The following is a 72,089-nucleotide window of genomic DNA, read 5'->3' as shown; positions in this document are numbered from 1 at the left end:
TTGTAAGTTCTAGCTTCCTCCTCAAGTCCTTCTATGGTATCCTTGCCCTTGGCTTAGGTCACAAGCAAGACCGTGTTGAGGAAGGCTTACTGTTGGACTTTGAGACCTACATCCACTACTTTTGCCCTTTCTAGTGCCATGATTCGTTTTCTTTCTGCCAAGACAAGGTGTTCAGTGAGGTCTCTGAGTCTTCTAGTAGTCATTTCCTCCCAAGCCTTGGCCTTTTTTCTCATCCTCTCTACGACTTGATTTTGGCATTGAGACAATATCATAACCATCTATTCTTGCTCTCTCTAGATTCCAAGCATCTCCTCTTACTATTGTTTGACGCGGTTCAACTACTCTGCCAGTCATTCTTGCTCTAGGAGGGCCACCTGGAGTTGCTTTTCCACCTCAATTGACTTTTTGGCTGACACTTTATCCCTTAGTCTTATGTAGTTTCTTGAGCACAGTTGTTCCTTTGTTGTTTCTCCTTTCTGCACTATGCGTAGGCCTAGGTCCTAACCCTTTCTAGCTCCTCAATGAGCTCATCTCCAATCTTCTTTAGCTGGTCAAGGTATTCTTGCATGTGCTCATTCTAAGAGGATCAAAAAGTCCTCCTTCAACATCATTTGTTCTCCTTTTTCCTTGTCATGGGGCTCTCTTATATCCTTCTCCTCCATCTTCCCTTCCAGTACCTATTTGGCTTCCAACTCCTTTCCCAACTTGCTTATTTGCCTCTGTTGAGTGGCTATTTGGCATGTTTTTTTAAGTTGGTAAGCCAATTTCCAACTATGCCAACTACTACTCTCCTCTCTTCTTTCACTCATTCTAGTTGTTGGCCCAAGAGTTATTAGACATATTCGTCATACTATCCTGACCCTAGCACACAGTCAAGGATACGGACATAGTGGAGGCCTCTACCTTGGCTTTCTTTGGGTCTTTTCTTGTTTCTACATCCACAGTGGCAGGCCTCTTCATCCTTGGCACTGGGACTCCTCCCTCGGTGTTGGGGTAAGCTACTAAATTGTGTTGACTAGGTATTGCACCCAAGCCATCATGTTGCTTTGGTTCATTGTTGCATCCATGGTTTCTTGGGTGGCAGTAGTGGTGGCAACCATGATGGGCGACTAATGGGACCTTCCCTTTGCCTTCCACTATGGGTCCTTAAGACACTTTTGTATTTGTCTTCTAGGCTCCTCCTAGCCAACTCTTCTAGACAAGAGGGCTACTCGACCAACAACCTAATGGCAAGAGCCATCTGCTCACCCTCTTGTCCCATTAGCCTTTCCTCCTCCTCTTGTTACATCTTCCTTCATTCTTTCTTTGTCCTTTGGGGACTCTTCTTCTACCTTTCACAAGCATTCCTCCTCTTTTTCCTACTTCTTCTTCTGTTGCTCCTCTACCTCCCTGGATTCTATTTGCATGGCTACCAAGGCTTTGTCCTCTCCTGATGTGGTTTCCTTATTCTTGGCTTGGATTTTTAGCATGATTTTTCCCTGCTCCGCTTGACTTGATGGGACTAAAGGCATTAGCTTTCTGTGGCTTGGAGTCTACTTGTATATGTTCGAGATCATATGGTCATCTATATCATACTCTATTGTATTGACCTCTCCTCCCCACTTTCCTCATTCATAGAGTAGCACTCTTTGTACTCATCATCGAAGGGACAAGTGTTGGTTGACTATCAAAGCTCATGGCCATCATGCAAAGTGATACTAATGACGGTGGGATCATACTCTTTGGAAACAGTTGAGATTGTGTGAATTTTTGGGACTCATCGACTGCCCTAGCAGCCTACTCATAATCCTCCTCATCATCCAATAATGCTAGATCAATGGTGGCTAGCACATGCATACAATCTATCCCGCTCATCCTTAGGGCAAGAGATACACTTTGTTAGTGGCCCATAGAAATTACTAACTCGAGAGTACCCTTCAAATTAGTGGGGATGGCATCTAGGTCAACCGACATAGTTTTCTAGGTGTCCATCTCGACTCGTACATCTTCCAATCTATTGCCTGAGAATATAAGACCATTGCTCTAGTATTTTATCACTCGTGCATTTTGCATCCATGGTCAGCCTAGCAAGATGTCATAGTCCACTCCCTTCATGACTATGAAGTTCATTGAGTATTGGACTCCCGCTATCTTCAAGGGCTAGTCTTTTAGTACTCCAAATTGTCTAACCTTCATTCCATTAGCTAACTTAATGTTAAACCTAGCAGTCTCCATAGGTAGGTCACTCCAAGCTTGTAGGACTGTGTGACTAAGCACACTAACTCCCACTCATGTATCTACAATTCCCCTCCTCGTGGCATCTCCTAATGCATGTATGGGTAAGACCATGTGTATCTCTATGCCTTTTCAAAAAGCATTTACATGCAAAGACTTAGGCAGCACTAAGTTCAGCATTAAGCTCAATATGTGCATTACTACGTCATGGTCAGGTCATGAGCTTTGAGCTTTGATAGTCGACCAACACTTGTCCCTATCAAAGCTCATGGCCATCATGCAAAGTGCTCTTTGGGTCTTTCTACCCATTGCTTCAGCCCTTGCCATAGTGTGGGGTTCTGCCTAAGTAGCTCTCCCAGAGGTAGAGTCACATGAGCTGATACCAATGTCATGAGCAAGTTGCCAACCAATTACTTTTCATTAGGCTCTACACTCTTTTGCCAATGATCTCATCAGTTTGTCATCCTATTGTGCCTAGGCTTTGTCCATGCGGTGCCAGATGGGATGTGGATGCATCTCTTGATCCTAACCGTGTAGGGAAGACTAGTGTGCTCACACTAGATAGCTCATTAATCTCATCTTCCATGATAGTTTCAGCATTATTAAGGTGACCTTAGGCTTCTCTCACCCACTCCTTTGACCTTGTCCACTACTTCCAATCGACACCTCAGATCTGGGTACTCCCCAATCTTGGCACTTCCCTTTTCTGTCGTCTAGGAGCCAATGTTTAATGCTTATGCGTCTATGAGTTGCTTCCCCTTGGGTAGTGTGGTAGCACTATATGTCTTGAGTCCTCTTTATCCTTCTCCTATGGCTCTTCTTCCGTATTGAGGTCACATCAAGGTTGCTCAGTCTAGGTAATGATATACTGGCCTGCTTGTTTTGTGCTCGAGTCATGATATTTAATGGAACTGAGCTTGCCTCACCATCAAGTGTCTTGACTTTGAACAGCCCCAAGGGTACAGATGGCACAATTGTTGAACTAGTGGAAGGTTTCTTCCTAGGGCACTTAGCATATAAGTGTGTGATCCTGCACTCTGGATATCTCAAGTCAACTTTGTCTCGATTGGCTTGTTCCCTTTCAAGGCAGTGAGATGAGATATGCCCTGGGTGATGGCAAGTCTAGCACGCGATGGATTCTTGGTGCTATCCTCATAGACCTCTATCTTTCCCCTACCTAATGCCATCACCTGCACTCATTTGAAATCAATCGAGATGGGGTTACCCTCTTTGTTGTACGAGACATGAAGGTTCATGTATGCTTCGCTATCATTTGCCTCCTCTACATGGGTCCCGATGGGTCCAAGTGGTCTGAGTATCCATGTAGGATTAATGTCCATCCTAGGGATAGCTAGCTTTGAGTGATTGGGTGATGGAAGAGCTAACGGAGCTCCCCTCCCAAAGTTTGGCGGCCTATTCCCTAGGAAGTATGGTTGATTGTATGGCTACATGTATGGAAATTGTCTTAGCAATCTACAATGCATTGCATCATGTCCAAACCTATTGATATTAGCTCACGGTCTTGACTTAGGATCCAAGCACTTGGCTAGGAGGTGATTTTCTCCACAATGCATGCATTGCACATGAGGTCATGTGGGCCTTCTCATCATCTCTTAAAGCTTAGTCAACTCTAGCTTCATATCTACCAACTCGATACCCTTTCCCCTGTCTTGTGTGTTCTGGCTAGATCTCTAGCTACTTATGGTCATAACTCTCTCTGAGGATTTAGAGGCAATGCCATCTCGAGTCATAAATTTGGAGCTTCTCTCCTTAAGCAAGTCATTCACACGTAGTATGGCTTCTTCAAAGACCCTAGCTATGGCACATCCCTTTGTAGTTTTGAGTTGCTCACCAAGGCCTCATAGAGCTCCTCACTGTGACTTCCTTCATCCTTGGAATATGTTAGGATGTCATCAAAGAATACAAGGACGAAATCATCAAGATAAGGTCTGAATATATCTTGCATTAATCTGTTGAAGGTACCAAGGGTGTTGGTTAATCCGAATGACATTACAATAAACTAATAATGACCGTACCTTGTTGCTAAAAGTGGTTTTTGGGATATCTTCTTACTTGATTTTGATCTGGTAATACACTACTTTGAGATCAATCTTGGAGAAAATCTTCACCCCTTGTAGTCGATCAAGTAGTTCGTTGATCCTTGGAATCAAATACTTATTCTTGATTGTTACCTAATTTAGCCCTCGATAATCAATGCAGAGATGGAGAGTCCCATCCTTCTTTTTCTGAAATAACACCGGAGCTCCCCAAGGTGAGTTAATGGGTCTAATGTATCCCTGATCTAAGAGCTGTTTGAGTTGTTCATTTAATTCTATGGCTTCTGGAATGGACATTCGATATGGTCATTTTACAATCGGTGCAGCTCCTGGTACTAGTTTGATTTCATGGTCGACTTCTCTTTGCGGTGGAAGTTTAGTTAATTCTTCAAGAAATACGTTAACATATTCCCTAAGCCACAATGGTTCATCTTCGGCTTCTTTATCCTGTTCAGTCTTATTTAATTTGATTAGGTATACAGGTGAGCCTTTTCTTAAACCTTTAGCGACTCGAGAAGCTTTCGCTAATTGAATCTTTGGTTTTCCTGGCTCTCTTCTTGTGTGGTCACTTGTTGTCCTACAAAATTCAAGAATGTGACTTGGCCCTTTTCACAATGAATATGAGCATGATTGGGAATTAGCCAGTCCATTCCTAACATGCACTCATAGGTTCCCAGGCTCATCATTCTGAATTTCATGTTGGTCTGATTGCCACCCAGATTAAACTCCACCTTACTTGTATGTTCTGTTAAGGAAACTTCTTTTCCGTCAGCTAACTCAACTATCATCCCAGGTGCATGCATTGTGTCTATGCCTAGTTTTCTAGCAAACCTTGGTGATATGAATAAATGTGTGCTTCCACAATCAATCAAAATTTTAAAGGGTTTACTGTTATAGGTTGATGGTGTTTGAATCACTGAGAATTGTTGATTTGGACCCTTCTTGTTGAGAGAGGTGTGAATTATTTCTTTCTCCATGTCGATTTCCAAGGTGGGACCTTCATCATCTTCTACTTCCTTGAGGGTAATGACGGAAACTCTTCCTCTAGCTATGGCTATCCATCGGCTATGGTTGTTATGGAACTTGCTTTGATGTTCATTCTGTCTAAGTTTTGGGCACCACCTTTGGATGTGGCCAGGTTCGTTACAATAATAGCACCTAAAAGTATCCTTATTACCACAAATAAAGTTTTCCACCACCGATGTCTTAGCCTTCTTGCTATTAGCAAATTGGAATTGACCTTGGGGAAATCGTGGATACAGGGGTATGAGTGAGTGTTCTTAGCCATACAATGTTGCAAGCGTGAAGGAGTTCCCCTACAGAAATTGCTCGATTCAATGTAACACTTCCTAACAACATGAAAGTTTGTCCATTTGGAGTTCTAAAGGACTAGCTGATTAAGATAGTTGGAGTTTAATTCTGAGTAAAATACATTGTCATGAAGGGCATGAACTATGCAATATTGTTAAGAAGACCTTGGATGAGAGGTGCCACAATGATAGAAGACTAGGGCAATGGATTGATGTTCTTTGGAAATACAATAAAAGTAGTCCAAATAGAAATTGACACCTAGAAGACCTCACATAAACCTAAATGCATATAGACTATGTGGATGAAAGGAGAAGAGTAAACTCATGATGGAGGAGACAAAGACACTGTTTATTACACAAGTGAATTAGGTTCCAAGATTGAGACTTGGACTCATAAACACAATCTTGTGTATGTGGACAATGACATTGACACTTTACTGATAACAAAAGAGTACTATCATTGCATTAAGAAAAGGAAGCAAGTACAATGCTTTATAGGAAAGTAGGAAACTGCAGTAGGCACCACTATGCATATGGGATAGGTTAGCTTGCATGTCCTTGGCCCTGAAGATCCATACAAAGAGGCTGTTTAGTGAGTGTGATTGCTGAATCTCAACAATAATCAACATTGATATTTATAAAAGCCCAGAGATCACCACATATTGCCATCCACAACATCACATCACCACATAATTATCACCACAAGTTGCAAAAAGTTGAGATTATGGGAAAAAGGAACAAAATTAATCATGCCTAGATCATAGATTGTATGGTTTAGTTAGATAAGGAAAAGGTAAGGATGCTAGCTCATTTGAGTGGCTGAGTTACATGTTATATTCGCATGGTCTTTGTTGATTTTTAAAAACCATAGTGGGCTCCCCTTCTCCCTCTAGCTCCCCCTTCTTCTCTCCAGATATAGGTACGGTAGTGGGCTCCTCTCCTTCTAGCTCCCCCTTTTGCCTCCAGAGATAGTAATGGTAGCGGGCTCCTCCTCTCCTTCTATCTCCACCTTCAGCTCTTCAATGACAACAAGTTTAGTGGGTATTTTTGCATGCATTTCCACATCACCCTGATCATTTCTTGCTTTTAGGGTCCCTAAGCACCCCTTCCTTGACATCACCTGAGTCATATCCAAGACTCTTCGGGTCCTTGTCTAAACATGGTTGTCTATGTGTGCCATATTAACCCCGCAATCTACAAAGTTCAAAAAGGTGACCCATAGAAAAAGAGGAAACGAAAAAGGCAGACATTATGAGAAAGAAGTAAATAGTTACTTACTCTCTTGAATATATCCCTTATGTATCCAACTCTTGGCCACTTCAAGATTCAATGATTGTATCTAGCTTTCACACAAGTGTCATTTGTCATAAGAGTGGCAGTGAAACACAAGGTGTGGTACTGGTGCCTCTAGGCCAACATGAAAGAACCCACCACATAGGTAGAGTCTAAACACTCCCCACAAGTAGTGCAAGTCCCCAAAACATGGGTTGTGTTGCCTTCATCCACTTGGGGTCTGGGAAACAAGAACCTTCTGCCTTCCTCCAGTTCTACAATCAGCATTTTAAGAAAATCGTTCTAGTTGTGAGCCTCTTGACTCTCACCGGGATTGAATCACATTCCATCTTCAAGACAAACATGAAAATGTCATTAGTAGACCACCAAATAGTACAAATAATTATCAAAAAGTACCAAAAGGTAAATCATAATGTATCAAAATACACAAAAATATATACCAAAATGTTTTGAGAGATATCAAAATGCACAAATAGTTTGGTGCAAAAGGCACTATAATGTGTGCAATAAAGGTGTGCAAAAAGTACCAAATAGTATCACAAAGTATCAAAAAATATTTAGATATTCAAAAATAAAATGACCAAATAGTACCACAAATATCGAAAACTATCAAGCGATTGGGGTTCTTCAATAAAGTTCACATAAGGGTCACCACCAAGCGATGGGGACCCCTCGGCAACAACAGATGGAGACTCACCTAGCGATTGGAAGTAGCAAATAATATTTTATATTCAAAAGTAAAAAAGTACTAAACAACACCAAAAATATCATAAAAGTACCAAGTGATGGGGAGTCCTCCCCCAATCAATAGGGGATTCTCTGAAAAAGTTCTCATGAGGGTCACCACCAGGTGATGCAACACCCTTCACCAAGGAATGGGGGGTCCACCAAGCAATGGAAGTACTAAAAAAATACTTTATATTCAAAAATAAAAAGTACTAAAAAACACAAAAAATACATTAAAGGTACGAAGCTATGGGGGATCCTCCAAGTGATGGACGATCCTCCAAAAAATTTTGCACAAGGGTCACCACCAAGCGACCGAGGGGGACCTCGGCCATAGTGAGGCCCCCCCCCCCTCACTTGGTGGTAAACCATATGATGATTGGGGCACATAGGGGTCACCACCAAGTGATGTTGGGGCCCTATGCTCCAGTGAGGGGCCTCCCTTGCTTGGTTGTGACTTGTAGGGAGTTTGGTGCACACGAGGGTCACCATCAAGTGACATGGATGCCCTCCACTATAGTGAGACCCCCCTCGTTTGGTGGTAACCCATAGGGTGTTTAGTACACATGAGGGTCAACACCAAGCCTAATATACCAAGATCTACCACCGACTTTGAAAATGTGCAAAACTATTTCAATGAAAACGTGCAAAAAGGTTCAAAATATTCTAAAATGATTGGGTCTCCTCCATGTCATCCTCAAACACCAAATTGATCTTGTTGTTTCTTGTGCCCCACAGGCATCCTTCGCTTGGTGGTGGCCCATAGTGCATTCAAGTGCACATGAGAGTCAACACCAAGTGACCCATTTTACCCACCACCTAGCGAGGGGCCCCCCTTGCTCAATGGTGACCCATATGGTGTTCAGTGCATGTGAGGATCAACACCAAGCGATACAAGGGCCCTTGACCATAGGGAGAAGTCTCCCTCACTTGGTGGTGACCCATATTGCATTCAAGTGGACACGATGTCAAAAACAAGTGATGCAAGAGCTCTTTAGCCTAGGTAGAAGCCTCCCTCGCTTGGTGGTATCCCATCCCGTGTTCAAGTGGACACTACATCAAAACCAAGCAATATGGATGATCTTTGGTGGCCTAGATAGAAGCATCCCTTGCCTAATCGTGACACACAGATGATCAATACCAAGCAATACGGGGGACCTTGACCCTAGTAGGGAGAATCCCCTCTTGCTTGGTGGTGATCCGTACTACGTTCAAGTGGACATGATGTCAGAACCAAGTTACGTGAGAGCTCTTTAGCCTAGGTAGAAGCCTCCTTCACATGGTGGTGTTTCACACTTTGCTTAAGAGCACATGAGGGTCAACGCCAAGCAATGTGGGGGTTCTTATGTTGAGAAATATGGACCCATGAGCAAGATCTAGCTATGGGGGATGGAAGTCAATGATAAGAATCATTATGACTAAGACTAGACACTAACTATTACTTAAGTGAATTAGATTCCAAGATAGATCAGTTTGGCCTCATGAACACAATCTTGAGTAGAGAGACAAAATTGCATATACAAAGTACAATAGCATTCATCATTTAACTCAATGTCAAGTACGTGCTTTTATAGTTATAGGATGGTTCCCCTTTTCTCACTATGCATATGGGATTCATGCAACTTCTCCTAGGCTATTTCTATCTTTTTCCCTACTACTCCATACAAAGAAGTTATCTTAGAAGTGTGATTGCATAAATCTCAATACCCCTCCTCAATCACAACCATAAAAAGCATTTAGTATATAGAGGTTGTCATGAGTATATAGAGGTTGTCATGAGTAGAACCTTGCTAAGTGTACACATGGAAAAAACCAACCATATAAAGCTAAAGGCTATCTCACAAGGCAAAGTGAGCCGCCTGAAGTCAAAGCATAGAGTGGAAGTAAGAGCTATGGTGGAAGAAGCAAGAGCAAGAGGGAGAGAGACACAAGATGTGGGAAATCCAATAGTCACAATGTGTGACGGCCTTCCCTTTATTCAAATGTCACTGAAAGAATAAAGAATAAAGTGACAATGATAGGTGCCTGCCAAGTACAAGGTACAAGTGTGCATGTAACTAATATACGATATGGGTACTATCAGTGTAACTACTACATGGGGTAGCTAGGCACATGTGCCTTCATCCCCAACAACCTCCTGCTTAAAGGCAAATGTGCCCCTAGTGAGAAGAGAGCAAGAAAAAAGTGACAAAGTACAAATGTATATAAGGACAACAAGATGATGAAAGACATCATAGGATTTTAGTCAATTGAGATCTTAAAGATTAAAAAGGACCAGAAAACATCTGGCCCAACGTATGACATAGCACATAAAATATCAATGAGTGGAATGAAGGCGAAGAGATTCCTAGCAATATGACTGGTGAACCATTAAAGTTAAAGTGGGAGCTATGTGAATATTTATGCAAATGCAATACACATTTGGAAAGAGACCCCTAGTCTTAAGAATGCCATGGCATTCTTTTGATAAGCTAATGTGTATAATGTTCTCTTCTAATCCACCTCATGGCCCTGCACCAAGCAAACTGCACAATGACATCTACTACCAGCAGACCAAGTCCAAGGTCAAGTTTTCACTTCTCCACCATGGCAAGACGAAGAGATCCCCAATTTCACCTAATAAGATGACTTGAATGGAAGCACAACCTCACCATCTCCATGTCCTTCCCCCCTCCCCCCATCCATCCAAAGGATCGAAGACCCACTCTCAATCAACCACCTTGGAGTCTTTGAAAAGAGCTCGTAAGCAAGAAGATTCTTCCGAAGACGAAGAAGCAAGCAAGAATGTGGAAGCTAACAACAACGAGCCGGAGACAATGAGGGTGACACCTCTATGGATGAGAAAAGTGGAAACAATGATGATGAGGGCAACATTGATGACAACATCAATAGACCCCAAGACTGGATAGAATGGCTGAAGGCTAGTGGAGATGCAACTAAGGGGCACTCAACATGTGGTAAGGGTCCCATGTGACGCCCCAAGCTAAAAACAAAGAGAGCAAGACAACTTCCTCCTGCTCCTCCGGTAGCTCTCCTCCCCACTCTAGAACCAGCTCATGCTGAGCAATCCCCACCTGAACCCCAAGCCCAAGCCCAATAAGCACAATGATGGTAACCATGGCGAGGCCCGGCGAGACAAGTCCCATAGCAAAGGCTAAAGTAGAGAAAGAACTATTACCTCTAGTAGCTCTTAAGGAGATTTGCAAGTACCAAAAGAGCATGGACTACTCATCAAGAAAGTTCCCTTTGCACACTTAGCGAAGGAAATCCTTCACTCTTATGGATATCAATTCTGCATGCAAGGGATTATAGTGGAGGCTATCCATGAAGCTACAAAAGACAGCAACCATGGAGAGGCCCAACAAGATGACTCCCAGGGCAAAGGCTAAAGCGAAGGAAGAACTATTACCTGGCAACTCTTAAGGAGATCTACAAGTACCAAAAGAGCACAAACTATTGATCAAGAAAGTGCCCTTTGCACGCTTAGTAAAGGAAATCCTTCACTCTTATGGATACCAATGCCACATGCAATGGATTATAGTGGAGGCTATCCATGAAGCTACAAAAGTGCATCTTGTTGCCCTTTTTGAGGATGCATATCTCCATACAATTCATGCTAATCAGGTAACCATCACGCTGAGAGACATGTAGTTAGCTAGACAGATAAGACGGAAGAGAGATCAGAGCTACCAAGGGCCTATAGTTTAACATACTACAATGTAATGTGCTTTATGAACTTCAATGTGTAATGAAAAACCTTCACTTTTTACTATGCCTCGAATGTCTCATATGGCATTTGTGCATGACTATGTAATGATTAAATTTGCAATGTCAATTAAACACTGGATAATTAAATAGAATGAGAAATCAATTATCAAGCCAATGGTCTAGTTAACCTTTCTACTTTGCCAAATGATAAATTAGCATGCATTATATAAGTGACGAAGTACAATAAATTTTTTACAATTTTGTCAATCAAGAATTTGTGGTTGAATAAGCTAACCACCTTAGTTTTGGCCCAAAATGGCTAAAAAAGCCATCAAAAATTTGATATGGGCTATCCTAGGAAGCCCTAGATGGTAGACGGGTGAATGCCCCACAATATGATGCATAAATGGGAGATTCATGCACTGGGCCATATCGAGGGCTTCCTTGATAGCCCAAATCAAAAATTTTATGGCATTTTTAAGCATTTTGGACCAAAACTAAGCTAATTGGCTTGTTGAACCACAAATTTTTTATCGATAAATTTATCCTTCCACATAGGCATGTCCCAAATACATGCTCCACCAACTCCTTCTTAACAAGAATGATCTTGTGCGCATTCGAGGCGATGGTGGATGCACACAACACTTTTAATATAGGGCCTTCAGGAAAGAGAGTTGAGCTCATCCGTATGAGGTGAAGGAGGCATGGACAATGACTATGTCAGCAATGGCGATCTTGCCATTGTACTGCCTTATGGAGGTATCCTTTTCGAATGCTCAAAATAGTATACATAGTAAAATAAAGTGTCTAGACGAACTATTGATACACTTCTTGCTTAACATCAACAACGAAAACCTCAGAGGGTTTAATCAAGTCCACACTTGACTTGGACTCATCGATTGGGGGGTGGGGGGTTGTTTTGTTGCTCTTTCAAGGGCACCTCTCCTGCCACCAAGCTAGCCTACATTGCCTCAAACTCTTGGGTACCAACCATGGCATGCTCTACCAAGTCCACGACATCTCCAAGAGCTATGAGTGTACCGTCTATGTCTTCTAGCTTCGGGTTATTGTACTATGTAGGTAGATCATCGGACATTAAGGAGAAGTCATTAGTGATTGCTAGCATCGATGACGCCTCATCCTTCCTTACTCCAAAAAATTTCTCCACATCATGGAGAAATATGAATTCTTTGTCATTGATGAAGACTTTGCTCATGCTTTCTATGCGACAATCTACATCAACGGTAGAGGGGGCAGCCTCCTACTCACCTGAGCCACCTCCTAAGGTGTTATCCACAGCAATTATAGCTCTATCAACCTAAGGTCTAGAGCTTTTGTCTCTTCTACAACCTCTGCTTTCGCTCTAGCATTGTCTATTGGTGAAGGCTTTAGATCAGGGACATCCTTTAGTAAGCCTCCCATATGCTCTTCAGCATCCACTATGACTGCCGATGGGTCCTCACCTTCATTCAATAACAAAACAAAAGTGGCAGTCCATGAAAGGTAGTTAATGTCATGCTGATCAAAGCTGTATTCCCTAGCTTGCCAAGGAGTGAGATGCTTGAAGTAGGCAGTGGTGATATTGCACAAAAATGACCTAGTCATTTTTGGAATGCCTTCGTGCCATTGATGTACCTCAAGAGATTGCATGGCACCCATTTCTCATCAAAATCATGGAACCCAACGGTATATTCTCGCAAGTATGTATTCACATATTTGATAGGGTATTGCAAGCTTGGACCATGCCACAATACCGTATCATAGTACTTAATATTGAAACAAAAGATCTTGTAAAGATCTGATCTCTCAATGAATTTTGTGCCCTGAAAGAATTGCATGAAGCTATTAAGATTGTGATCCATCGTGAAAGAAGGGGTGGAGGCATGTGCAAGTTTGCTTGGGAGAGAAGAGATGGTTGGAAAGTTGGAAAATGAAAATGACACCAAGTGAATGGTTTTTATAGGTCATAGACCTAGAGTTTTTAGTTTTTTTAAATTCATTAAATTCTATTAATACGGTTTTGAAATGTTTAAAAAATAAAATCACAAAACAATCCAAAACATAGAATGTTAGAGAATTGAAAATATGTATAAAGCATTAAAAAATGAAATCCCATGATCTATTCATCGTTAATTTCTGATACATCATTTTGTACATAGATTTTGACTTGTTACAAAGCTCTCAATAACATATAATTCTTCTCTATTATTTTGCCCATCTAAAAAAAAACAAACCAAATAAGATCTGAACTACTACATTCCAACCAAAACAAAAAAATTCAATATTAAACAAGCTCACCTTTCTACCACACCAATATAGAAGTTGAAGCTCTCCATATGAATGCTTCCCATCAAGACTAGATACTCCCACAGATTTAGGAGACTCCAACAATCACTTATTGTGATTGACTCAATTGTTCCATCCGGTATTTGAATTTGAATATCAAATGCTTGTCCCATGTCTTCAGTGGACTTTAAGGGAATCCATTGTCTTGCTTTCTTCATCCAATGTCGGTAATAGAAATGCATGTACAATGATGAATATGCAATCGATTAACGAAATGGATGCATATTAGTGCTTTTGAAAATATATGCAAAAACATGAAGTGGTACAAACCATGAAAGACCCATTGATCTTGAAGTTCTCTCGAATCTCAATGAGCTATGAATGTCATGTACGATCTTTATTCTTAATATATGAAGTATCCACTCATCCAGAATGGGTCATTCCAAACAATTGAGAGGTGGACAAGGAAGTAATTCAAGAGAATCATACAAATTAAGTGATGTAGGCACCATATACATGAACTTATAAAAAAAAATCTTGTGATGTAATAAAAGATATTGTGATGGCTTTGCAATCATCTTTGTATCACCCACATCCACATGTAGAGCTTTGTATGTCCTAAACAAGCTTCCCAAAGGCTGGTCCTCAACAAGATTTGAAGGGAAATTGTTTGACAAGAGAGAAGAAGTAAAAACTTCAAAAACATGTGAGAAGTTAAGAATATAAAAGTAGTGACTTACAATTTGAGGGAAAAGCTTATCGAGTAGTCCCAGGAGATAGCTTCAAGTCCTTCACACCATACACATGTTGAAATGATGCAACAAGACCACCATCTTGAGCCTTCCAAAATCCAAGCACTTTACCCTTCCAATGATTTTGTAGTATACCATGATGACGAACTCAATGAGGCCCTATTGCTAAAGGTTGAATGTAGGCCCGTGAATCCTTCTTGAACAATGCTCCTTCCCATTTCCCATGTTCATCCTTTGTATTGTGTACATAGATAGCAGATATGGAATTGCGGCATCACCTTTGCTTACATTTAGATGCCATTGGAATGGTAATGAAAGTAAGGAGGGTTGTGTGGCTATGGCTATGTGAGCACAGAAATATGAGAAATTTTGTAGGATGGAAGGAATAAAATTACCATGGAAAAAAGAAAAGAAGTTGGGTGCTGGGTGGCTATGGCTGGGAGAATATGGGGGCTCTATAGCTATGGCTATGCTCAGAAGAAAGAGAGAGGCTAGGTGCTATGTGGCTAGCTAGGAGAAGCTGGGGGCTATGTGGCTATGGTTGTGTGAGGATAGAAAGATGAGAAGATTTGTGGAATGGATGTAAGAGAATGACCATGGAAGAAGGAGAGAAGCTGAGTGCTATGTGGCTATGGCTGAGAGAAGCCGAGGCTGTGTGGCTATGATTGAGAGAAGCTAGGAGCAAAGAAAGCTGAGAAGATTTGTGGAATGGAGGTAAGAGAATGAAATCGAAAGCATATCTTGCAAAAAAACCCAAAAAAAAAACATTTTTGACTATACATGTCATAAGAAGAGGTTTTGGGGGAGGGGGGATTTTCAAATTTTAGATCACCTTTTTCGATGCCCAATGGGACCCACATGACATGGGGTGGTAAAAGTGGGAGGGGGGGTGGGAATATAGGGGGACAAGCCTATAAGTGGTAGGGACAAGGGGAAAAAGGGAGTGGATAAAATGTGCACACCACCCCCTCTCCCATTGCTCCACCTCAAATATTTTGTCATTAGGAGAGTCATTAACGCTTTTGCTAAAGGGCTCTATTTGAGTGTATATTCCCCCTAATGTATATGGTTGTATTTTAATTCTCCATATCATGCATCAATAAACTTATTACACCAATAAATAATAATCATTTTATAGAAAACATGAGTTAACCACCAAGGTATAAACTTTAATATCCAAGATTACAAGAATGAAAAAAGAGAGGAAACAAACACAGATTGCTATTATATTGCTTAATTGTGTCCTTTCTTAACAAATTGGATAACTAAAGGCCATGTGGCCTATGTATTTTTACCAAAACATCATACTATGCTTCTTTGAATTAGGAGACCAGTAGAGATGCCATCATTAGAGAACCATATACAATAAATGTGGAATTGGACTAAGCATTAGGGGAGTTTTGAGGTCAATTTTTGGCCATGTAAGAAATCGAGGAGAGAGAAAGTGCTATGCAATTTATTGAATACACCACTAGAAAAAAAAATCACAATCGAAGGGAAAATTAGCCCTCGGTGGATGAAAGCACAGTTTGGTGGTACAATAAAAGGACTGGTTTTGTCTATGCCCAATTGGTGCTTCTATCAAATTTTAATGTTGATTTTGGAGGGAAATCCCTAGATAAGAAAAGTTAAAATTGTATAGAATTTTGAGCATGTCACCAGCCCAAATGATGTCAAGCCGCAATGTACATTTATGGTGTCATTATGATCATGTATGGATGAAGTTCAATCGAGTAGACTCGAGTCTGAATCTTGCCATCATCCAATTGATGGGGCACATGAGATGTCCTAGAGTTCACTGCTCCAAATACAACACGATCCCCCTCTAGCTATTAAGTAGGACTTAGGCAAAGACGCCCTCCATGAAGACCACTTCAAGTTCAAGCACAAAAAAGGTGCAAAGATCTATCTAAGCCATGTGCACTCTCACTTGGTAGAAGTTTGCAAGTTGCTTTTCCACAAGGTGTATCAAGCATCTCCATCTTGTGGTGAGATCTCATAGCCAAGTTTGCATGGTGTAATGCGAGTGGTGCCATGATGGGACGGAAGATCCCATAGGCCACAAAGCGGCATGGGCCATGGTTGGGAAAAGTGTGATTCAAATATGTAGGAGCATGCTAGGGGGGTTGGAAAAGAAGATTGAGACATGAAGAAGGGCAAATAGTGCCTCTTCGGCCAATGTCCCTCTCTCCTAGAAAGAAGCCTCGCTTTGCAAAGTTTGCGAGCAAGATTTATAGAGTCGAGGCTTGGGTATGTAGGGTCGGTCTATGATTACATTACTAACTTGGAGTCATTATTGGAGAGGATGCTAGCAAGACCAAGAGTATATTGAATAGGATATTAGAGGTGAAGGCTGTGATCCAACAAAAGGAGGCATTGCTCAAGTATGAGGGATCGAATGCAATGGCCAAACACATAAAGGACGACATTAAAGTGTGTGAAGAAGCACGCCTCCAAGAGCTCTGACAACAAATTTCATGTAATGATACAGAGGTAAAGGAGGTGGAGGCTGGTAAAGTGAGCCAATGAATGCTGCAATGTCTCATGGTCAAAAAGAACATAAAATAGCTGGGATAAATTGAGCTTGAGCAAGTATACTCAATGCACTTTTTATTGGTCGTCCCTTATACTACCTCTTAATCTTGTGGGAGCACTTGGTTGTTTTGGATACATTTGGTACTCTTGAAACCCTTTCAGTACCATCTAGTGCTCTTTGGAACTCTCTGGCTAATCTCCTTACTAAAAAGCTTATTGATACAAACTTTGGCTCTTTTGGTATATTTTGGTGTTTCTTGTACTCTTTGGTACATTTGGTCCTATTTTATACATTTGGTTCTCTTTGGTGCATTAGGTTTAGGGGTTGCATTTACTACACATGAAAATGTAGGTGTATTTGGTGGTTTTTGGTACTCTCGGATTATTGAATCTTTGGAGGAATTGGTGCTTTATTGCTTCTTAATAGTTTTGGAACACTTCGTTGTTTTGGATACATTTGGTACTCTTGAAACCCTTTTAGGACCATTTGCTGTTTTGTGGTACTCTATTTGGTTATTCTCATCTCAGTAAACAAGCTTATTTGTATTGCCTCATGCACTTTTTGGGATCTTTTGGTGGTTCTTGCACTCTTCGATATATTTTAAGCTCTTTGGTACTTGATGCACTTGGTAAAACTTGGTATATTCTTTTTGAACCTTTGATGCAATTAGTGCTTTTTGGTGGTATTTGAATTCTTATTGGGATATTTTGGTGGTTGTTGTACTCTTTGGTATAATTTTTAGCTCTTTGGTACTTAAAGTATTTGGTAGAACTTAGTACATTCTTTTTGAACCTTTGGCGCAATTGGTGCTTTCTGTGGTCTTTGGAACCTTTGGTACAGTAGGTGCTTTCTGGTACTTCCTCTTAATCTTTTCGTAGCATTTTGTATTTTTGGATACGTTTGTTGCTTTTGAAACCATTTTAGTGCCATATGAAGCTTTTAGGTACTCTCTGGCTATTTTCATCACTAAAAAGCTAATTGATAGTACCTTAATCTCTTTTGGGTGTATTTTAGTGGCTTTTGTACTTTGTGTACTTAAAGCTCTATGGTACATGAAGCATGTTGTTGAATTTGGTACATCTGGTACCTTTTGGTTTCTTTGTACTAAATATTTTCTTGTATTCTTTGGTACCTTTGGTGTTTATTGGTACTTCCTCATGCTATTTTTTGTACAAAGGTTCCCTTTGGTGTTGTTTGTAGTTATTATTGGTATCATTTGGGGGACATTTGGTGCTCTTTGGTGCATTCGATAAATTGGCGATCGTTGCAACAATGGTTGGTAATGGTATAATGGTTGAAAGTTTTGGTACTTGCTGCTTGATTCTTGTGATGTTTTGTTTTTGTAAGTTTAATCCTATTTATTTCTTTCACTTGGCAGTCACAATATGACAAGCTAGAGGCCTCTTGCAAGGAAGAGCTACCTTAGCTAAGTAGTAGTGACTTGGGTAAGCACATTGGCATTTGTGGGGAGATGTGCTCTATGTTGCACTCATTATTGGAAACTTAGACAATTGTACATGCCTAGAGAGGGTCTTAAAATCTCCCTCCACTTTCCATTATCATGTACATGGTGGCCAAGTAGTGCACTCACATGACTTGGCCTTTATTGTTCACAAGTTGTGACTACATAATATAGTGATAATTAATAGGCCAAACTAATAGGAGAGGCATTAAGTAAGGAGTTTAGCCTAGTATATAGCAAGAGGAGCAAGTAACACTATTTTCAAAGCTAGTTGATGGCCATATCTAACTCATTCCTATCACTACCACACCTTCTTGTATACAAAAATCAAGTAGGAAGAGTTTTGTTAGATTGTCCACTTAGAGGCAACATGGCCAATTCTAGGGTTTATTAACCCTATCTTGCACTCTTCTTAACATGGAGGTGTTGAACAACACCTTCCTTCTTAAGGTGACATATTGGCACATAAACATTGCTAATGATGTTAGAATTACATTTGCTATAAGACTCCCCAATAGAAAGCTCTGTATCCTCCCTCATTTAGATTGACATTATCACATCACAATATCTATGCATAAAGCCATGATTCTCCAACATGAATCTCATCTCATATCACCTAAGCTTCTCTACATGAGCCTCACCTTGGACAACATGCATGGTAGAAAACATGTTGATTGTTGGAGCAACATGAATGTAGTGTGTGTTTGTGCATGCACATGCACACACTCATGCACTCATGCATAGAGTGTGTGTAATACTAATCTTTGTGGAAGGCCAAAAAGATCCACGAGAGCAAGTTGGTGATTGCAATTAACCATGTTATGCCTTGTCATGGATAAAACAAAGGAACAACAAAAAATATTGTAAGTGGCCACATAGAAACATTTCTTGAACTTAAAAGAACTCATAGTTGTGTCTATACTCAGGCTTATGCACACATAAAAAATTCAGCATCTAAAGTTATGTGTACTTTACAAAGATTAAGCATGATTTTAAATGTATATCATTCCAATTGTAATTAATTTTCAAGGTAGTTTAAATGCCATTTTGAACATGTTCCATCTACAAATTTCATGCACTTTGAAATGGGCTTTTAAATCCATAATAGATGATGTGTATATGAATAGCCAAAAACAAGGAGATGCTTGCTACAAAACGATGTATGCACAACAAAAACAATAGGTGATATTTGATAATTCAACACAACATACACAAATTGATCCACATCAAACTCTATATGTAGCTCTTCTAACTTCATGTCAGCAAATCACAAAGAGCACTTGAGACAAGATCAAGAATGAGTCAGTAGACATAGAGCATTGTAAGTACTTGATAGTGCAGGACATGTGCCAAATGAAAGAGTTAGTAGACATAGAGCACCATAAGTATTTGACAATGTGCAAAATGAGGGTATCAAACAATCCTCACTAGTGAGACCATTGATATATGTGGATGAGTTTAGTGACTAGAATGAGCATGAAGGTTCATAGACATGACCAAGGGCATACTTAGAAACAATTGATAGGGAGAATAATGCAAATCGTAAATGATACAAAATCTTTTAGAAACATTGAAGCTTTCATTCATTAATAAACAAGATAAATAACACGAGCTCTCAAAAGAGATTCTTGACAAGATGAACATCAAGTACGAAGACACAAAGGCATCGCATTTGGTGACCATAGTCTTGCTAAACACAAAAAAAGCAAGGGAATCTTTACACACACAATTGAGCTAGTACATTATGCGTATAACATCTCCCTCAAGCCATTGTTAGAAGATGATAAAGGAGTAGCTAACAATGCAATGAAGAAACTCATGGAAGCTAATTACCATATGCACAATCATCTACAACCAGCCTTACCATTGAAAAGATCATATTATTATTCAACAAGGAGGTCTACAATCGAATTTGCAACAAACAAAATGACACATTCAATAGTATCATATGAAAATTAAGCTAATAATTAAACACATTTCTTCATTAAACTTCAATACATTTAACACACATAAACAATTACTCTAATAACATAATGTACAACTTCATCAATTGGTGCCAGTCGTCCTGAACAATATGCACGAGGCATTCTAAAGTGACAGTGACAATGGAGGGACTTAAGAACAAACACTTTATTTGTAGTATAATATGCAAGACGAATGACAAATTATATATAGGCCACAATACAGACAAACACTTTCTTAGTAGCATAACATGCAAGAGGAATGGCAAAGTATTTATAGGCCACACTATAAAAAAAAAAAGGCTCATTCGAAATATGAAAGAGTGACATTCAAATCTATTATCCCTTTGAGGATAAATTTGAGGCCAATATAGAAGCAACATCAGATAGTATAGACAAGGCAAGAAGCCTAGAGCAATAATCTTTAAAAAGAAACAACAACTTGCATAGATACCCAACAACATGTAAAAAATATTACTTTTTAAAGAAAAGAAACTTAGATAGTATAGACAAGGCAAGAAGCCTAGAGCAATAATCTTTAAAAAGAAACAACAACTTGCATAGATACCCGACAACATGTAAAAAATATTACTTTTTAAAGAAAAGAAACTTGATCGATGAGTAGGAAAAAATTGTACTTGCTCTAGGGTAAAGGGGCCAATAAAGTAGCGCCCTCCAAAAGGAAAACATACCCCACCCCAATTGAGTGACAAATTTATAAGAAAGATGTGGCTTTTTTAGCCACTTAACAATATAATATGAATTTTTTAAAATTACAAATGCGCTTAACTTAAATCAAACAATTGAGCCATGTAAATTTTTTTATATTTTAAATTTTGTAAAACCCTAAAGTAATGCATGCTCGAGTGTCACTCTATTGACCTCTCACTGTCCATCTTTTATGAACCTTTCATTTGTAACTAAGGCTACTTGATAAAAATATCAAAATGTCCTAATATTTTTTCTTTGAACTCTGTATAATATAAATAGTTTGACCATTAAAAAACATTTATACAACTCATTTGAAATTTATTTTTATAATGAAGAATTGTTAGATGACATTCATTGTGGAAAGGGTCAAGTTTCCTTTCGAAATTTTGAAGGGGAATTGATCACAACTCAAGGAGAGGCTGAAAAGCTGAAAATTCAATTGGCCAAAACACTCGAATAATAAAAGGAGTTAGAAAGGGACTACCTGTCTATTTGATTAAGCTTAATAAGCTAAACCAGAATCAGGAGTCTATTGGCCCCTTTACCCTAAGCCACTCTTTTCTGCTTTCGTTTACCAATCGATGGTTAAAATAAAATGCTATCCCCCACCACTCACAAGAGAAATCACGAACGTATAATGCGTTACGTCCCACCATACAACAGAGCGCAACAGCAGAGTTTAAAAATTTGAGTTGCACGAGCTAATTACCTTACTTTTAACCTTGTCTTTTCTCCAGAATAGGAATTGCCATCCCTCTCGAGTTGCCAGTTCTCCGAGAGGGAAGAGGGAGGGGGGCAGCGCGTGCGCGTGTGACGTTTGGTCAGAGGAAGTGGCAGGGGAGCGATGGACGAGTCCAAAATTCGCCTCTCGGAACAGTACGCTCACCAACATCCGGTCGTGGATGCCCAGACAAATGCTCACGGTGGTGGCAGTGGAGGCTCCGAGCGTTGGAACGCTGCCCTGTCCAACATTGCTGAGATCCAGGGTGGTATAGATACCTTGCAGCGCCTACTTCTCAAGCAAACCGTCTACAAGGACGAGGAGGCCTTCTCCCAAGTTGCTTCTCACGCTAATCAGGCCAGACATATCATGGTGAGACCCAGTTTTATTTCCCAGCATATTGATGCGGTGCTTTTCACCTTACTAGTTGTGTTTTTAGGAATTAGGAAGGTAATCAGATCAATGTTTTACCTGATCTTATTTGTAAGCTATTTTGCTGTGCTCTTCGATTTCATCAAGTTGTTTGATTCTTTGCGTTGTTACTTTCTGAAACGAGTGAGCAAGAACTGCGGGGATTGTATGGAAAATATTAGGATCATCCTTGTTTTAGATCTTCCATTATTTGGCTGGTGGATATGCCCTAGCTTAACAGTGCTGATTGGGGGATGGACACATCTTCCATAGAATATGAGAGTGTGTTTACCAAAGTATCTGGCAAGAAATGTCCAGGTCTTTGGTACATCAGCTTGAACCAAAAACCACGTGCAAAGAGCTGTTACAAGCGGGAGCATTTTTTTGAATCGAGGCCTTCTCAATGACCTGTTTAAGGTCATATTTTGTACACGTGTGGATGTGAAGAGAGAACTTCAAACTGATATCAGTGTACCGTAAGAGAAGAGCCCAACAAACATGGAGTTTGAAAGCCACTCATGGGGCCATGTGCTTTTGAAGGAGTATTTGCTTCTTTATTGCTGGAAGTGACTGGTTTAGCAGGTTTGCACACACACACACACACACTCTCTCTCTCTCTCTCTCTCTCTCTCTCTCTCTCTCTCTCTCTGTGTGGTTTTCATCAAGCCTAATTTTGTTGATAGCTTAGGGATTTAGCTGATGCATAGGCATATTTTTTGTGGCCACCTGATATTTTTTGGCATTTTTATCAGTGTGACCAAGATTAAATGCTGGTCGGCCAGCATTTATGGCACCTACAAGTGTAGATGCTTGGCTATTTATAGCTCGCTCTACTCACTTGGTAGTCACATAGTCTCTCCAGTTTTCATTCCTTCATATGTAGGTGCACTCTTAACACTCCGACACTCCGTGCTTGGTGCTGCCATTGTCATTAGCTAGATTTGGTGCCCTCATTGATGCTATGGGCAGTGTGTAGGGTTTGATGAGTCCATCCCCTTTGTATCAACATTCTTCTTTAGTTAGTGCAATCTTCTTCCTTCATCTTTTGCTCTCTCTCTCTCTCTCTCTCTTTTTCTTTTGCGTTTCTCTTCTATTTGTTTTCTCACACAATATCATTGCCTTAGTGAGGACACAGTTTGGAGATTCTTTCATAGAGGAGCAGCCTAGTCCCAAAACATAGGCTCGACACCTTGCGTTTGCTACAAACACAGCCATTTTAGGAGGTTTTGTGCATATTAGATCACATCTGTCAGCCACGGCTAGCCGTCGACATCAGGTTGATTGTGACATTATCAAGAGGCCAGATAACGACATTCAGGTGTAGGTGATTGCTTTTGGGCATTAGGTGACACATCTTCCTCAACATTTTGTTGAATGCAACTTTCTAGGTGGTGGTGATAGTTTCTTAGTGCAGGTGACATCCTTTTGTTATATGTTGTCATCTACACCAAAAGGAGCTTGGGTTGCTATCACCTGCTCTTAGAAAGCTCCAATGTGCTGTCACATGCTGTAGAACTGATCTCTGGTGGTAGCAAATCACATCAACAGCCTTTCCTTGCTCTCTAGCAACCTTCTCTCTCACAATGGTTGAAATAGACTCCACCAGCCCCCTAAAAACGTTTTTTCCACTTGCATGGGCAAGTTTTGCCAAGTGACAGCCTTCTAATTCCATTTTTCAATACTATCCATCTTATTAAATTACTTTTCAAAAATATTAATTCTACAAATTAATTTAATAATTATTTCAATTCCGAAAAAATCAATTTCACTAGCCAATAATTAAATTGGCTAGGCTCTTTCAAGTATCCTTGAGCAATTATTGACTCTTAGATTGGCATTAATTACTTAATTAATGCCTAGTCTTTAATGTCATCATTGATATTAGTAGCCAATAAATTAGTCTAGATCAAAATCTAACACTAGGTACTATCTAGTACCTAGCAGACATAACTTATTACAACTTTTGCCTTTGGCACCCAATGCATCCTTGGGGTCCTTGGCCTGTTACCATGAAACAAATGCCATGTGCATCACATACGCTAAATAACCTTGCATATTTGAATAATAACTTAATCAAATGTTATTGACAAGATTAAAGCATCTTAAAATTTCACATTCCCGTGATAGTGGGGACTATTTTTTTATTGCCAGACATGCATTCTTCTTCAACTAGAGTCTTCTATGTATCGGATTTGGATTTTAATCTATTGTCTATTCATGGTCTTATATGGCTAGGTACCCGCATTGTCTTTATAGAGGATATAGTGACCATGGAGGATGCTTCTACATGTGTCATTTATTGGATTGGTTTACATGGGGGATGGGCTTTACACGCTCAGCCTTAGTTGTGAGGTCTTTCTATGAGCTTGGACTGCTTTGGTATGCTTGTTATGGTCATTTGGCATAGAAACATGAAACGGGGAACAGGAACGGGGAACGGGGACGGGAACGCCAAACCTAGGGAACGGGGACGTGGGAACGGGAACGGCATTTAAAAAATCAAAATTCATGAAAAAAAATTAATATTTCACTCATAATCCATGTGGACTCTAGAGTGTTAAAACTTAAAACCAAGGTATATAATCCACAAGGACAAATCATTTTAAGTTTTAACTTTAAGATATCATGCATTATTCTAAAACTACTCATTAGAAATTGAATTGCAACTTACAAGGCTCAAGAGGTAAGCTATTCAATTATAAATAATAAAATCCATAATACATATGCCAAAAATCATAAATGATAAAACAATGAACAATGAACTAAACTTAAAAGTCTAAGCTAAAAGAACATGCCTATGGTACCATTGCCAAAAAACTTAAAAGATTACAAATATGAAATTGAAGTCTAATCTTTGAAAGAACATGCTCATTGTCCCAAAAAAGACTGCAAATATAAAGCCTAATCTCTAGACTAAAGCAAAATGCGGCATGCCGCATGCCAAAATAGCCCAAAGGGCAACTGCAAGACTGCAAGACTCAAGTACAAATATAATATCGACATGGCACAACTGTCAACAACCCAAGTGTCACAGTGTCATCAATGATCATAATATCATATATAATGTAAATGTGTCATGTATCATGAGACTCGTGATAAGTAAGCCAAATCAAAGATCATGATGGGGCTCTGAGGCTGCTCTAGCCACTCCTGAAGTGCCAGCCTCATCATCATGTGTACCATGAATTGCTGCATCTCCCTCAACATCAGCATGTGTCTTCTCTTCTTGCTGCATCTCCCACTCTATGAATGGATCAGGCTTTGTTGTCATACTGTTACATAACATCCTCAAATTAACACTAACGAATACTAGATCGTTTACCCTCTCCACACCAAGACGGTTCCTCTTCTTTGAAGAAATGTGAGCGTAGGTACTCCACAATTGCTCCAAACAAGAGGAGCTAACTGACTGACTCAAAATACGGATGGCTAGTTGCTGCAACTCAGGACCATCCGAACCATAGTCCTCCCACCACAAAGCTGCCCCAATCTTACAGCGATCCTCCTGTGCATCCCCACAACCAAAAGAACCCCGAAAGGTCCTATAACATGAAAGCTGATCTCTGATCTTTCGTCTAGTGCCATGATCAGGCACTAGACGAGACAATATAAGTCTCTATGCATCCATAACCTCACTGTCATTCTCTTGACCCTTGCCTTGAAACTCAGGATCCACAACAAATGCAGCTGCATGCATGGGTGAGCTATAGGAGTTCCACCTCGTCACAACTAAATGGTGTATTTCCTCATACGCCTCATCATTTGGTGCCAACTCCTGCAACTTTTCATTCAGCATGTCCATAGCCTTATATACCTTGCCAATGCAAGGTTGCATAGCATCCATAACCCTCAATAAATGTACAATGGGTGATACCATAGCATCTATTAGCTTTACATCATCCCAAAAAGTGGAGTTATTTGCTTTCTCCAAGCATAAGATACCTGTAGGAGTATCTGCCAATGTTGATGAGGTAAACTCATCACTAAGAAATAACTGCCTCAAGGCACCATTGCATTCTCTTAACCTGCCTAGCATCAAGAAGTTAAAGGCAAATCTGGTATCAGAGTATTTTAAAAGTGTCTTCTTCGACCGCAAAGAAAAGTGATGGCGAAGAAATTGGTGATTCAAAACAAAGCTAACCATTTGAGCTCCTTGCTCTATGACAGGTGCGATCCATGACAGGTTACCAATATCCTTTAGTAGGTTGTTCAAGCAATGAGCCATACAATATGAAACTGTGATATGTGGATAATATCCCTGAATAATAGCACCTGCTGCCCTATTTGCAGGCTCTCCATCTGCAACAAATCCCACAACATGCTCTGGGTCAATAAGCTCAACACCTATAACCCACTCTGCTGCAAGTACATCTGCTGACTTTCCTGTCCCCGATGCATCATGTGAAGATATAAAATACATTTCCCCACGAGAATAAGCAACCATACCATGAATGGATCGCTTGCGTGTATCACTCCAACCATCAGCAATCAAGGAAACTCCATTTTTAGCCCACATGCTCTTTCTAGTCACTGCTGCTTGCTCAACAAGGCGCTTTTCCTTGTCGAGCAAAGTGGTGCGTAAGGTCTCTGATAATGGAGGTACATACGAAGGGCCATACTCACCAATCTTCTTGCACATCAATTCAAAATACTCTGACCTGGCTGCACGAAATTGAATGTGGTCATGATAAAAAAAGCGTGCCACTGATGCATCCACCTCTTTCTTCTTCTTGGGATCCCAACTAGCATCAAGTGTGCTTTGTCTACGTGCAACATGTGGCGTTGTTGATGCCATGGCCGATGCAATGCCTGTAGTAGGTGTGGAGGTAGCACTTCTTGATACTGACCCTGCTCTAGATACATCTGATAGGGATGGTGTCACAAAAGTTGCAGGGTCAACTGCAACACGTCGTGGTCTAGATGCAAGATAAGCTTGTTGACCTGCTACACGGTCACGAAGCTCCCTTTGCTTCTCCAAGGTCACATTTGGACAAAACTGCACCTCTGAATTTGGCTCATGTAGGAGATGAGCTCGGACTTGATTATGCATAAATATTAAAATTTAAAATGGAACAAGTGGCAATTGGTAGTCCATATTCTAATATTTAAGTAACTTTGAAAAATTAAAATCAATAAAAATTTGAAATACAAATGCTCGGCTCAATGGATTACCTTGTTTGCTCCACTAGTTCGCTTGTATAGGCAAAGCTTGCAAGTCCATGGTCGAGATCCTCCACCACTCAAAGGGCGGTCAGCATTTACTTCTTCCCACCATGATCAATCATCAGACCTTCTTCCTCGACCACCAACTCGACGAGCGGGGCGGGAAGATGAAGCCATTTATGATTTTAGGCTGAAAATTGAAGGCCTTAGGTTCAAGAGTCGAGAGAAGGAAAAATTGAAGGCTGAAAATTGATTATTGAAGGCTCGAGAGAAGGGAGAAGGCTCAAGAGTCAAGACTCACTTAAGAGTCGAGAGAGAAGGGAAAGGGAGAGAAGGGAGAAGAAGAAGAAGGTTCATGGAAGAAGGAAGAAGAGAAGGGAGAAGTGAAGAGAAGGTAGAAGGAAGAAGAGAAGGTAGAAGGAAGAAGAGAAGGAAGAGAAGAAAGAATAAGAAGAGAAAGAAAAAGAAGGAAGAGAAGGAAGAGGTTGGAGGTGGGAGGAGAAAGAAGAGAAAGAAGAAGAAGAAAGAGAGGGAAGAGAAGGAAGAAGGTGGCTGGGCCTAGGGGCAGGAGAACTGGGCCAGGCTGAGGCGGGAGCAGGAGAAATGGGCCAGGCGGGAGCAGACGGGACGCAGGCAGGAGCAGGCGGAACGAAATAGAACAGGGCGCAGGCGGAAACTGGGCGCGGGCGAAAACTGGGCGCAGGTCACTTTGCCACGTGGCATTCCCTGTCCCGTTTCAGACAGGGAACGCAGCAGGGAACGCGTTCCCTGTCTGAAACGGGACAGGGAACGTTCCATTTTTTGGAAACGCGGTCCGCGCCGGATACATGCCGGGGACGTCGATTCCGCGTGCCGGGGGGCCGTTCCGGCCGTTTCCTGTCACTATGTCATTTGGACATTTATGCTATACGATGGGCTTCTCAAAAGAAGATAGTGGAGGGACTTTCAAATTTCCCTTCTATTCACATTATATGCCCTATCTATTTGAGGGGCAAGTAGCATAGGTGGCTATATCCATAGGTTGCTACTAGGTGGGCTTCTACATCGCTTGAGTTGGTACACCGACCTTTGCGGACCTATGGCACGGCTTCCCTTGGGAAGGCCAAGTTTGCTAATTTTAGACGACTTTAGTGGTTATGGTGGCCATATTTTTTGAAGTACAAGAGTGAGATGTACTCTCGACTCTATAAGTGGAAGGTATTTGCGGAGAAGGAAACTACTTTGAAAGCCCGTGGCGTATGAACTGATCGTGGTGGAGAGTTTACTTCTAGTCTCTTTTCTCAATTTTGCAGAAATCATGGTATTCAAGTGGAGTATTTCCATTTGAACACACCATCGGAGAATGCTATGGTGGAGTGTGCAAATGGGGCCATGCTTAAGATGGCCCAATTGATGTTGGAGCATAGGGGTCTTTCTTATTCCCTTTGGGGTCAGGCGGTGGCTATTGCAGCTCAAATCCGCAACTGCTTCCTGGCTTTTGCATTACAGGACATGACTCCATACGAGGCTTTCTTTGGTAGGAAGCTTTTTGTGTCTCACTTTCGCATCTTTGGGTGTAATGCATTTGGCCGTGTGGACAAGAAGTAGAGGAAGACAAAGCTTGACGTGAAGTCTAGGAAGCTCATCTTTGTGGGTTACAATACTTTCATGAAGGGCTATCGGCTCTACAACCCAATGACATGGATGATTGAGGTGAGTAGGGATGTGATCTTTGATGAGGCTGCGACCTCCGAGGATCTTATTGATGGTTCTATTGCAGGTGATACTTTATCATTGATTGACCCTCTCCCACTCTCAGTTCCTTTGCTCCCTTCTTGGTTGCCTCTAAGAACCCCTTCTTCGTCTTCGACTCATTCCCCTCCTTCTCCACCAGCTTCCCTACTACCTTTCACAGATGTGACTACTTCTTCATTGAGTACTTCCACCCCTTGAGCCTCCTCTCTGGAGTCTTCTAGGGATGCTTAGCCGCCAAAGGGGGAGCCTTCTTTAGATGAGGAGGATTTACCTTCCCTCAGTGAGGGGAAGTTCCTTCCACAGACCCACAGACAGGTGCATTGCAGATATTGGAGGCGATCGAGTCTTTCTCTTAGCAAGATGAGTCTATTCGGATTCCTATTTGGTATAGGTAGTTCTTGCAGGATTCAAGTATTTCCCACTTTCTTGCTCCTTCCACAGGTCCATGCAGATTAGCTCGCTTACAGGTCCAGTGGGATAGTTCACTATATGTGAACTTAGCTCTTATGTCAGAGATTCTCCGTGACAAAGAGCCCATTATTGAGGAGACTCTTGCATATGATATTTGATGTCAGGCTATGCAAGAGGAGCTAAATGAGCGAAATCAGACTCGAGAGTTGGTTCTACGTCCGTGGAAGCGGAAAGTGATAGGTGTGAAGTGGGTCTATAAGACCAAGTAACTTGCAGATGGATCCTTGGACAAGCACAAAGCTAGGCTTGTTACCAAGGGTTTTGCTCAAAGGGCAGGTTTGGACTATTTTGAGACTTTTGCACCTACGGCTTGGATGTCTACTATTCGAGCTATCGTGGCTCTTGCTGCCTGCCACTATTGACCTGCTTATCAGACGGACGTTAACTTTGTCTTCTTGAATGGTGTCCTTAAGGAGGAGATTTGTGTTGCATAGCCTTTAGGTTTTCTTGTGCAGGGAAACGAGGACCGTTCTATGGCATGAAGTAGACTCATAGAGTTTGGTACCAACAGATTGATCGATTCTTTCTATAGTTTGGCTTCCATTGATCAGCTCATGACCCTAACCTATACTACAAGATTGAGGGTGATAGACGTGTCTTGATCATATTATATACGGATGATCTTATCATCACAAGGAGCTTTACTCAGGAGGTTGATGCGACTCAGAAGATTATGAGACAAGAGTTTCTTCCTTGGATTGGAGATCTATCAGATAACACAGGGCATTTTTATTTCCCAGCACTAGTGTATACCAAGCTTCTTTCGGAGTTTGGTATGGCCGATTGTTGGCCCATTTCTTACCTCATGGACCCATAGTCTAAGCTTTTGGCAGCTGGAGATTCCCATATAGATGCCACTTGTTACAGGTGTCTTGTTGGCTCCCTCATTTGGCTTATCCACACTCGACCGGATATTTCTTTTGTTGTGGCTTTGTTATCTTCTTTCATGAAGACTCCCACTCAGGAGCATTGGAGAGTGGCTTTGCGCGTTCTTCGTTATTTATAGGGGACTTGATCTTTAGGATTACGTATGGAGAGGGGGCTACTCTTTTTGGTTGGAGTGACTTTGATTGGGTAGGCGATGTGGATTTGTGATACTCCACTATAGGTTAAGCCTTCTCCCTTGGATTGGGAGCTATCTCGTGGAGCAATAAGAACCTGCTTACTGTGGCCCTTTCTTCTTTAGAGGCAGAGTATTGTGCATTATGTTTTACAGCTATGGAGATGATTTGGCTTTGCTGTATGTTGATGGAGATTGGTTTTCCCTAGCTTGGACCTACAGAGTTGCATGTGGACAACCAAAGTGCTCTAGCTTTAGTGAAGAACCTTGTGTTTCATCCTTGCATGAAGTGGATCGTGGATTCTGAGTTAGCAATGGCCTATTGTCCCTTGGTGGACAACACAACGTATCTCTTTACTAAGCCTTTACCCCTGACTTCTTTGCTTCATCACATGAGGTTGTTGGGTCTTCAAACACTCCTAGGATCTGAAAGGGGTCGTTAGCCTGCCTATTTTAGTCTTGTCAGCTTATCATCTCTTGGTTGTGAGCTCTTGTCAGAGTCTGACAGAGACATAGGAGCTCTGGCAGTTTTAGGTGCATTTCCTTCAGTTGTCGGCTTCCTTTGTGCATATTTGGGTTAGCTTTTGCCTTTCCCAGTTTGCCTCTACCTGCCGGACATTGTCCTTGCCACCCGAGATTTTTTTGTGGCCACTCCACATTTTTTGGTGTGTTTATTTTTATGAGTGTGATCAATGTTAAATGCTGGTCGGCCAGCATTTATGGCACCTACAAATCCAAGTTGGCGAGTTTTTGGCATTCTTGGGTATTTATAGCGAGTCCTTCCCCACTTGGCAGTCACACACTCTCTCTAGTCTTCGTTCCTTCATATGCAGTTGCACACTTTGACACTCCGACACTTCATGCTTGGTGCTACCATTGTCATCAGCTTGATTTGGTGCCCTCATTTGACGTTGTGGGTTGCGTGTAGGGACTGATCAGGCCATCCCCTTTGCATCAATGTTCTTCTTTAGTCCGTGCAATATTCTTCCTTCAGCTTCAGCTCTCTCTCTCTCTCTCTCTTTGTGCCTTTGTTTCTCTCTGTATGTGTCCCTCTTTCATTGCGCACTCTCACAGGAACATGTGAGTGAAATTTTGATCTCTTCTCTAGTTTGTAGGTTATTGTTTGATCTTTTGAAGGTGTGTCCTTACATGAAGTTTCTTTGTGGTACCCAAGGACAAAATGTTAGCAGTCGTTAGCTCCCTTGCCACGTCAGCAGTGCCACATGGTAGTTTTGCCATGTGGCAGTCCGACTGCAGTCGGCTGCATTAAATGCAGCCGACCTGCCTATTTTGGCATTTCGACCTGCCTATTTTGGCATTCTTACAAGGCATTCTTTTCAGCCTTTTAAAGGCTGAGTTTCCAGCAATTTTGATCACTTGTATCTGACAGATTATAGCGTGGGGCTGATGGAGATCGAGGTCCTCAAGGCGGAGACATACACAGATATTCTCTTTGCACTCGTGTATAATTCTGCATTCTTATGTAACATTCTTCACTGCAGATTTTCTGTGTTTCATTGTCTCTTTCTCTCTCCGTTCACTCTTTGTCATGATCATTCGCTTCTCCATTGCTCCACTGTGACATGGTATCAGAGCATTGAAGGATTGACCTAGGGTGGACCTATCTGAAGAGGAGTTTTCAGTGCGACACGAGGCTGCGTTTTCAGCGTTCAAGTGCGAGTAGGTGGGTTGTGCATCAAAACAAGGCTGAGGCGAGTGTGAGCGTGCGAGAAAAGAGAAGATTTGCTGAAGCTGTTGTTAGAGAAGGAAGAAGGCTGTGTTTTTTGCCTTCAAGTGCAGATTTTATCTTTTCATCGCCTTAGGTGGTTGAAGAAGGTTCGGGAATCGGAGATGAGCCCTAGTAGGTTGTGTTTTTTGCCTTCAAGTGCAGATTTTATCTTTTCATCGCCTTAGGTGGTTGAAGAAGGTTCGGGAATCGGAGATGAGCCCTAGTAGGCTGTGTTTTTTGCCTTCAAGTGCAGATTTTATCTTTTCATCGCCTTAGGTGGTTGAAGAAGGTTCGGGAATCGGAGACGAGCCCTAGTAGGTTGTGTTTTCACAGTAAGAGGGGGTTTCTTTTGTGTTTGTGCAGGCATTGCAAGTGAAGATGTCTACAGAGACTGACGTGGAGTTTCAGGTGATCATGGACCGGAAGGTGCCTATCCTACTGGCTCTTCCATCAGATTAGAAGCTTGATGGCGACAATTACTGTATCTGGCGAGTGATGATGTTGGCCATATTGGAGTCTTATGATTTGGCGGAGCTTGTGATGGAGGAGATTAATCGGCCCTCGGTGAGAGATGAGTCCAAACTCTCTTCCAGTGCTTGTGCGGAGTTGACCAAAGCTCAGACTCATTGGGACAAACTGAATCCTAGGATTTGTTCTTTTCTCTTTCTGTCTTGTACAACATCCGTGATAGCCCATATAGAGCACTTGACGGTGGCTCGGGAGATATGGCTGGAACTTAACCAGATGCACAACCGGATGACCCTTATGAAGAGTGTTTCTTTGGAGGTGCAGATGTGGACCTTGTCCATGAGTAAGTCTTCTTCGCTTGGCGAACACATCAACAAGCTTCAGTAGCTTCAGACGCAGGTTCAAAATGCGGGGAAACCCATTTTCTCCGAAGACATGGCGATTACTTTATTGTCCTAGTTGCCACCACGATTCAATACCTTTTATTCCGCTCTTATTGCATCAGGGCGGGAGTCGACTCTTCGATGGGAAGAGTTGGTTCCTATGGTCTTGGACCAAGAGGAACAATTGAAGGGATAGAATGCTGCCAAATCGGAGGCATTGGTTGGTTAAGCCTCTCTGAAGAAGGGGAAGTACCAAAAGGAGGAGGAGGAGGACAACAAATCCAAGAAGAACAAAGGGAAAGAATCGACATGCCATATTTGTGGTAAGACCGGCCATTGGAAAAAGGATTGCCCCGACAAGGACAAGGACACGCAGAAGGACACGAAGGATTCTGGAGCGGTGGCTGTACCCTGGCTGGTTGCTTTTTTACACTTAGTGGTCGTCGAGGACCCTACACTGAAGACTTGATGCTGCGATGACAGCTCCCCAGGCTCGAGAGTGGATCGTGGATAGAGGTGCCTCACGGCACATGACTCCTTTGACAGTTGGTGTTGCCCATTTGCGACCATTGCGTGGGCAGATTCTCATAGGAGACAGCTCTTTTGTGTCTATTGCTGCACGGGGTGAGATGCAATTGATTCTAGATGGACGTGGTAGTACCTACACTTCCGAGGTGTTGCGTATGCCAGGTTTAGGGTATCATTTGCTTTCGGTCCATAAGATTTGTTCTCTTGGTCTCTTGGTGGAGTTTGATAGTGATGCTATTTGAGTTCTTGATCGTGGATCGAGAAAGATTCTCTCTTCAAGGTATGAGGAGAATGGCATCTACAAATTGAATTCTTCTTCTGCTCTTACCTCTCTTCTTCTTACCTCTTAGACATTTCGAGCTATGGCATGCTCGGTTTGGCCACCTGAACTATAAGTACCTTCGGACGGTGCCGCGAGGATCTCTTGTTCAAGGTTTGCCGGACACAGTGTTGAGCCAGCAGCCATGTGTGCATTCGTGGGAAACAACATTGGGATGCGATTCCCAACAAAGCTTCGAGGCGGTCTACTTTACCTATGGAGCTTGTATTTACGGATCTTTGTGGCCCAATGAGGACCGATTCCCTGAAGGGAAGCTTGTGCTTCATGTTGATTGTAGATGACTACAATAGGATGGCATGGGCCTACTTCTTGACGTTGAAGTCGGAGGCTTTTTCCCACTTCAAGGATTGGCTTCTCTTTGTGAGAACCGATCAGACGGGAGATTGAAGACCTTGCGATCAGACAAGGGTGGTGAACTTGTTTCTAATGAGTTTGTTCGTTTTTGTGTAGATAGGGGCATTCACTAAGAGTTTACTAATATCAACACTCCTCAAGAGAATGGCATTTTGGAGCAGAAAAACTAAAGTGTGATCGAGATGGTGCGTACCATGATGGAGCACCAACAGACACCTCAGTTTCTGTGGGCCGAGGCAGTGGCTACAACAATCCACATCCTAAATCGATCTTTGGTTGTTGGCAGGATGACACCTTGTAAACGCCCCGAATAACGTACTATGCTTAACAATTATGATATTCGCTTGTTTTCGAGTTTTAATATAAAAAAGAATGAACACTTAAAGCTGAAAATGAAAATTACTCACAAAATTACAGCCATGAAAATGTAAAAGTAATGGAGACAAGATGGGCAACAACAAAACCCCCAAGTAATGGAGACAAGATTGAGGGTTGAAGATGGGCAACAACAAAACCCCCCCCTCCCCCCTCCCCCTCCCCCTCCCCCGAAGGAATGTATTTCTGCTCAACCCAAGTCTCTTAGGGAAGAGCTCAGTTACAATCAACCTGAGAGTGAGGAAAAGTAATTCTCACTCTCACAAGATCATGCAAAGATGTACAAACACACATGCATTATCTATTATGCAATGATAAGAACTGATTTCTTTACAGTATGAGAGAAGAAAGGGGGGAAATCAGCCTTTCTCCATCGTTGATCAGCAGTACATGGATAGAGCTTGCTTCTTGTTGCTAAAATGGAAGAAAGAGCTCGAGAAGGAGGTGCTGTAATGAATTTACAGGCTTGCTGTACTGTAAAACAGCAGTGATAGAAGAGGGAATATGAAGGAATTTGATAATGGATAAGTGGGAGATGATGATGGGGATGGATGGGGCCAGTTTTTGGCTATGTGTGGTGGGTGCTGTACATGAGTTTACAGCAAAGAAAAATGATGGTGAATGAAGACAAACGAGCTCTTATTTATAGGAGGGGGAAGAGCTAGTACAAAAGGGGAAAGTGGAGTAGCACAAGACAAGTGTCCAGCCACATGTCATGAGATGTGACAAGTGGTGGGACACTTGGAAACTTGTGTGACAAGTGTCTTGACACTTGTCTTTTCTCTATGGCCTTTCTTTTTGAGCTGAATATTGTCAAGAATAGAAACAACCAAATTTAGTAAGCACAGTCAGAGTACAGAATTTACTATTTTTAGAATGACATCCCTATTTTTTAGGACTAGCATTGTTAGGCTAATTCGAGGCTCCTAAAATTTAGGGACCCCCCAATATGGGTGTCATATGAAAGCTTTTTCCGTGTACATCGCAAAAACGGTATCAGAATCTTCATGTGACTTTTCTATGCAAAGAAATGTGCAGTTCAAGCTTTCAGCCCACACATGCACATTGTACAAGCATTTCATGATCATGCCATCTTGTTGATTGTAATTGTTTGTTTTGGCGGATCTAGCCCACACTTCAAGGCATCAATCCTTTCTGTGTGCGAGTCTAACCCTGATATGCGTGAGTTCTGGTCACAGGCGCCCAATCGGGCCATATAAGTGGAAGTGTGAACTATCTTTTCTCTAACCCACCTCGTGGGTCCACCATAACCTGTGACCACTCATCAGTGGCCAGCTCCAATGCACTTTTCTTTATATCTAATTAGTGCAAAGGAAACAAATTTTTAATAAATCATTATATAGACAAATTAATGAAAAAGGATACAAATTCTGTTTCTATATAGTTGTGACAGCATGATAGCACTCTGACTATCACAGTGGAAGATATGAACCTCTGTAATACCAAGCTCTCTCACTAGACGTGAAAGCCATAAAGTCTCCTTGCATGCCTTAGTGGCAGTCAAATACTCTGCTTGTGTAGTAGACAATGCAACACACTTCTGCAGCTTGGATATTCAAGAGGTTGCTCCCCCTATGAACGTGAACACATATCTTGAAGTAGACTTCTTGCAGTCAGGATGACCAGCATAGTCTACATTCGTGAAGCCAACAACAGATTACTTTCGCTTCTCAAAGTAGATGCACAAGTCCTTTGTGCCCTTAAGGTATCTCATGATACCCTTCACTACTTCCCAATGCTTTTTGCCAGGATATGCCATGTATCTGCTAACCATTCCCATTGCAAATGCAATGTTAGGGTGTGTGGGAACCATAGCACACGTCAAGCTACCAATAGTTGAAGCATAAGGAATCTTGGCCATCTCATTCTTTTCATCATCAGAGGTAGGGCTGTTATCTACACGAAGTTTCACATATGGAGGCAATAATACACCAATGGCTTCCCCGCCTTCCATATTGAAACGTTGCAAAACCTTAGTAACATACTACTATTGTGATAGATAGAGAAGACCCTACGATTTGTCCATGAGTATACGCATGCCAAGAATATGATTTTGGCCTCCCAAGTTCCTTCGTATCAAAGCTACCGTGTAGGCTTTGTTTCAAGGAGTCCAAAGCATGAACATCCCTGCTTGCAATCGGCATGTCATCCACATACAAAACCAAGAGAATAAGACTGCGATTTGCTGCTTTCTTAGTGTATAAGTAGTGATTAACTTGAGATCTATGGGATTCGTGAGATTGCACTAATGCATCAAATTTATGATACCGTTCTTGTGGTACCTATTTCAGTCCATATAAACTCTTGTTGAGTTTACATACCATGTGCTCTTTTTCCTTTGCAACAAAACCCTCAGGTTGTTGCATATAGATCTCTTCATACAGATCACCGTGTAAGAAAGCTGTTTTTAAATCTATCTGTATGAGTTCCATAACTTTAGATGCAACCGAGTCCAAAATGGTTTGCAAAGTAGTCATTTTGACTACATGAGAAAAAATATCTTAAAAATCAATTCAATGTTTCTACTTGTATCCTTTAGCAACCAATTGTGCTTTGTATCTTGGCAAAGAACCAGAAGCGACTTTCATTTTGTAAACCCATTTGCATGGTAGCAATTTCTGTCCTTAAGGCAAATGCACCAAATCCCAAGTCCCATTTTTCATGAGAGATTTCATCTCTGACAGCATAGCCTTATGCCATTTCTTGCTATCTTTTCAGTCCATTGCTTCCTTGAACTCACCACCATTTGTCAACTTGACATAATCAACTACATAATTTACAATGGGAACAAATCTATCTGGTTGTCTTTGCATTTTGGTCTACCTATGGATCCAATGATCAAGATTTGTTGGCTATTCAACCTACAAATCTTCATTAACAGCTTGTTGTTCTGTAGGTTCAGCATACTATATAGTCAGTTCTAGTTGTTCCAATGGCATTTGTTCTTGCTGGAATTGTGGTACATCATGGGCAATATCTTGCAGATCATTTTCAGCACCATTTCTTGCATTTTTAGGGCCATTTACAGTAGGTATTTGTTGCTGTCTAGTGGGCATTCTTTGCTGTCCTATCGGTACATCTTCTCAAAATATAACCCTTTCGACTTCCTCAGTCTTTTTAGGTTGTTTGTGCATGCGATCTTCGCGGAAGATAACATCATTGCTGCGTACAAATTTCCTTTTTGTGGAAACCCATAACCTATACCCCATTTCACCCTCATCACCATATCCTAGGAAAATACATTTGCAGAACTTTGGCTCAAGTTTGCTGTGTTCTTCCTTGCAAATGTGCACAAATGCCTCGTAGTCAAACACTCTCAAGTGAGTATATGAAGATGTTTTGCCTAACCACGCTTCTTGCGGGGCTCACTTCTCTCTTTCCTCCCCACCAAAGATCTGTTTGATGACCAATTAATCAAGTGTACGGTTGTCATAACAGCCTCTGTCCAAAATCCGTGATGTAAAGCAACATGTGACAACATTGTATGGACCTTGTCTTAAAGTCCTTAAAGGCTTTGGACACATATTTCCCACCATTTTCAAAGCGAAGATACTTTAATGTCTTATTGGTTTGATTTTCAGTAAGTGCCAGAAATTTTTTAAATTTATTCAAGGTCTCGTCTTTACGAGGAATTGGATAAACCCATACTTTGCGTGTGCCATCATCAACAAAAGTAATGAAATACTTTTTTCCCCCTAGAGATAACCTCGACATCTCACATACATCTAAATGTACCAACTCTTAAGGGTGAAGACTTTAGAGAAAGAGGTTTTTTATGTGACGTTTGAGCATGCTTACCATAAATACAATGATTACATTGTTCAAAATCAGCATATCTTAAATACGGCAAATAATCCAAACAGGAAAGCACTTTCATTTCAGTTTGACTCATGTATCCCAACCGGCTATGCCACAAAGAATCACTTGGCTACTCAATTATGGTGACTACATGGTCACGCACGCTGGATACATACAAAGTATCACTTTTAGAGCCCTTGGGCAACAATGCTAGAGCCCTTATAATTTTTTCATTTGCTATCTCCAAAGGTGGTATGATAGCCTTTGTCATCTAGCTACCCTGTGCTTATTAAGCTCTTCTTGAGCTGAGATACATGCCTCACATTATCCAAAACAAACACGGAGCCATACTGAAATTTCAATTTCACACTGGTGTGATGTGAAAAGATGCACCTGAGTTAAGTATCCAAGTGTGCATGTTATCATCAGAATATGCAATCAATGCATGTGCACTCAAAGAAGAAGTAAGGAGTACATCACCGTCACTATCATTCTCATGAGTGGCTACATTTACCTCCTCTATCTTCACACTGCTTTTCTTTGCAAGTTGGTTGTTCTTTTTCCCAGCCTTGTTGTCTTCAGTGTTTTTGCTTTTGTCTTTCTCTTTCTTGAATTGAAAACAGTCCCGTTTATAGTGCCCTTTCTTGCCACAATGATGACACTCCACATTTTTGCCATGAGACTTGCTGCATGCTCTATTTTCAGAAGTGTCCTTTTACTGAAATCTGTCCCTAGTGTGCAACACATTAGAAGACTTGTTTGCTGAATTATTTTGCCTATTGAGTTCTTCCATCAACAAATAACTCTCCACATCAAAATATAACAACTGAGCATTTGAGTTACTCAAAGTTGTCCTGAAAGTATTTCAACTTTCAAGCAAAGTGCATAGCAAGAAAGTAGCCTTGAGCTCATCATCAATGTGGAAATCCAAAGCAATCAGCTGACTGAAAATTGAGTTGAACTCTTTCAAATGTACAGACATGGTTGTACCTTTTTTCATGCGAAGGTCCATATCAACTTTTTCAGCCAATAAACCTTGCTGACTGCACTTTTCTGAGCATACAATTCTTCAAGTCTTCGCCACATTTCATATGTAGAATTCAGCTTCTCAAAGTTAAAGAGTTAGTTGTCTGACACTACATGCAAGCTCATCCAAATCATCCCACTCTTCTTGTTCCATACTTGTTAGTCTTATTCCCTTCGCTTTGACGGGCTTCACCTGTTTCTTTTGCACCAAGACATTATAGCACTGTTTTCTCTATATTGCAAAATTGTGTGTACCCTCAAGCTTCTTGATGTGCAAAAGATTGCTCCTGTCTAGCCACGATTTGCAGCACTAAATTGACTCAAACGTCAGCAAATGCAAGCCCAAATGTCACACAAATGACCATGGTACGTTGCAAGTACCAACCAACAGTGAAAATCAAGAAATTGCAGAAATTTCAGATCTGCAAATTGATTGCCGGAATTAGAGAATGTTTGCTACTGCACTCCACGATCAATTTCAGCTAGATTTATAGGCCAATGCACCAATTGCATGTGAAATTCCCAAAATTCTGCTGCAATTTCTATTTCAAATGCATTCTTGGGAACAAATTTGATGATTGCGGTCAAATGCCCCAAATTTTCAAAGGCAAATCTGCCCAAATTGCATCAATACATGTACCCAAGTGCCTACACAATTTGATGAAATTCTGCAAAAAGCCCCAATTTTCTCAGGTCCGGTGACTACTGCTATGTGGTCTACGTATCACCTAGCCTCCCACTGCTGCCAGAAATCAGCTTTTGTCATCTACATTAGGTCGTTTTTGTGTTTTCAGCTCTTTTCTTCATCAGTCTCTACTTTGACTGGTGGTTGCTGCATTCGGGATCTGTCTTCGTTGGACAATACACATTGATGCCTCCCTCAGCCCGCTCCCATGAGAGCCACTGGCTGTTGAACAGCTCTACCCTTGAGCATTCTATATGTTCTCTCATTCATTCATTTTAGAGTTCTCTCTCTTCTCTATTTGTGGTTGTGTGTTTTGCGTTTTGCATTTTGCTTTTTGTATTTTGAGTTTTGCATTTTGTGTTTTGCATTTAGGGTTTGAGTTTTGCACATCACTGTTTGAGTCTTTGTGTCTTAGTCTTGGTCGTACTTTTTGTGTTTCCTTAGTGCAAACCCTGGCATACCTTGATACTAGAGTGATGATGTGTTAGATGCTGATGTGGCAGCATGATAAAGTCAGGCAAGTTTAAAAATTTACATTTTAAAATTTTTATTCATTAGTGAAAGCTGCACTTAGCTTTTGCATTTAAAAAACTGAGTCTTGTCGTGCTGTGTAGGAAAAGCCACGTGCTAGAAAGCTGAAGGCAAGATAACATTCTGCGTTGTGGCTACTAGTCATAATGGATCTTAGCAGTCTTGCTCAGTCAATGCTGTTCAGAGTGGAAGCACTGCTGCCCTAGGCTTGGTGAGACTGCAGGCAACATTTCTGAGGCTGTTCCAAACTGATAATGCTCATGGTTGTGAAGGTGCTGTCATCCACAGTACTGACAATGCTGTTTGGACAAGTGGTGATGCTTAGTGCTGGTGATGCTGTTTTGGTGCTGTTGCTAGAGTAGCTAACTGGCATAGTTGTTACTCCTGCTGGTGATAAGCTGATCTGTTGCCATGTTGCTGTAGTAATGGACATCTGGGTTGTTTTGAGAGTCATGGAGGCTGATCTGGTCATAGAGATGCTGGCTGGCTGCAGGAATGCTGCTGAGAGTCATGAGAAAGGAGATCTAGGGTGCTCATAGTTAGCTGGACCGATTCAGACAGGGTGTTGGTTGGCATGTCCGAGATGGAGTAACAAGCTGAGGAGTTGGATTTGTGACTGCCCATGTGTGGAGTAAATGCATGTGAGCACAAGTGTATTATTCTGATATGCAATAAGGAAAGAGATACTGCAGGGGGCATAAAGATTTTGGGCCAATCTTTGTTATGTTTGGATGAAGTTTTGGGGCAACTGTGCATGAGTTAGTGGTGTTGGGATCCATGTAGTCTTCTAATACGCTCTCTTAATTACTTTCATTTGATGTCAGTTTTGTTGCTTTATAGTTAGTTGGCTAGTACTCTCGAGTCCTACTGTCATGTCCCATGCCCATGCGATTTCACTTGGAGGCAATTTAACCTGGGTAGCCTCATTGAAACCCATATTGCCAGTCAAGCTTCCGCATATATCAAAAGAGGTAAAGAGGTGCTTGTGGGCTGGTCACTTTATAGAGTAGCATTTACATGATGTGCTTTTTCAAGGAGTTGGGGTCATTATTTTATCCCACATAGTTCTTGACGCCCTTGATTTTGATGAGCCCTTTTTGGTAGTCATGCATGAATGTGCAATAGGCATCATGTGGCTTATTGAAATCTTGAAATTAATCTTAATGAGCCGTTTTGCTGCAGCATGTATATTCCATGGCTCATGGCTTGGAAACTCGTGCGTAATTGTGTTCCACGAATGCCCCACAACTTTTGAGAGTTGCACAAGTGGGCACGCCTTGTGACATTAGGACACGTTACCTTGCAGGAATCTGAGAGTCTCAACAAGACTGGTAGCTGTGTAATGGTTGCATATCTTGGTTCAATTGTATTTTGAGATTGAGCACATCATAGGAAAAATGAATATGTTGGTCAATCCTTTCAGTAGAGGATTATACATCGTTTCTTTCATAAATTAGAATCCTTTGTATACACGAAAGAGCTCTATGCGGGGGACCCAAATTTCAGCAAGAAAGTTAGCCAAATGTCAAAAGGGGGGGCCTCACTTTACGTTCAAAGAGGGGTTTATATACCAAGGCTGTTTTGTTGTGAGATCCAGTGAAATTGGCCTTCAGTAAAGGAACACCAATACAAACTATCATTATTGCTTTTAATCCAACTCTTGAAATAAATTAAAAGCCAGAATATACTCGAAGATTGATTGGTCCTAACCTTGGCACTTGAGGTCAGGGGCTCACAAATATGGGTATGTTAAAAACAAAAAAACAGTTGTGCTCCTTTAATATCTAGTCTAGAAATTGGAATAGAATATGATCCTTACCTAGAATGAGGAATACAAGCTAAAGATCACTACTCAGAGTGCCTGATAGCCCTTTCCCTAAAGCAAAAAGATCCCAAGTTTTAACTTGCTGCCCAAGAACAATCCAAAGTAGAGAAATCTCTCTAGGATTCTTACTCTACCAACATCTTTCCACTTGCACAAACACACGCAAGTCCTTGACTTTTACACAGTAGCCTTGAACCAGGTATAGATGTGCAAACTATCACCTTGCACAAGTGCAACAACACATACACCCATATCTCTTGACACAATAACAAAGCCTCTTCTCTAGCACTTTTTTGCATGCAACACTACTTAGATTGCCATAATTATCACTTTCTAATTGGCCAAAAATAAGTGAGAAAAAGTAGTGAAGAATGAAGCTTTTCATTTTCAAAAGGAATAGTGTCTATGTATATAACATAGCTTTTTTAGTTCATCAAACTTTTTATTGAAATCGCAACATAATCATGACGGAACATGATTATGCTTTTGTTGCCATCTTAAAATACTTTTCAACCATGAAATCTTCATGTATAAATTCCATCTTTGTTAAAAACCTCGATTCTCAGAATTCATTATTATGCATAATTACGATAATTGTCTATTATTAATAAGCTCGTACACTTAACGAATCTCTTTACCCTACCATTGTTGCATGTTAGGGTGCTAAAATAACTCAGGGTTATCTCATAAAAGTTTTCCTCAAGTGCATGCTTGTAAGATAAAGACTGATAGAAAAAAATGACACCAACACATTTGATTATTATTATTATGTAAAGGTACCAACATTGTCTATTATATAAGCTTGTACATTGATGAATCTCTTTATCCTACCATTGTTACATGTTAGGTTGCTAAAATAACTCGAGGTTGTCTCATGAAGGTTTTCCTCAATTGCATGCTTGTGAAATGGAGAACAATAGAAAAAAATGACACAAACATGTTGGATTTATTATTAATATGGTGAAGTTGGTGGTCAAAGTATACCAAATTTTGGCTTTTTGATATGTTGAATTATTGGTTTGGATCCAATCAATATGAGTTCAATCCTTTTAGAGAGTTGATCCTCTCAACAATGTGTACTTAATACAAACATTAAGTAATAAATTATCATTGTTGCTTTCAATTCAGCTCTTAAGATAAATTTGAAAACAATAGTAGAAGTAGAGTCCTATTGCCCTTGCACGATTGTACATTTTCACCTACATACTAACCTTAGCTTGGCCCAAAATTCTCTCTCTTCTTGCAATATTTCTTTAATTTATTTAAAAAACAAGTACACTAGATGAATGAAATACAATGTTTGATTGGTCACATGAATAAGCACCTTAAGTCAATCGTCTTTAAGTGGTGTGCTTGGAAGAGGGCCCAACAACTCTCTCCCTTGAACAAAGAGATCCTAGGTAGCAACTTCCTACCAAAAGATGATGTGACATGGAAATATATATAGGCTTCTTGCTTGCCAACAAGCCTTACACTTGAACAAGATACAAACTACTTTTGATCTCTATATAGAAACCATCCTTTTGAACCATATACAAAATCATCTCTAGTAGTTCTCAACACACAACTTTACTTTGTGGATTGCCAAAGCTCCCTTTTTAAGCTTGCTAAGAGAGAGAATAAATAAGCATTTCATAATTAAAATTATTAGTTAAAAGTAAGAAACACTTAATCCTATCAATAAAAGTCAATTGATGTCTTATGGCAACTAATTATCCATGACCATGCTAATGATATCATATAAGATGTAGTGCCATGTTAGCATATCATGGTAGTATTCTCACATCATCATGATATAACACAATCATGTTTATAGTCAAATGAAGCATTGTGATGTATACTTTGTAACTATGAAAATTTTTAGGTTTAAATCAATGTATGATAGAAATCTCGATTTCTCAAGTTCACCAATGCTCAATTTTTTTGATGACGAGGTCCATGAGAGAGCTACCATTTCCCCCACTTCTCATCTGAACATGGAAGCTATAATAGAGTATATTCATGATGATGTTGGGTATTACTTATTTCAATCAACAGGGGTTATGTGAGTTCTTATTCAATGGAGCATATCATCAATGAGGTTATACATGTGTTCATTTATTGAATTATCTTTGAGATGGTGTACAAACACCTAGCTAGGATTACGCCTAAATCGTGTTATTTTTTTAGTCTAGTTGTACTTTTGTGGTTGATTGGTTGATAACAGATATGAATAAGCTACAAATTGTTCAAGTATGTATATTGCAATTTGAAACTTTGTAAATATAATCTCTTTAAGATTTCATAGCCTTGTTATTTGTTTTGCATGCTTTTTTAAAATTTTTTTACATATAAATGGTGTTCATAAAGGTTTTGATTTTTATCTTTTTTCAAGTGTACTATGTTAGAAATGCTTAAGGTCTCATCCTTGTAAGATGCCACCAATCATCCATGGTACTCAAAGTTGTAAGATCCCCATTATGAGGATAAGACATGTGTGAGTATACATAATGGGTGGGTATTGACTTATATGTTAGATGACATTTATGCGATTGGATAGTGAAAAGGTGGCCTTTGTGGATCTAGCCTTTGGGTTAGATAGAGTAGTTATGTTGGTAGTAACTCGAGGCACAATGCATGGAGTTGCGGGGGATGAGAGTTATCAGAGACCTTTATTTTGGGGTCTGGGGCCACAGAAGCGGTCTCTAGTTGGAGGGTCTCAAGGAGGTCAACATCTTCCTTGATGGGTGTTCAGGGTCAGCGGCCCCAACTTGACGGTAAAGGGAATATTCAAGATTTCTTGGCCAACTAGGAAAGGTTTATAATATGGTTGGATATGTTGACCAGAGTACCTTCTTGGGCTATTAAAGGAAGATCCCTTTAGAGCCATCGTTAATATATCTTTCACCTAGTCAGAGTTCTTCCAGCTCTCATTAAGCTTTTTCTCCATCATTTTTCTAGATCACTATACTTGAGTTTCATAGTGGAAGTGCATGGATGGATAGAGCTATCTTTGTATCTGTTTGTTTGAAATTAAAGTAGTCTCTATTCTTCTCATATTTGTTGTGTGTTCGCTACTCCTTTCTTAGATTCTATTTGCTGTGCCATGTAATTTTTATATACTATATATATTTATAATATTTAAGTCCACTTGTCATATAAATGTCAAATAATATTTTAGATTTTGTAGGCGCAAGAGCGACGAATTCGTGCTTTGGAGAAAGAGCTTGATGCAGCTGTTGCATCAGCAGGTTTGGCTCGTGCAGATAAAAGATTGGCTGAGGTTGCTCAACGTTCAGCTGAAGCACGCACCCAAGAAGTGCTCCAAGAGTTGGAAAACACTACTCGTAAGCTCTAAAATATCTCTTTGTGCTTGCAAAAGTTTCAAAACAAAGTTGTAAGGTGTTTGTAAAATTTGTGTGGTGGTCTTCTTTTGCTTATCAAAACCTTGCCACTTTCCAAAGTTTTTGTATTGTTCTTAATGCCATTTTGTGTAAGAATGATAACACTACCTCAAATGAACACCTAATATTACATTTAAAAGTTTTAACAGACATATATATCAATTGAGTCTGCATAAATAAACTGTTTAAAAGGGGGTTATGAAACAATTCTATCCTCTTGTGCTTGGGCTTATGTTTTAGTACTAAAAAAATATTTTCAAATAAGGAGTAGATTGGATAAATCTTAAATTAAGGTTTAATTGATTCTAGCACCACAAACGAGGTCTTTTATATTTGTTATCTGTTTGGACATGTCCGTATGGCGTGAGTGTGAATGCGTGCACCTAACAATCATTATTATGCTAATTGAATATGGAATGTTTCTTTTTCCTTTTTGGTGTAATATTTTCATTGTTTATTGTTATTTCTATGTGTAATGTATTTCTACAGAGGTCTTCAAATTGCACATGGAAGAGTTACGTGTCAAGCAAGAAGAGCTTTCGAAGAAAGAGGCTGATATTAAGGCTTTGCATACAATTATTGATCAAATGGGTGGTACGAAGTTTGAGCATGTTGAAACTTTAGACACTCCCACCCTTTATAATTGATGAAGTTGGGATACCCAATTACTTAATGTCAAATTCTCATTGAAGCCAATTGAAGAAGTTATACATACTAGGTGGTCAACTATAGTTTTTCACATTTGTTATTTTTGCAAACTAATGGATTGAAGGTTGATTTGTGTATGAATTTTTGAAGTGAAAGTTTTGGAGTAATGCTTGAAATTGGGGCCCAAAAGTGCAACTCTCTTTCACTTAATACGATGAAAAAAGTTCATATATGATAAAAGATTACCACTTCAAACATGTAGATCCTCACTCAAAGCAACACTCCAATATTCACTTTCAACTCAACACCAATTCTTGAAGTTGTGATTTTTCCTTGCAGGACTTCAAGAGCATTTAGACTTTTCAATTGTGTTTATGCACTTGCAAAATCTAGTATCAATTTAGAATTTATGAATGTTGCACATTTGCTCAATTAGAAGTATTGCATTGGAAGATGTTGAGAAATACAACATGATCACTTGAAGAACATGAGTGTTCTACTCTCACTTAATTTTGAGGATGTGGATTTGCTTCGTCACAAAAAGGCTTTTCAGTTTACTAGCTAATCATAGTTATAAATCCCTAAGCATAGCAAGTGTGATCATTTTTTTGGTAATCAATTTTGTATGAACAAAAACAAAAATAGAAACAAACACCCTTAAACCTATATAGCTCATTAAACTTGGATAGTGCATTTTGGGGGGATTGTGAAATTTTCTCTTCATTTGGAGAACTTGTCATTTTAAGTTGGGCCATTTGTTCAATCCTAATATACTAATTTGTAGCCATTACTTAGCCATTGGCTCTATTGTAATTGTGGAACATAGAACTTGGAACGAGTGCTCATGATGTATATCGTAGACTCATCCTTTATTTGTGAAGTCAATGATTTACAAAAAGTTTTTGTATATAGAAACACTTCATTATAGCAAATTGTGACTTGTGTGATAGCTTTGAGGACTCCATTGTTGGGCTTAAAAAATTGTTGTTGTAGTCTTATGTGAAAGCATAAACTCTATGAAGTGTCAAGTTTGTTATCCTTCATGGGGAGGTTGAATCTTTGAATTTCCTTGAGGTTGTGAAAATGTTGGCTAAGATGGTAGCATACATGTTTATATTTTTGCTACATGAGCCATTAAATGTAAGGCCCAACATTTTAGGATGAAGACTAAGGGACAAATTGGCACCTTGGGGAGATATGAAAGGGTTATTTACTTTTAAATGCAAAGGGAGCATGCCCATCTATGATACATCAACCATTAACATAGGGCTTTAAAATTGATGCATGCATATTTTTATCAAGAAAAATGTATCACCCAAAACTTCAAAATTGCATGTCTTGTTAATAATGCACGTGTCTCGGCTATTGGACATGCATGTCCTCTCTCTAGTCTCACCATTTGGGTTCCTTTTTCCATTTCTCACAATTGAAGTTCTACCATGGCATGTATAAGATTGTGTAGAAATTCTTTGTATCTCTCTCAAGCACGCACACACACACACACACACACACACACACACACACACACACACACACACACACACACTCTCTCTCTCTCTCTCTCTCTCTCTCTCTCTCTCTCTCTCTCTCTCTCTCTCTCTCTCTCTCTCTCTCTCTCTCTCTCTCAATTGATAGATAGGACACAATGAGCTCGTAGAATGTCAATTGATAGATATGGTTAGATTGAGTTTTTGTTCTAAATGTAAGATATGTAGCAAGACTTTCTTAGCAGTCTTGGCATCATCACTTAAGCCAAATTGAGAGCAAAGCCCATGGTAGGAATACCTACATTAGCGAGTTTGTAAGTTAAAAGTAGAAATTGGCTTTTAAGGATCATATGCTAAGTGGAGGGAAAATTAGTAATCATGGTGGCTACATCTAATAAAAGGTTTGAAGATGAAATCAAGAAAATAATAAGTAAAGTGCAAGGGGAGGCATGGAAGAAAATAAAAACAAGAAAGGAGATACATAAGCAAGGTATGGTGGACATTATCTTTGTAGTAGTTAATGAAGCTACATTGTATAAGTAACTTGCATTCCATGCATGTTCAGGAGGCCTCCTTCATGGGATGGCATGAAGAAACATAAGAGGAACTAGATGATGAACATGGCCAAGAATGTTAGAGCCATACAAGCTATAGAACAAGCTAAGGCCAATTCTAGTGGAAAGAAAATTTAGATGGATAATAACATAGAAAATCACCAAACAAAAAAATAACGAAGAAAATTTTAAGTTGGTAAATATGGAGGATAAATTTGAAGTACTAAAGCAAGCAAGATATATCAATTGAAATTGTGGATCATAGAGGAACTTACACTAGTATAGCTCAAAGCATGACCTAGCGAAATCACCAGGATCAAAGCAGTTAGAAAAGAGGATAAATGGGCATATTGAGGTGGCAAAGCCATCATTTAGAAATTCAAAAAGCCCATGACAAGCATGGCTAGAAAAGAGGGGAAATGGATAGTTTATTGAGGTGGCAAAGCCATTATTAAGTTCAAAAGGCTTAAGCAACAAGTTGCTCTAGTGTCATTGTATTTTTGAAGTTGATTTTTTTTTGGGGTTTCAATGGCACTTGAAGTTTATTTATTTTTGTGCCAATGGCAAACCAAAGTGGATCCTAACTATAACCTTGATGTGCACTTCTTTGTTTTATACATATTTGAGGTATTTAACAGGAAATCAATGTAACACACACATATGCAAGAGCATGTGCGCGAGCGCACGCACGCACGCACACTCTGTGTGTGTGTGTGCATCCTCCCCCCCCCCCCCCCCCCGCCCCCCCGCCCGCCCCGCAACAAACCAATAGGTTGTTGTCTACAACACTCTCTCTAACAAACAAGTTGTCTACAGCTATGCGTGTGTGTGTGTGAGCGCATGTGCGCATGCGAGTGTGTGCACATATATGCTTCTCTCTCTCTCTCTCTCTCTTTCCAACAAACATGTCATCTATACTAATTTTCTTTCTTTGTTGCCATTTTAGCTTTAGTCTATGTTTTGATGGTCTATTCACAATGAGAGTTCTATCATCCCTTTTATAAAGGCATGTTCATGTGGACAAGCAACAAGCCCTTTACAATATTTCTCATCAACTCTTCTTATCGTGTTAGGGTAGCACCTAAGGTAAGGATTAGACTTAAGTAAGGGATGGTGTTGCAAATTAGAGGGCAATTCCATATCACAAGCCAAAATGATAGCTTGGAGTGAAACATTAGAATGATATGTAGGATCATCCTGAAGGGTGCTAATGGCGCACCATTTCTCAACAGTGGTCATAAGGCAACTCTCAGTACTAGCAATCTCTAGCCGGTGGCCATATCAGTGGAGTAAGAAAGGACTAGAAGTGGTTTGTTTGGCCGTAAGGTCTACAATCTTAGTATCATTATCACATTTGGTCACGGGGGCATAGGTCGAGATAAAGCGGGAAGGCTGGAGACACCGCTAAGGAATAGTCTTGGCATAGTTAGCTTGCACTAAGAGACTTTTGCGAAAGAGATGTTCATTCTCCTCCCACGTGGGATTCCAACAAGTAGCAAGTACAAGTACCTCATTGAGCTTGGAGATCTAGAGGGAAAGTTGACAATAGGGGTAGTGGCGGCTAATAAGAAGATCGACGATGAAGTCAAGAAAATAATAGCCAAAGTGTAAGAAGAGGTGCAAAAGTAAATTAAAAAAAAGGGGAGAGGTAGATAAGAAAGATATGATAGACGCTTTATTTTTATGATTTAATGAAGCTACATTACAAAAGGAGATTAAACTCCACACACATATATGAGGCCTCTAATGATTGGCATGAAGAAACCCAAGAGAAACATGATGATGAATACTAATAAGGATGTTAAAAATCATACAAGATAGAGACCAAACTAATGCCAATACTAGAAGAAAAGGGGTCCAGTTGGATGGTTTCATAGAAAATCCACAAGCAAGTAAATAATACAACACTTCTTCCTTTCAAATACCTACAACATTGGTGGGTGTCTTTCCTGGCAGCCATAGTTGACCTTCTCGAGCTCCCGTCACTCCCCGGCTTTCCAAGCACCTTCTCAGCCTATTGAGGCACCCTCAGGGAATTGCTACAGAGGTATTGAAGTGTTATTTTAGTGCTTTTGTTCAGTTTTTAGGTTACAGTCAATCAGGGTAGCCATAACTCAAACCCTTAGAGCTTGTATCTTGCTCCCTCTTGCATTTGGGCACTTGAGGCTTGTTGTGTGCCTCTCTAGGCACCCCTTGGAGACTCTAACCACTACCATTGAGGCCACGTGGATGCATAGAGAAGAAGCATACATCAGTAAATTTGCACCATTTTTTTGGCTGATTTGGATAGCATACTACAATAGCTCACCTACTCCTTAGTGATGGCTATGTCATGCTTCTTCGGGCTTGGCAATGCACTTGGCAATGATCTCTAACATGTGTTGAAGCCTCCTTGATCATTGGCATCAAATTTGGGTCTGATTTGTACATTCCCAAGACTATTTATAACAGTCCCATAGTCATGTTATGCAGAAGTAACATTGGCATCTAATGGTATGCTTGTTTGGGCACTCCTACTTAACCAGTTTGGTACCTATTAATGCCCGATTGTTTGGGGGATGCAAGGCACATGTTATGCCATCATTTTGGACTGATTTTCTCACTGAAAATACTCAGTTTTGAATAGTAAATCACTGCTGTACAATAGTGGGCTGAATCCTATTACTTCATGTTTGGTTATGCCTATTGTTTTCGGGCTATGTCTTTGGGATATGCAATGAAGTATTGACCTTCGGGGTATGACATCAAGCTTGTCTTTGATTTTGGATCTTGATTTGAGCTTGATCTCAGATTTGGAATGCATTTGATACTCCGTCTTGGATGTACATATGGCATGTATGCTACCTATGTCTGACCGGTCTTGACATGCTTGGCCTATGCCACTACTACATGCTAGTTACATTGTTTGGAGCTGATTGCTACTAGTGCCTTGTCTTGGCTTGCATCTGGCTTCCCAAAAATTACTTGGCATATTTCTTAGCTTGCCAGAGTTGTATTTGGGATAGAATTGATGTCTATAGATGCTCTAATTGAGGCTACAGAACCTATATGCTCATGATGTCTTATTGATGTTCGATCTTAGATCTTTCGTCTCACTGGTGCTCTCCTATGCCTTTCTTGAGCTTCTTGGCTTGATCCATATGGCTTTTGTGCCAGTGGGAGCATTGTTGGATGTTTGATAGACATTGAGCAGGTGGTTTATGCTATTGAGCTTTGAGTCTTCTGAGACTGGGATCTTCTTCACTTGGATGTTGCATGGTTGATATGCCATGGTCCGCATACATGTACTTGGGCTAATTTGGGCTTCGCACTACCTGAGCATACACCTCTTTGTGTCAGGTCTTGTTGCCAGTGTTGTGTACAATTTGCTCTATTACACAGGGGGTGCTGGCTTACTGATGGATTCGTTTGATATGCTTGGGTGTTTGCTCGATGTCCATATGATTGTCATATGCTAATTTATGCCCGCTTGATGTTGGTTATGCTTTGACAGTCAGTGCTGACTTGGTACAATGATTTTTCCTTATAGTTTTCTCTCATTGTACCTGGCTGTATTTTATTACAGCAAGTAGTTATGTACGGACTCATGTGGAATTGGGAATGTACTTTTGATGTTGGCATTGGGGATGTACGATTGCAATTCTCTACCAATGCAGTCATTCTGATTTTTTGTACTTTTGATGTTGGCTTGATGTTGGCATTGGGGATGTACGACTGCAGTTCTCTACTGGCATTACTTTTCTGTTACAGGATGTACATCATGTACCTGCACTTACACGCAGTCTTATGTCTGCAAAGGGCAGCTTGATGATGTTGGGTTTCATGTTTCATTTGGGGATTTTGCCTGGAAGATCACCCGTGGCAGACTTGTGCTTGCTAGAGGTACCAAAGCTAGCAGCCTCTATCCTCTTGTAGTTGATGGGTCCTCTGTTGACCATGTTTTGTTAGTGGGTTCCATTCCACATGTATCTCTTTGGCATGCCCGTTTGGGCCATATGTCCTTGAAGGGAATGAAAATGCTTTCTGGTTTGCAGTACTTACCGCCCCTTGACTATGCATGTTTTAATTCATGTGAGAATTGTCCTTATGGCAGACATATTAGAAATACGCATAAGAAGTCTGGTAGGACACACATGAGTGAGCCATTCGGATGTCTGTGGACCCATGCCCTGTCAGTCTATGGGTGGTGCAAAGTATTTTGTGATGTTCATTGATGATTTTTCGAGTAAAGTCTGGGCTTACTCCATTGAGCTTAAGTCCGAAGTCTTGGCTGTGTTTCAGAGATGGGTTGCATTGGTTGAGAGAACCAGACTAGGCATAGGCTGAAATGCCTTAGGATTGACAATGGGGGAGAATATGTGTCATGTGCTTTTGAGCAACTCTATGTTGATAGGGGTATTAAGCATTAGTTGACCACCCCTATATCCCACCCCAGAATGGTTTGACTGAGTGGATTAATAGAACCATCCAGGAGTGTGTACGCAGTATGCTTAGCCATGCAGGCTTACCACAAAGCTTTTGGACTGAGGTAGTCAATACAACTGTGCATGTCATAAATAGATCACCTTCTAGTGGTTTGGGTTTCCAAGTTGTAGAGGAGGTATGGACTGGGAAACCTCCGTCTTATGCGCATCTACATGTCTTTGGATGTGAGGTATTCTGCCATGTGCCCAAAGACAAGCATACTAAGTTGGATCCTAAGAGTGTCAAATGCATTTTCCTTGGCTATGGGGATGTAGGTGAGATGGGTTACCGCCTCTAGGATCCGCAAGTGCGGAAAGTCATCCACAACCATGATGTAGTCTTCCATGAAGATAAGATGCATAGGCGGACTGAGAAGGTGGTAGAGGTACACGGGGTTATACTCCAGGAGGAGCCACGTGCTCTTGCACAGCCAGTTGGATAGCCTGCAGCAACAGTTGGTACACATGGACAGGGTGTTGGACCAGCCTTAGAGCCTGGCGTGAGATGGTCTACTAGAGATAGACGTCCACCTGATAGATTTGAGCCCTTGATGCATTATGTCTTGGTTACAGATGCATGAGAGCCTCTCACCTATGATGAGGCTATGCGCAGGGGTGACACTCACCCTTGGGAGAGGGCTATGCAGTTTGAGATAGACTCCCTGCACAAGAATATGACTTGGGATTTGGTTGCACTGCATTAGGGCAAGAAGGCTTTGCCATACAAATGGGTGTACAAGCTGAAAAGTACCCCTGGAAACCCCAAGTCGGATTATAAGGCAAGACTTGTCGCTAAGGGTTTTAAATAGGAGCATGGAGTTGACTTTGATGAAGTCTTTTCTCCTATGGTCAAGATGGCCACTCTACGCTTGGTTTTGGCCTTAGTCGCGCAGCTTGACTTGGACTTGTACCAGATGGATGTAAAGACTGCATTCTTGCATGGGGATTTGTATGATGAGATATACATGGAGCAGCCTAAGGGCTTTGCAGAACCTAGCAGGGAGCACCTAGTGTGCAAGTTGAAGAAAAGTCTTTATGGCTTGAAGTAGGCACCTAGGGAGTGGTATCATAAGTTTGATGCCTTGATATAGTCACAAGGCTATAGCAGGAGTGCTATGGATCCGTGTCTTTACACGAAGAAAGCCTGTGACGGCTCCTTGCTTATTTTGGTACTTTATGTGGATGATATGCTGATAGCAGGGAAAGCTCATGATGATGAGCTCTGAAGAAGAGCTTTGAGATGAAAGATTTGGGACAGACCTCTCACATTCTTGGTATGCGCATTAAGCATGATAGCCATCAGGGACTACTCTACCTCTCCTAGAGAGAGTACATTCATAAAGTCCTTGAGCGTTTTCGCATGCAGGATGTAAAGCCTATTGGCTATCCATTACCTTCTTATGTGAAGGCTTCACAGGCTAATTGTTCGCAGATGGATGGGTAGAGGGTCGAGATGACCAAGATCCCTTATGCATCAATCGTGGGCAGTTTGATGTATGCGATGATAGCCACTCATCCAGATATTGCCTTTGCAGTTGGTGTTGTGGTACGCTATATGGCTACACATGGCAAGAAGCATTGGGATGGCGTTAAGGGTATCATGAGATACCTGAAGGGCGCAACAGATCTGTGTATTTGCTATGGAAGCTAGGATACAGGAGTTGTGGGCTACACAGACTCTGATTATGCAGGACATGCAGATAGTAGGAAGTCCACTTTTGGTTATGTCTTCACCTATGCTGGAGGTGCTGTTTCTTGGATGTCTAGGGTTTAGAAGTGTACGGATCTCTCTGCCACCACTAAGCTCGAGTATGTTGCGGCCACTGAGGCTTGCAAGGAGGCCATATGGTTGGGCCCTTTGGTTCATGACCTTGGGATTGATACTACCACTACGCTGCATTTGGATTCTATGAGTGCTATTCAACTGGCCAAGAATCCGGTCTTCCATGCGAAGACAAAACACATTGAGGTGAGGTATCACTTCATACATGGGGTCATGGAGGACAAGTCAGTTGACCTTGTCAAGATCTCCATTGATGAAAATCCTGCAGATTTGCTCACGAAAAGCCTCACTATTAAGCACTTTGCATTCCTCAAAAGATTGATGGGTATTGGATGAGATGACGTTTTTTCTCATCTTGTTGTACATGTGTACATTGTACTCTCTTTTCTTTTTTCTTTTCACTCCTCATTGGGGCAGATTCAGCTTTAGGTGGGAGGTTGTTGGGGGTGAAGGCGCCTTTGCCTAGCTGCCCATGTATTACTACACTGATAGTACCCGCCAGTGCACACTGTAGGTGACGGGAGGCCATCACCGTCACTTTATTCTTTATTCTTTTAGTGACAGTTTGAATAAAGGAAGGCCTGGTCACACATTGTGACTGTTGGAGTTCCCATTTGTGTCTCTCTCTCTCTTCTTGCTCTTGCTCTCCGTTATAGCTCACTTCCAAGTAAGCTTCGATCCTTCTCTCCTTTCAACTTATAGGAGATGAGGGCCACCAACATGCCATAAAGGCTTCCCTTTGAAGATTATGGCCATGCATAGTTTGGTGGCGACCTTGAAGACATGGAACGCGAACCACCACCGGAGCGAGGGAGGCTTCTCTTGGTAATGGGTTGTGAGGGAGGCTTCCAATAGCAATGGTTGGCTATACACTGCTTGGTGGAGACCATCGAAGTTAATAACAAGGGATAAGGACCACCATCAAGTCAAGAAGGCAGCCCATGGAAAATGGGTTGCCACTAGTTGCTCGGTGGTGGTATCCTTGAAAGATTGCCCACCAAAGTGAAAACCTGGTGCGAGGACCATCATAATGGGGAAAAAATCTCAAATATGCAGTGCTCAAGGATACTTTTTAGAAACAAAAAATGGCCTTACTGGCAAATAGGTCATGATGGAAATGTCACTATAGTGGCATAATCTCTTTGTTGGGAGGTTGATTCTTGGTGTAGACATGTCAAAGAAATGCTCTTTTTGGGGAAGAGCTCAATATAAGGGTTGAAAAATTGGATTTAGGGTAAGAGGTAGAGCAAAGGACCAGGTGAAGGTGAGAGTAAGAAATCTACAAAATGCATGCAGAGTCCAGTTTGGAGGAGCTTTTGCAGTAACTAATTCATGGTGTGAGGATCAAGTGTTTTGCATTAATCTATTAAGGGTGTGGGTAACTCATAATGAGTGTTTTTTGTTAAGGGCGTGGGCAACTCAAAATGATTATTTTTGCATTAACAAGAGACTTTTATTAGCTTTGTTTCGGATGCATTCCAAAACACGTGCTTACTCCCAGGGGTTCAACAAAAAGTAACAATAAAGTATTGTAGGCTGAGAATAGACACGTATATTTGGGCCATCGATCCCCACTATTCACTAATCAATTTGGGCCATTGATCCTCATGGAAGATAATGTTGTACTCCATCGTTGCCACTAGGAGAAAGGGATATAGAAATTAGAATCCTAAAAAGGGGTGCCCCTGTCATTATGGGCGTACTTAAAGAGGGATCATTGTGCATATATATGTGAATAGTTTATGATTTAGGGTGTGCCTTACACTCGTGCTTTCTCAACCTTCTTTGATCACGTGTGATCTCTTGCACCTAGTGCATTACACTTGTGCTTTCTCAACCTTCTTTGATCACGTGTGATCTCTTGCACCTAGTTTACGGTTTAGGGTGTGCCTTACACTCGTGCTTTCTCAACCTTCTTTGATCACGTGTGATCTCTTGCACCTAGTGCATCTTCTCTCAGTTTGGCTTCTGCTTTAAGCTTGCTTGATCACCCTTGCCCCCTCGATGTGATATATTAAAGAACCAACCCATCCAACGATGGAAGCCAACTCTTCACATAAGGTGCTATATGACAATGCAGTAGTAGGTGTGGGCTTCTTCTAACTTTGTGCTATTTCTAATTCTATGTGCATTAAGTGAGAGGCGCCTCCATGAATTTTTGGGGTTAGGGTATCCTTATGCACTAATGTCACCTAAGTTACTTATTTTTGACCCAGGTGTGCACTAAATGTTGCACGAGTTGACCCTCAAGTGTACTTGAATGCAGTATGGGACATCACCAAGTGAGGGAGGCTTCTCCCTAGTCTTGAGAACTCCAACATTGCTTGGTTTTAACCCTTGTGTGCAGTGAATGCAATATGGGCCACCACCAAGTGATGGAGTGCCTCCCTAGGCTCAAGGTATTGAGATTTATGTAATCACACTCCTAAGATAGCCTCTTTGTATGGAGCATTAGGCAAGGGACATGCAACATCTTAGGAGAAGTTGCTTGAATCCCATAGGCACAGTGAGAAAAGGGGAACCATTCTACAACTATAAAAGCATATACTTGATATTGAGTTAAATGATGAATGCTGTTGTACTTTGTACTTTTAGTCTTGTCTTGCTACTCAAGATTGTGTTTATGAGTCCAAGATAATCTATCTTGGACCCTAATTCACTTGAGTAATAATCAATGTGTCTAGTCTTAGTCATCATGCTTCTTGTCATCATTGACTTCCATTCTCCTCCATAGCTAGACCTTGCTCAAGGATCCATGTTTTTCAACATGATATCAGAGCCATGGTGAGCTTAGTTTAGCTTAGCTTAGTGCCCCTCCAGCTCTTGACAATCTCTGGTTAGTTAGCTCCACAAGAATCTTTCATCTCTTACTTCATTTCCACTCTACCATTATTGACCTCCACAGCCAACATCACCTACCTCCTCTTGGAGTAGCTATATCTCTTCAATCAGGCTATATCTCTTCAAGATTTCTTCTCAAGAGTTTTTCTTTAGGTTAAGACACAATTCTTGGCACAAAAATCGAGGGGAATGATGTGTATCATGCTTGGCATTTGCATTTTCCCAAATCTAGGCACATTTTTGACAATGACCACTTTGAATGCTCTCTCAATTGGGAAAAAATGAGTATAAACCCTCTTAGAGGGAGTTAGACCCATTAGTGAGAGTCCTCCATCTCTCAAAGGGTTTGAGTAGATTTGACTTGTTGAGCTTGTGGGAGCTGATTTACCAGTCGACTAGCCCCTATTTTGATAGTATGGCCATAGCCATTTTGATTTCAAACTAAACAATTACTTCATTTTCTCACTCCCTTGGCTCGAATAGCCCACTGCAACTCTGATCCACTATACGATTGAAGTTATAGCAAGTGCAACCCTCAAACTCAACAAGAAAAAGGTTCAAGAAGATCAAGCATCAACATTCGACATTAAGCTTTAAGATAGTATCTCTTGATACTAAATAGTATTATTTAAACACTAATAGCTATTGTGTCTTTTGCCATAATTTTTTCTTCTCCAACTCTCTTGTTGAATTTACCTCAGTTGTTGAAGTTGATTTGCTACTGCTCCTGTCATCAAGTATGGGGAAAGATTCACTGTCATGCCACTTCAAAGAAACGGGCTTCCACACTTGGCAAACAAGGATCAAGTTGATCCTGATTAAGAAGGGCCTTTGATCAATAACCGATGGCCAAGAAAAGAAACCTAGAGATGACACTCTTGCAGTAGTATTGCAAAAGAGTAATGGCAAAGCCCAAATCATCATCAAGCTTGAGCTTGATGGTCAATTATATCCACCATGTAGACACATGTGATACATCTCATGCCACTTGGGAATAGTTGGACACACTATTTGATGCCTAATCTAAATCTTCAAAATATGGATTGTTGATTGAAAATTTTAGGTTAGATATAAAGGCTAATACATCCCTTGCAACCCATCCTAATTATATGGAAAGTTTGCTAACTCAACTTGTGGGGATTAATTTAAAAATGGATGAAGATGTATGCATTTGAGTTTTGCTAAAGAGTCTTCCTCTAGAATTTGGCAATGTCTCCACTACACTAATTAATATGCCAAATCCAAAGTGATAGACATTAAAGCATCACTCCTAGAAGAAGAGAAAAAGCTCAAAGGAAAATAAGGAGCAAGTACTTCAAAGGAGGAACATATTCTCTATGTCAATAACAAGTACATATAGGGAAGAAAGACTGTCAATGACTTCTGCAAAAGAACGGGATACATTGTAACATTTTGTTATGCTAGGAAAAGATCACATAAGGCCTACTTAGCAACTACCAAGAAGAAGAAGAAGACTATGAAGAAGAAGAAGAAGGAGACATTCAAGACCAAAATGAAGCCTCATAAGTCCCCTTCTATTCCCATTATTTAGATCAACTTTTTTAAGCCTTGTATTTACCTTGTCTTTTCCTTTCTTACCCCATAAGAATCTACTAGTAGTTAAGTCCCAAATTTTTAATGATTTGGGAGACTAAAAATTTGGTAATAAGTAGAATCTCACTTCTAGTAATATGAAGAGTTTAAGGATTTTTAATTTTACATGCAACGGCCATGTAATGGATGCCCAATTATAGATCTTTTTTCATATTCTTTGTCAAATGTGGCTTATTATGTGTTTGTGTGTGCTCAAATAAGCTTTTTGATTTCCAACAAGAGCATATGCACAACTAGGCCTTTCACGAAATGCCCTATGGTATTTTATTTTGGTTCTCAAGCATGACATTCTCTTTACCTGCTCCCTATCTCTTAGGCACCTTCTATTACAATTGGGTGGGTTTTGTATGCAACCTAATTATTTTGTCCTAGAACTTATGGTGGTGTCTCTAATTGTAAGGTTTTATGCTAGTTAGTGCACTCCTTGTTGTAGCATATATGACAATGAATTCTAAAACGTGATTGGCTTGCATTATTCAGAATTCTATGATGAAACTAGTTGTAGCATATATGACAATGAATTCTAAAATGTGATTGGCTTGCATTATTCAGAATTTGATGATGCAACTAGTTGAAGTGATGAGACTTGAGGCACCTATGATGGACTTAAAGTGTAGTGATGAGATTGTGGGATTGGTGACCTAGGGCCTCATGGTTTCTAAAGTATTACAAGCACCTTGTGGTTGTGATAACTATATGATAATATGAAATTATTTGAGTCATAGTGCACAAGGGTCCCTAGAAAGCTATAAAGGAGATTAGGATACCTTTAAGGTAGTAATGCCTCAAGGTATTTACACCACACCCTAGATTCACGTGGATGTTTATTATGAGTCTGTGGCTTTTGTCTTGTAGGATCCAACTTCTCTATGGTCTTCTTCTAGGTGCCATAATAGCATTGTGGAGCTCCTATGAGATTTTGCATTTGCCTATCTTTGCTTCCAGGGATTTAGAGCTAAGTACTTCTGTTATCTTTGGTACTAATAGTGGCTTCTAGGAAACTCTAGGGCAACATGTGAAAATTCATGGATAGCCTACCTTGATCTTTCCAATGGAATGATTGTATCCTCAATAGATTTTCAACTTCAAGGTAGACTTGAATCACAACATTGCTTTGTGGCAGCCTTGGCTAGTTTGATAGCCCTTGAACATGCAAGTAGGTTTTAACCTATCAAGGTTCTAAGTATGTATTTGGGGCTAGATTTTCATCCTCAAGTTATCATAATCAAATTTCTATTCTCAATGTTGGAGAGCTATTTGCAACTTGAAGTGTTTAAGAAAACTTTTTTGAGTGCTTTTGATTGAGATATATGGGCAATATTTGAATGGCTTGAGGTGTTCAAGGGGCAAGATTCAAACAATGCACATGTAAGAATGTGATGTGTATGTGGTACAACTAGCTAGTCCATATATGTGACATGCAACTAGTGTTACACCTAAAGGTGTCATAGGGATTAGGTTATGGTGTATGGTCACTAATCTTGTGATGTTGTGAGCGCAATGAGGGTTCTTGCAAATCGTGAGGGGTGCAAAAGAATGATGGGAGGATTCAAAGGAATTCTATCCCAACCTATGAAATGGTGTGGTTCTAGGTGTGCGTGCATGAGTTGTGGATGCCCTACATGATCATGTGTGTGTGTAAGTAGGAGTTGGGTTGCATTCACTCGAAAATGTATACCTAGAGGGACCGATGGCTTTGACTAGTGACTCCTATCATGCCTATATGTAGGTGGAATTAGGGACCTAGAGATACCACAATGAGGGTGCCACATGGTGAGAGTTCCTAATGGTAGTCATATAGTTATATGCGGCTCCAATTTGTTGCCAATGCTAAGGGTGATTCTAGCTTGGGTACTAGATGCACTAGTAGCAATGTTGAGGATTACTAGGTTCTTAGGGTTGGATAGTAGTCCCCCTCAAATTTTGTTGCATAATTGTCCGAGAGTGGTATGAGATCCTAGTGTCCTAGGTCTAAGGGTGTTGTGCCAATGACGATCCTAATAAGAATGCACCTAATTGAGATTAATTTTAGGTGCACATAGTGGATTTATGATGCATGAGATTCTAGTTATGTGATCTAGGGTGGAACAAGGTATGCTTGAGGTGAGTGTGCAAGGGATTCAAGGGAATATTAGGAATCTATCGTACAATTGGTGTGGTTGCATTAGGGATGGAAAACCTATGAGTGGGGATGATGCACATAGCAAGGTGATGTGTACTTTTAAGGAGTGGGGTGAGCATGTGGAACATATCCTAATATTAGGATTGAGTGAGGACTAAATGCATGTGTTACGATCTGAAGTGCTTAATGTGTGTGTGTGTGTGTGTGTGTGTGTGTGTGTGTGTGTGTGAATGCGGTATCCTAAGTCCTAGATGAGCATTCTAATATCAACCACTTAGTGCAAGGCAAGGGAAGCGGTTCTTAGAGAAGAATCTATAGTGGAACTCTTAGGGCTAAAATTTTCCTAACATAGATGTGGAAGTCCATGGGTGGACAATTGTTCATGGCCACCTCTTTTACATAAGCAATCTAGTGCTTAATTGGGGGGGCTGAATCGCTAGTAATATATGTTTGCTTCTCTTTGTGGGACATATATTGCTATTGCCAAGGGCATAAGGCATGATCCAAGATGAGACAATGATGAAGCATTTCATGAGTCTAATGTATGTGTATGCATGTGCTTAGCCCTAGTGGTTATAACATTGTGTCACATAATAGTGGCTTGAGCCCCAATGTCCAAATATACAAGTATACACGTGTTCTTTTCTTGGCTAACCTATTGTCCCTTACTCCATCATGATAAATAGTGCTACCTTTGTCCATCATTATTTATTTTGTTCATTATATTGTAGCATCATTCCATGGGGTGACTATAAGTTTATGCCTGAATGGGTTGCTAGCATGTGGATTAGACAATGGACCAAATTGTTGCATCATTGGCCATGTACTATGTGGACACCCAAGAGGTAGGAAGGGTGGCATAGCATATTATGCTAGCTAAGATCTAGCTCCTTGTTGATTGTGTGGGGCGAATAATGTGTTGTGAGATGAGACGGTGTCTAAAATATATGTGATTGAGTTCTAATCTAGCTGAGGAGTGGGCCAAGGTGACATTGGGCCAGGTTCAAATTGGCAAGGTGTTAGAAGATGGGCATAGAAACCCACTGTAAGCAAGGGAGTATAAGGGCATATGAGTATGAATAGCCTTAGGGGCAAGGGAAACCCTAACCCTAGCTAGAAAAGGGCTATATAAACAGCCTATGGGTCACTATCAAAGTGTGAGAGAGTGTACCCAAGTTGTACTCTAAGCAACTTAGTAAGAAATATTTCATTCTTGTACTTTTAGCTCTTCTCTCCCTCTTGTGCACACATTCTACTGCTGCAAACTCTGATTCTCAACATGGTATCAGAGCCATCTTTGATCTCTCCAGCTTCCCTCAGCATCAGTCATCACTAAGTGCACATGAGCTGTCATTTTCTTCATCCTATCCTTCTTTCCTCCATAGTTGCCTGCAACCTACCTCCATTGGAGGACTTGAGGAGGACAAAGGAGGCCATATTAGCCTGAACTTTCTTCCGGAGATCTTTTCCCCACATCAAGGCGCAGCTCGTTGTCAGTTCAAACACTGACACTGTCCACGTGTGAGGTCAGCATTGTCAAGATTCCAAAAAACGGTGCAGTCTGGACAGGCGCAGATCTCGGGCTGAAATGCGGGCAGCAGCCGGTGCAATCTCAGCCACTACCATAGGAGTTTGATAGCCCCCGAAGTGGGCTATCCTCAGCTAAGAGGGCTCTGAGAAATTCTTCTTCTGCTGGCTGCTACAAGTCAAACCCTAACTGTGTTTTTTTGGGCAGCCATAGCCAACAAGCTCCAAGCTTGACATTTTGGGATTTTTACACTCTGAGCTTCATTAACAGTGATTCTAGTCACTAAAGCAGAGTCTCTAAATCCTATTCTAGATTCTAAAGCTCTTGGGCATGATTAACGGACATCACCAAGCATCGTGAAGCCGACTTCCAACCGGGTTCCATTCAAGCACTTCACTAAGCTTGACAATAGTGTTCTCTTAACACTAATCATAAATCATCAGTTGAAAATCTTGTTGGGCATTCACTAAAACCCAGTGAGTTTTTTATTCCTCTTCATATATTGTTGTAAGGTTATGTGTAAAATGAACACATAGACCATTATGCACAAGAAGTGTATTGCATACCGTAAGTGACATTGTCTCAAGTACATTGGTCAGTGAAATCAATAGCATGAGTGTCATCATACTCTCCTTGGAGTCATCAACAACAAGCATTGAGATAATAGACAAACCGTGTCCAACACAAGCTTCATCCACTAAGCCGTACCACAAGGAGGAGCCTGAAGTCCAGTCTAGGTTTACCTCATTAAAACCTAAAAAGACTATTAAACCACGGAAGAAGCTTGCACATAAGAAAGGACCACCAAAGTCATACCTGGAAATATTACACTTATATGATTTTCAGCCTTTCTCTTCATTGCAACCGTGACTTCACTTTGTCTAATTTGCTTCTGCATTCAGTGAAAGGTTTGTAAGGGACTAGACACTGCCCTTGTCCTAACAAGTGGTAAGACCTTCCCAATGACCACAACATATGCTGATGTCCGTCCTCAAATTCGAAAGTTTGATGGTAAGGATTTCCATCCATGGCAGGTGCTTATAAAATACAAAATGATGGAGAGAGGGTATTGGCCTCTTATTCAAGGCAGTAGAGTTGTAAACTCTACAAATATGATTGATATAGAGGATGACCAATGTGCTCAAGCAATCATAATGCTACACTTAGATGAATCCCTAATTCATCATGTTGATCAACTAAACACTGCTAAAGAAAAATGGGATGAGCTTGAAAAGCTCTATGGAGCCACTGGCAAAAATACTAAAATCTTCCTTAAAATTGAATTATTTAGCTTGGAATATCGTTTAGGAGAAGATTTGGGAAAATTCATTTCTCATACGAAGGGACTTATGGAACAGCTTGCTTCTGTACAAGCTCCAATACTTGAAGAAGATGCTATTTTGCTATTCTCCTAAAAGCTGTAAAACAGGTGTTTCCTACTCTTGTAACCACTCTCACCAACATTCCAGATCCTACTTTGGCAAGTACCATTCAATCATGTTTGGATGAAGAAAAGAGGAACCACAAAGAAAGCAACAATAGTCAGGCAACTTCAAATTCCCGTGAACAAGTATTGGTTCATACAGTTTTCACTAAATGTTCTTTCTGTAAGAAAAAAGGACATCTTGTAAACAACTGTTGGAAGAAGTATCCCAAAAAGATGAAATGTAACAAATGCAAGAAGACAGGGCATATCACTAGTAAATGCCCCAACACTCCTGAAATACCCAAAGAATTGGTGGCCAACTATGTCTCCAATTCATCTGAAGATCGACTGTTTTGACTACTTAAATCATCTACCTAAAACAACCTTGTAAGCATGATTTATAAAGGCATCCCAAAAAGGGGGGGAATCTTTTACATGTCTTGTAATCCAATGCCACCCTGGCATTGAGGGGGGTGTTAGAAGATGGGCATAGAAACCCACTATAAGCAAGGGAGTATAAGGGCAGATGAGTGTGAATAGTTTTGGGGCAGGGGAAACCCTAACCCTAGCTGGAAAAGGGCTATATAAACAGCCTATGGGTCACTATCAAAGTGTGAGAGAGTGTACCCAAGTTGTACTCTAACCAACTTAGTAAGCAAGATTTCATTCTTGTACTTTGAGCTCTTCTCTCCCTCTTGTGCACACATTCTACTGCTGCAAACTCTGATTCTCAACACAAGGGCCAAGAGCCCCTTTGAGCATGGATCAAGTTGACAGTGGGCCAAGTTGGCACAAAGAATACGGTTGAGTGGCCTATTATGGATTAAGATGCTTGATTATGGGCCAAAAAGGTTGAGTGTAGTGCCTAGCTAGTGTAAAGTGGAGTGTTATCTATAGATCATGTTGGCCAATTCAATGAGAAAAGGGCCAAGGATGATGGCATCAAGGTAATGAATCCATAATGTCTTAGCACTGCTATGGTTGGTGGGGCTAAATATTGGAAAGGCCAAGGTGACCTACATAGGTGGTCATGGTGGCTAAGAATCTTGGCTAATGAGGCCAAGGTCTTAGGGAGGTGGTAAGTGCCATGAGGGGGCGTGAATGCCATATGGATAGAGTGACTTAGCAATGGACACCATCCATCCTTGTAGCCCAATTTATAGTGTGATAACGAAGGCCCAAAGGGGTGCTAGGGCTAGGGGTTGACTCTTAATGACCAACTATGGCCGATAGGAGAAGCATGTGGTGGCAAGGCCAAGATGACAAATCAACCTCCTTCTCCTTTGTTGTTGTGAGTAGGAATGGAACCTCTTTCTTCTTCTTCTTCTCTTCTTGCTACTTTATCAGCTTTCCTTTTCTCAAAATACAAAAAATCAAAATAGAGAGCAACCTTCATTTTTACTTTCTCTTCTCCCCTCCTTTCACAAATAGGGCATCCTATTTCTCAGTTCCTTTTCCCAAAAGCTCTCGCACTTTAATCTTCGAATCCAGACTTCACATTCCTCTCCCATAGAGGCTTAAACAGAGGCTCCTTTTTCTTTTTTTTGGAGTGTTTTAATGTTTTTGGTTCTTTTTAAATCAATCTTACCTAAATCCTAATCTACAATTAAAACATCAAAGAAACACCAACATACACAAATGAATATCCACACTTCGCATTCCTCTCCCACAGAGGCTATTTTTTCTTTTTTGGGGGTGTTGTAATGTTTTTGGGTTCTTTTTAAGGTTCTCTCTCTTCAGTCTTACCTAAATCCTAATCTACAATTAAAACATAAAAGAACCACCAACAAACACGAATGAATACCTTCTTGATCTACTCTTTCTAGTCTATTCTATGCATCATTTTGGATTGTAAGCTCTTATTCCTTTGCATGGCAAGAGAGCATGCATCTCAATGGTTGATTTAGTCATTTATCTTGGTAACAGAACAAAAAATGTCTTATTTTATGATCATAATAGTGGGACACTAGATAAAACTCTTTTTGTTCAAGAGATTGGAACCATCTTGTCCAATGTAACATGCCCAACTGAGAAGCCCTTAGTGACACAATTTTAGTGGTCCATTAAGAGATATTACTAAGCAATGGCACTTATACTCCTTGGTATAACATGAGGTCTAACAACTAGGTTCTCTGGAGTCTGCTTTGCAACAAAAGGTTATTGGGCATAACCCATAAGGATTGATTTGAATCTAGGTTTCTAGAGCACTAAGTCACCTATCGGTTCACATCTTAGAGTATTTGCTTATGCTAGATCACCCAAACCGAAGCCAACTTGTGTTGTACTTGGTTTAAAGAGACAAAGGAATGAGGGGAGTGTAGTGCATCAACCCCTTTGCTCATAGGGCATAGTCTCACTCTAGTCACCTAAAACAACACAGAGTCAAGGTTCTAATTAATCCTCTAATTGTTCAGAACTTAATTTCTAGTTAACACATTATTTTGAAGAAACTCTCAGCTCATTGAGACCACCCTACCTTAGGATGGATTCATCATGGATCTCACCCTTTTGCTTTCCTCAATGGATCACCTTTAGTTATCTAATTACCTATCTCCCTTATGTTTCAACATATAAAGGCAGCTTCCTTAATTAACCCTTTAGGACATTGGGTTTGTTGATGTAATTTAAAATCATGACATTCAAACAAGAGACAATAGTCCTTGATCAAACAATCTTTATTTATCTCAAAGGATCTTGTTACAATTTTTCATTTTGTCCATACATAAGTAACAACTTGAAGGTTTAATTTCCACCAAGATTTTTTCCATTAACTAGTAAGATGGCTCTTAGAAAGTCCATTTTGAGTCACCAAGGGGTTAGTAAGTTTCTAAGTGAATAAGGGATTTCCCAACCAGAGCCCCCTTGGCACCTTTACCACCTAGGCCTAACATTTTCTCTATGGAACAATCTCTCATCATTGGGGCTGGGTCGATCTTTCTGAGGTAGTAAAATCACACCTTTGGTGTGGGATTTCACAACTATCCTTGGGAAAGGTCTAGTGTGATCCTTCCTTTTAACCTATTGTAATTTGACTCAATTAGAATCCTAAAGTTTTTACAACACAAACATTTCTTCCTAGTGTATCAATGAGTCCTTTGTATGAACTATTGAAATCACAAGTAGGATTTATCTTAGTCGGTGATATTTTCAACATTCCTTTGGTCTTCTCTTCCCCTTGAGAGTTACGATGGGTTTCAATCTAATAACTTTTATCATATTTTCCCTATCTTAATAGGAAAGTGAATGACCAATCATTTGGTGATTAGGGCTTTGTTGAACGGCCCCTTTAGCTTAGGTTCCTTTGTTAGAGATTGGGTGACTAATCTACCGAGTACTTCTACTATTGGTTTGATTGAGAAGAATTTTTCTATGCTTTGATGAAACAATAATAAGTCTTTGACTTTTTTGGGTAAATTGTCAAAGACTTTGAAAATCTTTCTAATGAAAATCTCACTTAGAGGTTGTCACTAAATGGTTTCTTGAATGTTTATCTTAATCCCTAGATGATCTTAAGTTTCTAATGTTTTGAGGAAAGGTCAATGGATCTTTCTATTTGTTCTGTTAGGACAAGGAACATACATCCATGTCCTTGATAGGTCTATCCTATCTACTTTAAGGTTTTTTGCATAAGTACTCATACTACAAAAATCTAACTTGTTGAAATTTGTTTCAATGATATAGCACAATTTATCTCATCAAAAAGGGAATTCTAAGTATTTAATTTATGTTTCAATGAGGTAACAAGTTGATTTATTTTTCACAACACTAGGCGAGCATGCCTAACTGAAGTAAATCTTTTCTTTCCTATCTTTAAATGATCTAAGATGCTCTAAATTTTTTAAATATGTTTATTTTAGCTAAGTTGAGACTTTATGTAAAAACTCTAGTTTGATTTTTCTAAGGTATCGTTTGTTCTAAGTTTCGATGCATTTGGCTAAAGTGGACTTCTCATCACTCGATCCTATAGATATAAGACTTTTCCTACAATTTCATTATTTTAATTGTCCAAGAAAGAAGAAAAATAATTTTGCATTAACAATTTCAAAGTTTTCAATTTTCAACTAATAAAATTTTTGGTCCGATAATCCTAGATTATTCCTTTGTTCTTTTTATGGATTAAAATATTTCCTAAACTATGAAGCATCCTTTTAACGATGAGAGAAAGCATTATTTCATTTTCCTTTAATTGACTAAACTTAACGAAGAGGGAACCTAGGTTTGGTTGCTAGCAATTGGGCACTATCCATGCTTGTAGCTTCAACACTTTCAACTCTAGAGCTTTGGTTCTTTAGCGCCATCACGGATGCACAACCCCTTATATACAATGCTCCTAACTTTGGAAATTTTGATGATGCTTTATCTAGCTTTGAATAGCTAGGATGGGAATGATATAGCCTTTGGGAGAGATAGGGCCTTTGCAAGAGAGGGATGCTAGGGCCATTGGATTAGATGATAGGACCTTCAAGAGCTGTGGGATGGTAGGATTTTTAGAATGATGGGTTTAGAGATGTTCAAGTCTATCCTTCTTTCCTCTCTTTCTCAGTATCTCTTTCTCTTGCTCTCTATCTCATCCTCTTCCTTACTCTCTTTATCCTCTTATTCTCTTTCTCTCTTTATCTTTTCTCTCTCTTTCTTCTGTCTTCTTCCTCTCTCTTTTATCTTCTTCTCCTTCTACTTCTCTTCCTTTCTTTTATCTTCTTCTCTTCTTTTACTTCTCCTCCTCTATATTCTCTTTCTCTCCTTCTCTTGTTCCCTATCTCGTCTTCTCCCTTTTCCCTCCTTTTTCCCTTCTTCTCCCTATTTTCTCATTCTCTCTTTTTTTGTATCTCCTTCTTCTCTATTTCCTCTTCCCTTCCTCTCTCTTGAATTCTTACCTTCTCTCTCTCTATGCCTATTGGGTGGCCAAAAAACTAGCATTGGAGGCATAGTGTAAGGCTTTTCTAGCCTTAGGGAGGAACTAATAGCCTTCCCTCTCTCTTGCTTATCAAAATGATCACTCTTGTCACGATGCCCTCAAGGCAGATTTAGCTCTAACCACTTGTGTGGAGATTGGGGTTGGGGGATAATAACCACTTGTTTTCTATTGATCCATTGTCCTCGAGGATAGTACCTTCTCTTCCACTCTCAGGGTGATAGGCGTGTTGGTTTGTGTGGCCAACTGATTGTGATAGTGAGGCTCAAGATGATGACATTGGCAATTCACGTCATTGGTGGTGATGGAGTGTGAGTTGGTAGTGGTGGCTCTTCAATGGACATCTACAATGAGGTGAGTATCTTGTTTAAAATAAAAGTAAAAATTAACATTTAAATGTTTTTAACCTTTAAAATCCCCCCTTCGAGCATTATTTACATGCAAGGGGTATAATGTGCCCGTTTATCCGCTGTCCAAGCACATTTTAGCGGTCCATCGAGAAACGAATCTAAGTGTCTCCTCCCAGCACTCCCAGGGAATGTTTGAGGGTTTGTCGCCCAGGGTTTCTCGAGTCTGCCTTGCAACGGAATGTTCACAGCTGAACCCACTAGGATAGACTTGAAATCTGGTATCCTAAGGCCAAGGTCTCCTAACAGCATTCTAGAGTCAGGTTTTAGACATCCTACTTTATGCAGAGATACCCAATTTGAAGCAGATCCATACCACATTTGGTTCAAAGAGAATGGGAAATGAGAGGGATGCGTCACTCAACCTCTCTGCTTGTAGGGCATAGTCCTATTCCAGTCCCCTAAAATGGCATGAATCAAGTTCTAACTTAATAAATCTAAAGTCGAACGGTGACAAATCCTTATGAGAAGCCTCCCAGTTCTCTGGGACCATCCTGCCATAGGACCCATTGGGGATTCTGCCCACCCGCTTCCCTTGATAGCTTTAGTTTTCTAATTAGGTCCTACCACAATTATGTGTGACATTTAAAATCAGCTTCATTAATTAAGCCTTTTAGGGAATAGGATTTGTTTACGTAACTTATAGCACAAACACGAAAACAGTGCAAGCAATCCTTTTGACAAACAAGTTCCTTAACTTATTTTCCAGTTAATCTTTGTCTCCTGCCCATACAGGAGAATTATGTATCCCTTCTGTCCAATAGAAGTACCCGATTCAAATCACATGGCACCATAATTTCCATCCTTTATCTAGAATAGGATCTTCCAATGCCTCCAGATGTTGGCAGTCTACAATTCCGTTTCGGTCTAGGCAAGGGGTGTCCAGAGCTCCACTGACCCCAAGCGACCTAGGAGTGAGACACACTTTTCATGGGGCTGGCCTTTTCACCACTCGACCTTCGGCCCGTGAATCGAGCAGTGCTCTCTCAAGGTAATCCGCAGTGCGATCTTGGACATGATCCACTCGTTGTGGGATTGCCATTTGCACGCAACATTTTTTGCTTGGGGGCCATGATCTTCTTCTCTTTTAAACATGTCTTGCACAAGACTTTAGTAGCCACTTACTCTAGAGGAGGGAAATTGGGAAAAATTGGCTTGCAGGTTAGGGGATGAGCTCAAGGAAAAGGAAAAGAGAGAATGTGTGTGGCCACCCTCTAAGGAGGGGAAAAGGGAGGAAGAACCCTCTCTCTCTCACACACACACACACACACATACACACACACACACACACACACTCTCTCTCTCTCTCTCTCTCTCTCTGTCTCTCTCTCTCTCTCTCTCTCTCTCTCTCAGCCTCTCTCGCAGCCTCTTGGGGTCTCCTTGTGCTTGTGCCTCCCCATGCCTCATATTTATAATGAATTAGAGAAGAGGGGATGTGGTTGAGAACAAGAGTTCTTGGTGGAGGGACTCTTGGAAAAATTAGTGATTTGATGCTTAACTCATAAATCTGATGGTTCCATTGGCTCCAAAAGGGGGGTAAAACCTCAAGACACTTGTTTAGAAAGCTTTCAGATCACTCCTTCATTCTCTCCAAGTTTGAAGTGTTGTCTACTGCCTGTAGACTGTGATCGCAGCGCGCCCGATTTTGCCAATCTCTCTCTTTATTTTTTTTCTTTTTATAAAGTCTCCAAAACTAACTAAAACATCACTTGTCTTTTCTTTTAAATGACATCTAGTTCTACAAATCTCCATATCTTTTTAGGATAATATCAAAAATATCTAGACTATGCTAGTTTTGCCCAAAATCTAATATTTTTAATAAAATAAAAATTGTTAGTTAGTTTTTACCTTAGTTAGTAATCTTACTAACTTATTATTTGACTAACTAACTTTCGAACTAACCAACTAACTTTTAATTGCATGGAAATATTACAAGGGGGGAGACTAAGAGAAAAAATCGGGTTTGCATGCAAAGGAGAGAAAAAAATCGAGATATTATATCCTTTTCCTCTTAGAGGAATCAAGATTTCTCATCTTGAAAGAAACTAAGATATTGTTTACATAAGGCTTCCTCATCAATCCAAGTGGCATCTCCTTTAGGGTAATTCTTCCACTGGATGAGGTATTCTCTAATGGTCTAACCTCATAGGGTTCTCTCTTTTACATCAAGTATCATATTAGGCTAAATCTCAAGGACTCCTTGGCTTAGCATTACAACTTATTGATCACTAGGAACACGATCAGGGTTGGCTACATAACCCTTCAATAGGCTAATATGAAAT

At 40.5% G+C, this 72,089-nt stretch overlaps 1 protein-coding gene and 1 pseudogene across 1 annotated transcript; one reads left to right on the top strand and one right to left on the bottom strand.

The window, feature by feature from the left end:
• Positions 1-21,657: 21,657 nt before the first annotated feature.
• Positions 21,658-46,807, top strand: LOC148038089 (uncharacterized). The gene is made up of 3 exons (XM_087668815.1): positions 21,658-22,109; positions 45,809-45,965; positions 46,512-46,807. The coding sequence occupies exons 1-3, from the start codon at positions 21,861-21,863 to the stop codon at positions 46,667-46,669; spliced, it is 564 nt and encodes a 187-aa protein (XP_087524941.1). The 5' UTR covers positions 21,658-21,860; the 3' UTR covers positions 46,670-46,807.
• LOC148038090 (uncharacterized) lies at positions 25,258-26,452 on the bottom strand (annotated as a pseudogene).
• Positions 46,808-72,089: the final 25,282 nt, after the last annotated feature.

This window comes from Lygodium microphyllum, chromosome 3 (assembly GCF_053477565.2).
Source record: "Lygodium microphyllum isolate KBCC chromosome 3, Lygodium_microphyllum_v1.1.10, whole genome shotgun sequence".
NCBI classification, from domain to species: Eukaryota; Viridiplantae; Streptophyta; class Polypodiopsida; order Schizaeales; family Lygodiaceae; genus Lygodium; species Lygodium microphyllum.
Note: the sequence above shows the minus strand (reverse complement) of the source record. Positions and strands in the feature narration are given on the sequence as shown.

What these genes read in the sequence shown, in the direction of transcription:
- LOC148038089 (XM_087668815.1), top strand. Translation starts at nt 21,861, where the DNA reads ATGGACGAGTCCAAAATTCGCCTCTCGGAACAGTACGCTCACCAACAT. An exon ending in ATCAGGCCAGACATATCATG is followed by an intron (nt 22,110 to 45,808) that starts GTGAGACCCAGT and finishes TAGATTTTGTAG; the next exon opens with GCGCAAGAGCGACGAATTCG. An exon ending in AGAGTTGGAAAACACTACTC is followed by an intron (nt 45,966 to 46,511) that starts GTAAGCTCTAAA and finishes GTATTTCTACAG; the next exon opens with AGGTCTTCAAATTGCACATG.